This window comes from Salvia miltiorrhiza, chromosome 6 (genome assembly GCF_028751815.1).
Source record: "Salvia miltiorrhiza cultivar Shanhuang (shh) chromosome 6, IMPLAD_Smil_shh, whole genome shotgun sequence".
Classification (NCBI taxonomy): Eukaryota; Viridiplantae; Streptophyta; class Magnoliopsida; order Lamiales; family Lamiaceae; genus Salvia; species Salvia miltiorrhiza.
In genome coordinates this window covers 21,578,017-21,650,105 of record NC_080392.1, presented here as the reverse complement: position 1 = coordinate 21,650,105, position 72,089 = coordinate 21,578,017, and the positions used below count along the sequence as shown (strand labels likewise).

The 72,089-nt window shown below is 38.8% G+C and overlaps 3 protein-coding genes and 3 long non-coding RNA genes across 8 annotated transcripts; 4 read left to right on the top strand and 2 right to left on the bottom strand.

Moving 5' to 3' along the window:
- Positions 1–27,992: 27,992 nt before the first annotated feature.
- LOC130987484 (uncharacterized) lies at positions 27,993–29,320 on the bottom strand. The gene is made up of 2 exons (XR_009089770.1): positions 28,741–29,320; positions 27,993–28,265 (listed from the first exon to the last, which is right to left on the bottom strand). It is a non-coding gene; the product is annotated as an uncharacterized LOC130987484 (long non-coding RNA).
- A 19,917-nt stretch (positions 29,321–49,237) lies between these two features.
- On the top strand, positions 49,238–51,564 carry LOC130987480 (protein LOW PHOTOSYNTHETIC EFFICIENCY 1, chloroplastic-like). The gene has a single exon (XM_057911013.1). It carries the CDS (start codon positions 49,238–49,240, stop codon positions 51,545–51,547), a length of 2,310 nt encoding a protein of 769 aa, XP_057766996.1. The 3' UTR covers positions 51,548–51,564.
- A 142-nt stretch (positions 51,565–51,706) lies between these two features.
- Positions 51,707–54,322, top strand: LOC130987481 (uncharacterized membrane protein At3g27390-like). 2 transcript variants are annotated; one of them, XM_057911015.1, is made up of 8 exons: positions 51,707–51,990; positions 52,160–52,268; positions 52,363–52,555; positions 52,633–52,760; positions 52,860–53,148; positions 53,232–53,441; positions 53,512–53,710; positions 53,805–54,322. In XM_057911015.1, exons 1-8 carry the CDS (start codon positions 51,897–51,899, stop codon positions 54,254–54,256), a joined length of 1,674 nt encoding a protein of 557 aa, XP_057766998.1. In that variant the 5' UTR covers positions 51,707–51,896; the 3' UTR covers positions 54,257–54,322. The 2 variants fall into 2 exon arrangements, with proteins under 2 accessions (XP_057766998.1, XP_057766997.1); XM_057911014.1 differs by having other exon boundaries at positions 53,509–53,710.
- A 62-nt stretch (positions 54,323–54,384) lies between these two features.
- LOC130987483 (very-long-chain 3-oxoacyl-CoA reductase 1-like) lies at positions 54,385–57,802 on the bottom strand. Its single transcript, XM_057911016.1, has 3 exons — positions 57,037–57,802; positions 55,309–55,378; positions 54,385–54,809 (listed from the first exon to the last, which is right to left on the bottom strand). Exons 1-3 carry the CDS (start codon positions 57,672–57,674, stop codon positions 54,555–54,557), a joined length of 963 nt encoding a protein of 320 aa, XP_057766999.1. The 5' UTR covers positions 57,675–57,802; the 3' UTR covers positions 54,385–54,554.
- Positions 57,803–59,948: 2,146 nt separating this feature from the next.
- Positions 59,949–62,175, top strand: LOC130987479 (uncharacterized). Of its 2 annotated transcripts, XR_009089769.1 has the most exons (4): positions 59,949–60,432; positions 60,516–60,709; positions 61,050–61,133; positions 61,940–62,175. It is a non-coding gene; the product is annotated as an uncharacterized LOC130987479 (long non-coding RNA). The 2 variants fall into 2 exon arrangements; XR_009089768.1 differs by having other exon boundaries at positions 61,050–62,175.
- A 3,796-nt stretch (positions 62,176–65,971) lies between these two features.
- LOC130987478 (uncharacterized) lies at positions 65,972–68,153 on the top strand. The gene is made up of 3 exons (XR_009089767.1): positions 65,972–66,622; positions 67,504–67,652; positions 67,790–68,153. It is a non-coding gene; the product is annotated as an uncharacterized LOC130987478 (long non-coding RNA).
- The last annotated feature ends 3,936 nt before the right edge of the window (positions 68,154–72,089 follow it).

Sequence of the window (72,089 nt, the reverse complement as noted above, 5' to 3'; positions counted from 1 at the left end):
CATGATATATATATATATATATATATATATATATATAGAGAGAGAGAGAGAGAGAGAGAGAGAGAGAGAGAGAGAGAGAGAAAAGATCAAATGAGATTGGACAAATGTAGTGAATGGAGAATGATTGCATAAGTCAATATATATGTTGCATAAAACGCTTGTAATGACTGCATAACGAAATTCAATTAATTATATAAAATTTTCGCTCCCTCTAGGATTCAAATCCAGGTAAAAAATTTAAGCAGCGTAATTTTGCAGCTTATGTAAGATTATATACTGAATTATAGTGTTGCCATGGCCTAATCGGAATCGCCCCAGAGTCAACGGTTCTGACCCGGCTCGTTGACCAGGGCCGGTTCTGGAACCGGAACCGCCAATAGCCTCGGGTCGGTTACGGTTCCAAAATTCTCGACCCGCGACCCGGCGATTCGGCCCGAAAACCGGCGGGCTTGGCGCGGCAGGGCTAGGCGGCACATTTTGCAGGCTCCGAGGTAGAAACCGCTGGTTTTGGGCGGTTAACCGACGGTTTCGATCAAAATTTAATTTAATTTTTTTTTTCAAATTCAAATTCAAATTTATCCTAACCAATTTTATCTATAAATACCCCCCTTTTTCCACCTTCAAAACCATCCCATAGTGTTAGCAATCCTACACGAAAGATATATTGTCTTATTCATTTCATTGTACTCACGATCTCACAAAAAATAACAATCTAACTGGAGTGCACCCCTAAAATTGATATATATATATATATATATATATATATATATATATATATATGTTTCAAAAAGAGAATTAATAATAAAACAATACATGTATATATCTATACATGTATATATATATATATATATATATAATGGTTTATTTTCTAAAATTGAATTAATAATAAAACAATTTAAGTTCACCCATAAGTGTACATAATTATCGAATTATCTTAGGAGAGTATTCATTTTAGTTTACAGTTTTAGTATTGTTCTTGAAATATTGCAATTATGTCATCGTTTTTTAAGTAGTTGAAAACTTAACATTTTTTAATATTTTCAATCGTCGAAAAGTTTACGTAACCTGCTTCAATAAAGTTAGTGTTGTCATATTGCGGTTGCATGATTTCGATGTTTTGGATTCAGTTAGTAATATGTTTGATACGCCGACTTTTAGTAACAAAAAGAATTGAGATTTTATTTTTATAACAAATTGATGGTGGATGACATTATCTTACAGTTTTAGTATTGTTTTTAAAATATTGCAATTATATCATCGTTTTTTAAGTAGTTGAAAACTTAACGTTTACAAATATTTTCAATCGTCTAAAAGTTTACGTAATCTGCTTCAATAAAGTTAGTGTTGTCATATTGCAGTTGCATGATTTCGATGTTTTGGATTCAGTTAGTAATATGTTTAATATGCCTACTTTTAGTAAACAAAAAAATTGAGATTTTATTTTTATAACAAATTGATGGTTGATGAAATTATCTTGACATCTCAATTTTTTTGTTCAAAATTCAAAATAGATTCAAAATATGGATCATGCAATATGTGTATGTGGTACGCTAGGACTATGACACGTTACATATGCCTTATAAGGACTTTCAAGGCAAAATACACGCATGGGTTAAAATAAGAATAAAAATTTCTAAAACAATAATAATAATAATAATTTTTAAATTTTTTTATCTATTTTTTTTTTTTTACCAAAAATCATTTTTTCCCCCACAATATTTATAAAAAATTATGCATATAATTGAAACACAAATATGCATAACGGTGAATAGAAATATGCTTGGGAAAGTATTGCTTTGCGACCTCTCTAGTGCCTCTCGTTGCTGCTCATCGTTGCCATAGTTATGCATATAGCTGAATATTACTATACATATTTGTGTATAACATTATGCATACTTATATTTAGGGATGTCAATCCAGCAAGAAATCTACAAAAATAAGTGCCTATATTACACAAAAATATATTGGGCCTGTTTGTTTGGCACGAATTCTATCATAGAAAAGTAATCTGATTCCAAAATATTAAATTCCTGTGTTTTGTTAAATTTTTGTCAGGCAGATAAAGTAATAAGAATCCTGAAAATAACGAAAGTTGTGCAACTTTTCAGGATTCTTATTTCTGACTTTTCTTTGGTATTCTTTTTCCTCATTGTCAGGATTCTTACTTACATATATATTCAATATTATTTGTATTATTTTATAAAAGGCAAGTTACTTATTATTATTAATTATTATTATTATTATTATTATTATTATTATTATTATTATTATTATTATTATTGATTAATTCATTCATGAATTATTTTAACAAAATCATAATTTAATTCTTAGAATTATGAATCATACTTATTATTATTATTATTATTATTATTATTATTATTATTATTATTATTATTATTATTATTATTATTATTATTATTATTATTATTATTATTATTACATAACTTATTTTAAACAAATTATAATTTAATTCTTAGAACTATGAATCATACTTTATTATGAAAATCTTAATTTAATTTTTTAAAACTATAAATCATATTATTATTATTATTATTATTATTATTATTATTATTATTATTATTATTATTATTATTATTATTATTATTATGTAAGAAAAAAAATTGAATTTAATTTTAGAATTATAAATCATATAATTAACCTTAATAATGTACTTTGTTGTTACTATAAAATTAATTAGAGAAATTTATTATGAAGATTAAATTACAATTCTCTTATATATACACAATTTATTTTAGCCCTTCCATATATATAATATATACACACGATTTATTATGTTTATACAATCAAAAGGCCCAATGTAAAATTTAATGCATTATTTCATATTGATATATTGACTTTAGGGCTCTGTTTGAAAGATATGTTAGGATATAGCAAGATAGTTTAAATCAAGATATGTATCATAGATAACATGTGATTGATATCATTTATCTGTGTTTGATAGACAAGATAAAAAAATATAGATATCATGAATGAGTTGTTTGATACTCTAGATTAAAATTTAGATTATATAATGAAATTACTATTTTAACCTTATAATTTTAAATTACTCAATTTTAAAAAAAATCCGAACAAATGAAATTAAAATTGATCTGATTCAACCCCACTAACCAAATAAATAATTTTTGTTTTCGAGGAGCTAGCCAAACAAATAATTAAATTCAAAAATCTCACCCAAAGTAAACAATACCCCACTGACCAAACAAATGAAATTAAAATAAAATAAATTAAAAATCTCAGCCAAAGTAAATCTCATATTACTCACTACCCCCTCCCTCGATGTCTTCTTTATCTGTCGCCGACTCACTGCCAACTCGAACCCCCTGTTCCTCATTTGTCACCGGCACAAACAAATTCTCCATTCCCCGACACCGCTCTCTTCTTTCATTCACACTGAAACGCGCCCGCCTTCCCCCCATATTAGATTTGAAAATCGCAGCGAAGTGTTCTCGGCGATTTTCAGCTAGCTAATTTGAGGATGGTGCCCTTTTCTTCTTTTTACTTCTTCATTTCAATTTATGTTCCAGTCGATTTTTTCTTCGTTGCTTGGGAAGAATGAAAAATCAACTTGCTTGGGTGAATTTTGAATGAAAAATCAAAGGGTAATTAAGACAATTTTCAATATCAGATTCAAGATAGCAACGGTATCCGAGGGGGGTGAGCGGATGGGTATTACCGAAGGAACAGTGAAATTTCACCGGGCCTTCCCTTTTTTCCGGGCTTCGTGAGATGCGTATCTGAGTACCAAACACAGGTATTACACGGTATACCTCTGCTATTCTGCCATAATACAAGCTACCAAACGTGGTATAGTAAAATAGTAGTACTATATATTATCCAGCAGATAACAAAATTTTAGATACCCATTGAATTATAGAGAGCTGCTGTCGGCGGGAAAAAATTGTAGGCCAAAACTTGGCATTAATATGCGGTAGATTATATCAAGAAAGACAGAATCTGCCACAGAACTACGCTGCTTCGCGCAGTACATTTCAGAAAATTGTTTGACCTACCTAGAGGTCTAGGATTCAGCTGAAATTTTGCAGAGAACGACTACACATGATGAAGTTATTACAGTAAAAATTTCAAGTTATTTGGACTCCGAAAACATCATCAAAAGTACCCTGAAACATACTGTTCTGTCTAACTCGAAAACTGACAGCAATGCTCAATGACATATCACTCATATTTTTCTCAAATAAAAGCTATAGGATCTCAAATACATCATCTTAATATACATTAGCACGCTTTAGCTTAACTTAATTCATGTTCAACACATCAACATATAGTAGCATGCTTAATATCCTCCAATTATTATCATATAATCTCATTTTACAACTCAAAGAGTACAATTACACAAGCATCAAACAAATAGCTATCCTATAACAAAAAATTCCAAATCCACCAATCCATCTAAACTAAACTTATTGGGAAATCATGATTTCTTTTGAGTAAATACCCAAATAACTCTCAATAATATCTTTGCATACATATAAACATTTATACATAGTCAATTAATGCTAATATAAAGGGAATAGATTCTAGGGTTCATGAAAGAGGCTGAAAATTGGGGCTTTGGGATAGAACTTTGATTCCTATCATCCTATCACTAGATTCTAGTGAATATATACCTCAAGTACATATAACATTTTGTTTAATATCTCACTTTAGGAATCTCAGAGAGAAGTCACCTATGCCTCGATTATTTTGGCATGAACTCAGAAATCACAAGCAACATCAAACATTTCTTCAATAACAAGTTAAATACTTAACTTTTCGACGAGGAGGGACGCGACCCTGTTCAGTCGAGCCAAGACGACGATGATGACGGCAGCGCTTGCTGCCTCGGAGGGGATCGTGTAGCAGCAGTAGCGGCGTCGTGAATGGAGCGGCGCCGCTGAATCGCCGGTCTTCCACAGACGGCGGAGGTGGCAGCCGAACCATGACGGCGGGAGTAGAAAAGAATTAGGGCTCGTTTTCCTTTCTCTCCTTCTCGAGTATGGATTCAAGGCAGAGACGGGCGAAGCTCAGCCGTTCGTTGGCCTTCCAGTCGCGACAGTAGTAATTTCCTTCTTCTAAGAATTAGGGCTCCACATCGGAAAAGAATGGGGAACGGAGAGGACTTCCGGTGCGAGAACTTCGACCACGTCGAAGAGGAGGCTGCTGTATTGCCGAATGAGGGGAAAAACATCAGATGTGAGATAGAAGAGATTTTTACTGATTTGAAGTCGGTTTCTTAAGCAGCTGCGTGAAAAGCTGAAGGATACGTGCCAGACGAATAGCTAATCTGGATTAATAAATCTAATCGACAGCTTAGAGCTAAGTGATTCACTGCTAACACAAAGACTTGGGCTTGGGCCTCTTTAATATAATCATTGGCCCAAATGATAAAGTATTGGGCTTAGTTAAACTTAGCCCATATATACATGTATTGGACTCTATTCCAAAACTTAACAAAATCACTAGCCCAAACAATAATTATTGGGCTTTTTGCATAAAATTGAGACTTCTCTTTCTTCTTTAAAATAATAGAAAATAGAAAATAATATTAACAATACATATATACCGTAGTGAAAATGCCGGGTGTTACATCCTCTCCCCCTTAAAGAAATTTCGTCCTCGAAATTTGACTACATCAGACAATAATTCTAGATACTTCTCTTTTACATCGAACTTGTGCACCCCTTTAGAATGCGGAATATTGAGAAAAACTTCATCCCCCTTTTTAAAAATTCAAGTCAAATCAACGAGTATCTATAAAATGTTTCTGTTGCTCTTGAGGTTCTTTGAGCAGTTGTCGAATTTGTCGGATAAGCGTAATAATTTCTTCAACCGCATCAGGTCCTGTTACTTTTCTTTCACTTACCTCATGTCAATAGAGTGGAGATTAATATTTCTTTCCACAATAAGCTCCATATGGTGTCATATCAATTGTTGCCCGAAAGCTATTATTGTAGGCAAATTCAATGAGTAGCAAAGCTTCTTCCCAATTCATCCTTCAATCTAGTGCATAATGCGGCTTCTGAGTACGCGTAATGCACCTTGAAATGGTCGTCTCCTGCCTGTTGGCGGGGATTCGCTCCTTCTGAAAAATCATTTTTGAAAGAGAGTTTTGGAATCCGGAATCAATCACGATTGCCAGTGTCCCCCGTCGCTAAAGTAGCCACTTCTTCACTCTAGTACAATAGTCTATATCACATCTTCCCAGGTTTAAAGATTTCCGTCAAATTGCTCATCTGTTACTGGATGAAAGGCTATTTTAAATTTGGCCGAATTCCCAAAATCTAAAGACCATATGAAATCGGTCTTGTGTATCAAAGATGGATTTGGTCGAGCATTGTTGCAATGTGAAAGAGTTATGATTAATCGGTCATGAAAACTTAGACCGCAAGAACTGAATTGCTCAACACAACTTGGAATTAACAACAATAGTATTATGGAATGAAATGTGGAATTGATACAGCTCATAAAAATTTAAAATACTTATTTGAGCAAATGATCTAAGTATGAGGCAAGGAATATAGCTCAAATTAGTAAGGGACTATGATTGTAGAATAAATTATCACCCACGCAAAGCCAATATAGTAGTGGATGCCTTGAGTAGAAAAACTCAAGTTAACTAAGGATTTCTCCTTACCCATGAAGAAAATTGATCAAGGAATTCGAAAGGTTGAATTTAGAAGTGGTTTTACCACCACAAACCATAGAAGCTGTAATTGCAATTTCAACAGTAGCTCCTGATTTGAGAATCATAATTGTTACAATACAAAGGAAAAATGAAAAGGTAGAAAAATTACGGGTAAGGATTCTAATAGAAGAGATCAATACTTGCCAAAAAGCTAGGGGTACTGCTATCATGTTTGAGAAAAGTTGTGTACCCAATACTGAACAGTTGAGAGTAAAGCTCATGATACGCTATATAGTGCCCACCAAAGAAGCACTAAATTATATCAAGATCTCAAACAAAAGTTTGGTGGGAAGAAATGGAAATGAGATATATCTTCATTAGTTGAAGGAATGTTTGGCTTGCCCACAAATAAAGGCGCTACCTCGAAATCCTATGGGAAGTAACAACCATTATCTGTGTCAACCTTATAAGGCACATATCAAGATGTGTGTCACAAAACTCTCAATCATAATCAACCACGGTCTTCTTCCATTGCTTTAAATTGGTAAATTACGTCTCATTTTTGCTGACGACGGCTTCTGAAAACACGTTGTTAGGTCCGGGGGGTCTCGAATAGGTGTATGGGGGGGAATACACCTATAGGCTATTTTTCTGACTATCTACTGACCTCAATCAGAGGGATCTCAGTCAGAGATTAAAACGAAACTTTACACGCAAACTAAGACTCCTGTTATACTGAAATTAGTTTTGACCAACAGGGTTGACGACTGATACTGAAAGCTCTTCAGTAAAGAGTTATCAGTTAAGTTACTGGAACTTAACTGATCCAAGTAAGGGCTTCAGTCGTGTTTGCTAAGAAAGAGATGATATCGCTCTTCCTTACTATCAGAGGATAGTTCAGTCAGATTGATATCATACGCAGCGGAAATTAAACTTAGTTTCGCAATAGCCTCGGTGGAGCAAGTTGTTGGATTAAGGTTTCTCTTTGCTGTTAGTCAGTGTTCAGTTTTATCAATTGAAATGGCACAAGTAAGAATGTAAAACTGAAAGCTGTAAACAACACAGAGACTTTTACGTGGTTCGGAAAAACACTTTCCTACATCCACGGCTGGTTGATCAGACCAACAATCCACTCTGCAAGTGCTTGCCTGGTGCACTGCAAACCGTACCCGTGTGCTTGCCTGGTGCACACAACCGTAAACTGAAGATAACCCCTCTTCAGCACCCACACACCTCGCGTAGGATTTCCCTGCTAAGCACACCTCATGCTCAGACTTTTCACTCGGAGTTCAGAGTACCTTCCTAAACTCCGAATCACTCAAACACTCTTATGGGGGAGAGGTTTAAACGAGTGCCAACTATACTTACAAAGAACAAGTTCTTTGAAGCAAGTTTGACCTTTGGCTTCTAGGTAAACAGATATATGCCTAGGGTCTAAGAATGTATGTAATCAGCAGTGACTGATTTTGGCTTTGGAATTCTCTTCTTCGATTCAAGCTTTGGGCGTTTAAGCTTTAGGCTGAGTAGCAGTTTCGGCAGAGCTTCAGCTTATGTCGTTGAATCGGTGAAGATTGAAGTGATCCTCGAGCGCTATTTGTAGGAGAACTCTTGAATAGATCCGTTGGCGTAAATCATCCTCAAGATTTCTTCCGTTGGAGAGCAATTCGAATTTGGGCTGAGGCTTCAATCTTCGAGGTTCCTTGTCTGTGTGGAAACGGCTCTCTTTGATGGACAGGAGATGTGACATCTCTGAAAAGTAACCACCAGATAGGAATGACCTCTGCAGAGATAAGATATTGAGATCTCTGCATTTAATGCGGCTGTACTTGTGCGTACGTGGATTCCTCTGAACGTTGGAAGATCAGTCCTAGGAGGAATGTTCAACTGATACTTGACTTTAGTATCAGTCCATTGCTCGCATTAAATAATCAGTCTTCAACTGATTCTTCAACTGATACTTCAGTTGGTATCTGCAGTCTTCAGTCTTTAGTCTTCGTTCTTCAGTCTTCGACACCGCAACTAAACTAGAAACGAACTTTAACACTTGAGTTCAAAACGATTCTAGTCTATTACATATAAGTCCTATAATTTTGGTATCATCAAAACAAGGGTTAGGATATTCCACAAGGTTCCCAACAATTTCCCCCTTTTTGATGATGCCAAAACCACACAGCAGTTCTAGACAACAAAAAGACTGAACTCACAGTACAAGTTCTAAACAAGGGGTGAAAACAGTTCCCCCTTAACAATAGGACCTAAACAACTTGTACTTAGAGCAAGAACGAAAACAGTTCTAAAAACAGAACTAAAAAGAAGACAGAAAAACCATAATCAGAGCCTGGACAAAGAGTCATTGTCTTCAGGTTGAGATCAAAAAGAAGTTCATTTCATTAAAAAAAAAAAAACTGATAAGCCATCAGTCGAGGTACAGAGCAAGACTTACATTGGAGTAAAAAGAAAAACAAAAACATCATGGGGAAACCCATGGACTCCAGCAGTCTGCTTGGCTGCGCCTTGAACTTCTTGATCTTCATCTTCTGTCTTCGTGACTTCATGTTCCTAAGCATGTTCCACTCTCACTTGTGTCCCGTTGAATTGAGGTCTCTTCTGAAACGTCATCCTTCTGGTGATCCATAGCTATCCCCATCTACAGTCAAGAAATAGGGACAAGAGTAACCTTCTCAAAAGGTTGCTCACTGACTCTGACTTTCCCAACTTTCCCCCTTTTTGGCAACATCAAGAAGAGAGATGACCATGGAAGCTGAAATCAAATGAGACTTCAACTCCAATTCTCAAGTTGTGGAGACGACTTGAGAAAGGGAGGAGTCCCGAATATGCAGAAGGAGAGGGACGTCAGGAGTGGGTGAAGAAGAATGAAAAAGAAAGGACGGAGAAGGTGGGGAGACAGAGGAATGATGAGAAGCAGTGTGAAGGAAATGAAAGTATGTATAGCATCATTAGAGATAATCATGAGATGCAGCTATACATACTATCCGGAGAGCGAGGAGACAGACAAGGAGAAAAGAATATGTGAAGATGGAGAATCGAATCAGTGGTAGTCGTGAGGACTAGCACTGTCGATTTTGCGCCGGATGGCAATGAGCTTCTGCGCATTGCTGTTGCACCACATGGAGGCTTCACCAAAAGGCGAGAAGCTTCCTGAGAAACAGGTGAAGTCTGTCCAGATTTTAGACAGGAACTTCCAATCCATGTGCCGGGCATGAGGATGGAAGACGCTCGCTTCGTTGGATACAAGTGAGGGTAGAGCAAACTTTGACGCCGGAGAGACGTTGAGATCCAGTGGAAGGGTCCGGTGAAGACCAGGTATGTGAGCGTCATTCTTCCACTCCATGACTTTGCAGTCATAGATTTCTCCTTTAGTCGGAACAAATTTTCTCTGCAGCTTTTGAAACAATTGAAACTTTTTCTCACAGTGAAGGCTGTGGAGAGTTGTTAGTTGATTCAGAAAAATCGTGAAGACAACATGGTATAAATAGACAAGAAGTGAACCATGTAAAAGATGAAAGGTTTTTCGAAAACTGTGCCTAAAATGCAATTTGAAGAGAAAATTCGCGTCCGCCGTCACTGCGAGGGACTGTGTTTTCTAAAAAGTTGAAAGGCATCATTACATACTGTCATGTTAATGAGCTTTTCAAGAAATTTTATTGCAGAGGCAAAAAGGTTGGAAGGATTTTTGACAAAAAGATCAGGACAAGTTCAATCAAAACAGATTTTCACTTTATAAAAATCTTGTCCTTCTCGGATATTCCATTTTCCAACAAATCCATCAATCAGTTAAAGTTTTTTTTTTTTTTGAAAGATTTTGAACTAAAAACTGATCAGTTACAGAAAAGATTTTGAACTAAAAACTTAAAGCTCATAACTGAAATAACTGATTTTGAAAGGTAAGCATGTAAAATACTTACTGATCAAGTGATCATAGTAGTCAGTTAATACCACGTGATCCTGGTTGATTCAACAGGATGACTTTTCCTTCAGATGAGCATTCGGACTTCATTGCTTTCCACGTCGGCGATCGTGGAAGCAGCAGTTGGTTGACCACCAGTCAGCATGACTGTTTGAGAAAATCTTCAAACACAGCATCACTCTTCAGGGTTGATGAGGCCGATCTTTGCACAAAGATCATTGAACCTTTCTTCTGAAAGAGCCTTGGTCAGCAGGTCCGCTCTCTGAATAGCAGTGGGAATCCATTCCACAAAGACATTCTTCTTTTCGACATGATCACGAATGAAGTGATGTCGAATTTCGATATGTTTTACTCTTGTGTGGTGAACTGGATTCTGGGAGATTGCAATAGCACTGGAGCTGTCGCAATAGATAGGAACTTCCTTTTCGTCGATCCCATAGTCCTTTAGTTGATGGACTAACCACAGGATTTGTGAGCAGCAGCTTCCGGCAACAACATATTCAGCTTCAGTTGTAGAGGTGGCGACTGAAGTCTGCTTCTTTGAAAACCAAGAGATGAGCTTGTTGCCTAGGAATTGACATGTTCCGGAGGTTGATTTGCGATCAAGCTTGCATCCACCGAAGTCTGAGTCTGAATATCCGGTGAGCTTGATGTCGTCGTCTGCTGGATACCACAATGTTAAATTGGGTGTGCCTTTGAGATATCTCAGAATCCGCTTAGCTGCATCCAAATGAGCTTCTTTAGGATCTGATTGATATCTTGCACATACCCCGACTGCAAATGCGATATCTGGTCTGCTCGCAGTCAAATACAGCAAAGATCCAATGATTTCTCTGTACTTCTTCGAAGAGACAGATTTTCCTTCTAAACCTGGATCAACTTTCCAGTTTGTGTTCATCGGGATCTTGACTGACTTCATGTGCTGAATACCGAACTTAGCTATCAGCTCCTTGGCATACTTGGACTGGCTGATCAGTATTCCTTCGTTGGTCTGCTTGACTTGCAATCCGAGAAAGAAATTCATTTCTCCCATCATGGACATTTGAAACTTGTTGGTCATGATGTCAGCAAACTTCTTGCACATGTGTTCGGATTTGGATCCAAAAATTATGTCATCGACATAAATTTGAACAAGCAAGAGATCTTCTCCTTCTTTGAGAGTGAACAGAGTTCTGTCCACAGATCCCTTTTTGAAGCCTTGTTCAACCAGATACTCCGAGAGAGTATCATACCACGCTCTTGGTGCTTGCTTCAACCCATAGAGCGCTTTCTTAAGCTTGTACACCTTTTCTGGTCCAGCAACCTCAAACCCTGGAGGTTGTTCCACATAGACTTCATCTGCGAGCACTCCATTGAGAAATGCGCACTTGACATCCATTTGGTGTACCTTGAAACCTTTGTGAGCTGCGAAGGCTAAGAAGAGTCTGACTGCTTCCAATCTGGCAACTGGGGCGAACGTCTCGTCGTAGTCGATTCCTTCTTCTTGACTGTATCCTTTAGCCACTAGCCTTGCTTTGTTTCTCACAACGTTTCCTTCTTCGTCTTCCTTGTTCTTGAAAATCCATTTCAAGCCAATCACCTTTGCATCGTCTGGTCGATCCACAAGCTCCCAAACTGAATTCCGGTTGAATTCATTGAGTTCCTCTAGCATTGCGATGACCCACTCAGTGGACTTCAGAGCTTCTTCAATATCCTTGGGCTCTGTAGTTGATAAGAAACAGCTGAAATTCTTATCTTCATTGATGCAGTTCTGGTTGATGTCGAAGACGAGGTTGCACATTGATCTCCGAGTCTTGACGCCATCTGATGGTTCTCCAATGATGTTCTCCTTTGAGTGGAGTTCAAACCATCTTCGATACTTCTTGATTTCTTCTGGGGAAGGTGGGGCTTCTTCGGTCAGAATTGCTCTGGGTGTTGAGCACCTTCTGGAGCAGGGGAGAGTTGAGCTGGAGCGGCTTTTGCGCGTTCAACTCGATCGTCAGCAACTGGAGTTCCCCCTTGACTGATGCCATCTGTATTGGCTCCAGTCTGAACTTCAGACCTTTGGTTTATCTTCTGATACTGAAGCATTTCAGTATCTTCATCTTTCCCAGGTCCCCACACCAAGACAGTAGAGGGCTCGAGGTTGTGGATTTTAGCTTTGGAACGTTCAGCGATCTGAACATACTTTTCAGCATCTTGTTCCCTGAAACCATCTGTAGACTCATCAAAGATCACATGAGGTGTTTCTTCAACACAAAGAGTTTGAGTATTAAACACTCGATAGGCTTTGCTTGAGCGTTCTGTTCCAGAGTATCCAAGGAAAACTCCTGGATCAGCCTTACTATCGAAAGTGTTTAACCTCTTCTTATCATTGTTGTGTATGAAACACTTAGAACCGAAAGCATGAAAGTAGGCAATCGATGGCTTTCTGTTCTTCCATAACTCGTATGGAGTTCTTCCATGTCTCTGAGTGAGGAAGGAGCGATTCTGCGTGTAGCATGCGTTGTTGACTGCTTCGGCCCAAAACTTTAAGGGGAGTTTTGACTCGGCTAGCATAGTCCTTGCTGCTTTCTTTAGAGACCGGTTTCTTCTTTCTGCAACTTCGTTCTGCTGTGGAGTTCTTGCTGCAGAAGTTTGATGACTGATTCCTTGTTCATCACAATACTTACGAATGACAGTATTGAGGAACTCAGTCCTACGATCTGATATGATGCTGATGATGTTGACTTCCTTTTCAACCCTCAGTCTTCTCAGCAGCTTTGGCAGTTCCTCCAGTGTCTATTTCTTCTTGAAGAGGAATATAACCCAAGTATATCGTGAATAATCATCAACGACTACTAAGGTATACTTTCTACCATTGTAGCTTCTTGGAGTGATCGGGCCAAACAGATCCATGTGAAGTAGATGCAGAATCTTTTCAGAGGAGTGTCCTGACTTTGACTTGAATGACATCCGCGTTTGCTTTCCTCTGAGGCATGCTTCACATTCTTGCTTCTTCTGGAATACAATAGAAGGAAGACCTTCTACCAGCTGATGCTTAGCAAGTTTGTTGATCGTCTTGAAGTTGAGATGGTTGAGTCTCTTGTGCCATAGCCAATTGAGCTCCGAGCTGCTTGAAGGAATATTAAACTGAATTAACGTTCCGCTTTGCCCGATGATCGTTTCTTGGATTATTATTAATTTATCATACAATGATTAATCCTAACATGCTCCTATGAATTTAACAGCTGCACGTTGGAGTTCAGAAATACCTGAAGAATTCAGAAGAATTCGTCAATCTGTCGCTGAACAGGTCAGCCAACTTCAACGCTCCGTTTGACCCCTCAAACGACCTCCAATCGTATTTTGTGCAGAAATACGACTTCTTCGTCTTCGAAAGAGCTTTCTGTGGCCGCCTGTTTCACCTCAATCGGAGTTCTGTAGAGGAAGTTATGGCTGTTCTTCGGAGACTGCCAGAACTTGATTTCCTGCGAAAAAACTGACTCCAGCTCAGATCTTCTGAACTGTATCCCGCTCAGCTTTCACCGTTGGATGGACAACGAACTGTGAAAGTCCCACGAGAGAAAAAATCTCCTCACGTTTCGTGCGCCCCACAGCTCTCCAAAAACCCTAATATTTTTATCAGTATGTTTTCCTGAGAGCTGACAGCTGTATTTATAATAAAATAAATACGTGTAGGCACAGAATTAGTGTAGGAGGCATTTTTCTCTTCTTCTAGGGCTAGGAGACTTTGGGCCAGTCCAGGGACCAGATACAAGGAATAAAGATGGGCCTCAAATAAATTAATTTATCTATGGTCAGCCCAGGCCATAATTAATTTATAAATATCAGTTCATTCCACTAGAGAACCGATATTAACTTACCCCTTTATTGCCGGTGATGAGTCGGGGCTTGTATTTAGACTTATTAAATCCTCGTATTTAAAATCTCCGACATCCATTAATTAATGAGTTAATGGGCTCAATTAGCACTTCTTGGATAAGAAAAGGAAAAAATGTCCACCCAAATAAAAATATGGAAAAACTAGCCTTTTTTAATGTAAATGTACAATTATACCCTTAATACTGTTACACACTTTTTCGGAAAAGTGTGTAATAACGTAAAAGTGTGTAATTGCAAAAAAGTGTGTAACAGTGTAAAATACACTGTTACACACTTTTTCAAAAATCGTGTAATAGTGTATTTTACAATGTTACACACTTTTTCTCAAAAATGTGTAATTACGTAAAAGTGTGTGATTGCGAAAAAGTGTGTAACAGTGTATTTTACACTGTTACACACTTTTTCGCTTATAAAATGTGTGTAATAGAGTATTTTATACTGTTACACGCTAAAAGGGTATTTCAGTCAAAAATGCTATTATTTCCATATTTTTATTTGTATGGCTAGAATTTCCTATAACTAAAAGGTTTTGACTAGAGTAGGGTGCTGCCTCTTAATTAATTATAGCTCTGACAGCCTTAATTAATTAATCTCTTTTGTAATCCTTAAGCAGTACCACTCAAACCTTATTATTGCGCCTGAACTTAATCAACCTGCAGGGTTTAGCGCAATAAACATTATTGAGCTCCTTAAGGGGATGTCATTATCCTATATGGATATGAGTACCAATACAGATAATCAGATATCATATATTAACCGTTATCACCCAAGATACAGAGTACTCAAGTTACTATATAACTCTCGCTCATAGTAAGTCAAAGTGATAAACGAATCAACATATATATCTGACATCTTATTAGTATTAAGATCTTATAAGTCACCGAGATCTTTAATTCTTCACTTAAGTCAGATAGAAGAATATATCTCACTGTGGTCCTATCAATACGTATGACGTACCAGTATAGATAAGTAGTCAAGACAAACTACTTCCATCTATACCGCAGCCTAAACCAATAACTTGTCCTAGAGTTATTTCGGCTGTGATAATATTATATCTCTTAAGGTTAATCCAATTATATGGTCTTTTTTGATCTACAGCACACCATATAATCTACTTATATAGAGATAAAGAACATACATATGCAATCATGAACACAATCAGATAGGAGATTGGATAGTGGTAACAGGAAACATTGTATACAAGCATAAAACGTTCTTGCTTTCAGTATACAAATCCAACAATCTCCCACTTATACTAAAGCAAACTTTTAGTATACAATGTGTCTATTTACCAATAACACTTCTCCCACTTATACTTAAAGTTTCCTAAGTGGGTGGCTTCAACCGCATTCCCATCTTTCAATGACCATTTGCGATAAGCCTTTTGTGAAAAGATTAGTAGGTTTCTCCAATATGTGAGAATTTATTCTATGAGCACAAAAACCTCGATTTACGAATAATCGTATAACTTGGTACTGCTCCATGTGTTTGACCCCTTGTGGTTCTTGGATTCCTTAGAGTTTGCAACTGCATTTGAGGTATCACGAAAGTGATGCTCTCACGCAAACTAGGAATTACCCTTAGATCCTGGAGGTAGTGGTCAAACCAAAAGGTTTTACCTCCCAAGGAAAACACATAGCTCGAGGTAATTATTCTTTGTTCCGGTCAGCCTGGAAATCCGAAATCATATAATCCTAAAAGGAACTAAACTGTCTAACTGGTAAACTATCCTTATTCTCTAGTCAGGGACTTGAAAATATAATTTACCACAGTTCAGTATCCTTAACTAGGACTATATATATCTTACAACCATGCTAACTGCATAGCAAATATAAGATCTCGTACATAGTAATCCATACATGAAGCTATCTACTGCGGAAAACGTAGAATACTGCCTTCATTTCCTCAACCTTAATAGGCATCTTAAGACATAGTCTTTAGATAAAGGAACACCATATCTAAAAGGTAGCAATCCTTTCTTGGCGGTATTCATACTAAAATGAGCATTCACAGTATCAATGTAAGGCACTCGAGATAGGCCCAACATCTTTTTCTAGTGATCCCTTATAACCTTGATCACAAAGATGTATACCGTACCTCCTTAGTCTTTCATCTGAGACTGTTCGGATAACCATTACTTTATGTCTTGACAATAGCTCCATATTGTCGCCAATTAGGAGGATATTATCTACATAAAATGCAAGATAAACCACATCACCGATGACACGAGAGCGATTGACACGAGATGTTTCTCTCCCTCCCTCACGTAACCTTCAGGTTGTTGCACATGGACGTCCTTACCTTTTACAAGGTAATATATATGACATCCATTTGCCAGACCTCGATGGTTTAAGTGAGCTGCTATGGGAAAAATGGTCCGAATGTTCTGAGCATGGCACTGGCGAAAATATCATCATAAACTATACCCTTACACTGGGCATAACTTTTCGCCACCATTCTAGCTTCGAAAGCTACGACCTTGCTCATTCGGGCCTGTCATTATCTTGTATACTCACTTACAACCTAAAGCTTTACTGCCTCCTGGTAGCAAGATTTTCTGGTATACACCCATATTCTTAATGGATTGCTCCATTGAGGCGTGCCAGGAATCTACATTCTCGTCTTCCACTAATTCCAAGTAGATATCTGGGTCGATTCTCTTATATTCACTACCAGGGACTGAATCCAAAGATCTTCCCAAGAACATAAATCGATCGGATTGTCCCACAACCCTCCCACTACAATGGATCTGTGGTGGCACATGTGTGTCAACAGTGCGTGCAGTGTCTTGTGGTACAAAACTCTTGCACACTTGGCTTGGGTGATAGAATCGCCTGTCTAATGTCTTCAATTTCTTGAAGCACACTATCTGACTTGGATTAGTGATTACTCCCATAGTCCACTTCTAAGAATCGTGTGTCATTGCTAATAACCACCTTCTGATTCTTTAGGACTAATTGCAAAGATACATAACTCATCATCAAACATATTTTTCGAAGAGTGACCTATTTCTTCTCTCCACCACACCATTTTATATATAGGGATTACACGGTGTAGTAAATTGGGTTGGAATCCCAAACACTGACAATGAATCAGAAAAGATCATTCCTAACACATTATTGGCCCTTTATCCCCTTTGCCATGAATGACCCGGTCTCCATCTTTTCCTCTATACAGGATTCGCAGGTTTGAAATAGTACAACCTGGATTGAATCCAATGTACTTATTTAGACACGAGCCTTTGGATCCTGTTAAGATAGATGTGACCTATTTCTAGGGTATCAATATATGTGTAAGATCCTCATGAGAGATTGGCCTTAACTTTTCTCTTTCTTTTGTTCGATGATGTAAATGCAATATAAAGGTATTTGGTAGACAAGTTATAGTATGAAGAGATATGTTCAAAAATACCAGAATAGACAACTTTGTCATTTCTTATGATAGAAACATCTACTATCAAAAATGATATAAGATCCATCTATTCAAAATTTTGGAACATGATAAGGAAATCTCAAAAACTAAACTATGTCTTTCGTACTTAAAGACAAGTCTCCAATTGCAACAACTGCGATTCTAGTCACGTTGCCTATGAAGACAATCATCTCATCACTTCTCAGCTTCCTTGTCAGCTTATAAAAGCCATGCAAGATGTAACAATCATTATCAGTTTATCTCGTTATCCACTACTCACAACTGAGTAGAAAACGAGCTGACATGTCTCAGTTACTATAGCAAGTGAAGTACCTTAACCCTTTGCCTTGAGTATTGAAAGAAGAAATCTCCAATACTCAATCTTATCACACCACTACTCCCACTATTTCCCTTGTCTTTCTTGCCCCTTGGATCCTTCTTCTTCCCGTCTTTCGACGAAGAAGATGGCTCTCCTTTGGCAATAACAAGTGCTTGCACATCTCTTTCCCACAACTTCCTTAGTTGTAACTAGAGCATTCAACAACTCAAAAAGAGTATTATCCTTCTTGCTCATAACAGCGTTGAGGCGAAAGTTCTTGATAAAAAGACATGGGAAGAGAGTTCAAGATAATATCGACTTTTGCCTCACCGTCGATACTCCCACTGAGCAAGTCAAGTTCGTCAAACTTTGCATGACATGCTTGTGCACTGAGCTGTGTTCACTCATAAAAATAACAAGATTACTCTCATCAAATTTAAATGAGCAGCTCAGTCCGACTCTCCGAACACTTTCTTGAGATTCAGCATGATGCTAATAGCATCGTCCATGCCCTGATGTTGGAGCTACAAGGCTTGTGACATTATACTCATAATATAGCATATAGCCACACTATTCGTCTCATGCCACCTTTTATGTAATTCCTTTTTCTCATCAGTTGACTCATTGTTCGGACCATAAGAACGTGGAGTAGTAAGCAACACAAAAATTGTGTTAGTTTGTGATAAAGATAGAAATCCAAAACTGCGTTTCCATTTTATATATGTGGACCAGTAAAAAGAACTTAGTGCAAGAATAAATAAAACAGTAGGAGACATAGACATATCTGAAAGTAAACAATTTAAACATGTAAGAACATGAACACATATAGTTCGTAACAATAATATTGTAACCTTTTGATAAAAACAATATTAGTGAAACCTCCAACCGCCCAAAAAATTCCATGTGCAAGCCACGAAGGGTGGACGTTTACACATAAACTCCTCAACCAGACTATTAACCTAGTCATTTAATTTCCATCCATGTCAACTTAATCTTTTGACAAAGGAAATTAATAGTTGGCACCTTAACTAGACCATATCATTATCAAGAAGGGACTCCGATGGGGAGTTGTACATTGTACTTGAAATGATATCTAAGTAATGACTACAATTTAACCTTGAAAATTAAATTCTCGAAATTAACATACTCACGCGGACCATGTCGCTTTCAATTTAATTTTCATTGTTATCTTATTTAATTCCATTCTTCCAAAGTACTTGTGAAAACTATACAAGTAAGCCACGATGGGTGGACGTTTACTGCATAACTCCCACTACTTTAATGGTTTAAATATTTTTTATAGAAACCTCTTCTGACAAACTTATGAAAAACAAATGTGAAGTAAGCCACGATGGGTGGACGTTTACTCACATTGCTAATCACTTTGTCTAGAGACCGCATGTGGAGGTCTATATAATTTTAAGAATAAAAATTATTAAACAATAACCACAATCTAACTTCGAAATTAAATTCTCAAATTTGACATACTCACTAGGACCATGCCGCATTCAATTTAATTTCTTAGTTATCTTATTTAATTCCATCCTCTAAAGTACTCGTGAAAAATTATACGAGTAAGCCACGATGGGTGGACGTTTACTGCATAACTCTCACTACTTAAATAGATTTAAATATTTTTAATAGAAATCTCAACTTGACAAACTTGTGAAATCAAACATGAAGTAAGCCACGATCGTGTGAACGTTTACTCACATTCTTAATCACTTTGTCTTGAGATCGTTTGTGGAAATTTAAATAATTTTTAATCATCTATAAAATTATTAATACAGCTTAATCTTTTTTCTTTCAAAAGGTTTGAACATGCTCAACACATAATCCTAAACATGCTCTTCTAGAACGCAACATGTAAAACATGCTCGCAGAATTCTAAAACATGCTTAAGAAAACGATAAACCTAGCATGCTTGTCTAAGCACAGTTAATAAACACATATTAACAAGCAAAGACAAAAACAGCATGCAACGAGCATAAAGGATTAACACCACGACATGCAAAGAACAGAATTAAAACAATAAAGTTCTTCGTGACCCATTCGTGGAACCCTAAATTCTAATCTATTACATTTAAAACAGAAAAGAAAGCCCAAAAACGTAAACTTGGCCCGAACACTTCATCCGGCCCGTCTTTGGAAAAACTAGGGTTTGGAAAACTCGGCCACCTAGGGTTTGGGACCCCTTAGGCGCCGCCGCCTCCTTTGCACAGCCGCCCACGGCGCCGCACAACAGCCCCCCGGTGCTGCAGCAGCCCGGCGCACGCAGCGACCCGGCGCTGGCAGCAGCCCGGCGCTGCAGCAGCTCCCAGTCGGCAGCCTCCAGCAGCGTCCAGCAGCAGCCACAGCACGGTAACAGCAGCGCGACAGCAGCAGCAGTCCCCGGTGCGCGCGGCAGCAGCAGCAGCATACGGCAACAGCAGCGGCAGCGCGCCGCCCGCCGGGCGCACAGCGCGCAGAGCGCGCAAGCGCTGCCCCGGGTGCGCATCGCCCCTGCCGGCTGCTTCTCGTCACACGCCCCGCCACAGCCCGCCTCGCCTCGGCCCGCCTCATCTCGACGTCATCCGGCAATCTCGGTGACAGCAGCATGCGGCAGCCCGACAGCCTTACCAGGCGCGCGCGGCGCACGGCGCACAAGCGCTCGTGCGTGCGCTGCCCTCGGCGCCGGCAGCCCGTGCCTCACCGTACCCGTCGTGTCCTCCTTACACCGTTCTTCGTCGTTGATTCGTCGTCATCTTCGTCTCGTTCCTCAGTTTTACAGATTTACAACGGAAAAACAAATACAATTTGAAATCCTAATCTAACCACGGATTTTCTCGTGGTGAAAAACAATTACAACGTCGAACGACGTATTCCACGAATCAACAGACCACGAAGAACAACAGCAGTAAAAACAACGCACATTATTAATCGTACATAAATTAATAATAGAGCCAAGAAAATAATCCTGGGCTCTGATACCAATTGAAGGAATATTAAACTGAATTAAAGTTCCGCTTTGCCCAATGATCGTTTCTTGGATTATTATTAATTTATCATACAACGATTAATCCTAACATGCTCCTATGAATTTAACAGCTGCACGTTGGAGTTCAGAAATACCTGAAGAATTCAGAAGAATTCGTCAATCTGTCGCTGAACAGGTCAGCCAACTTCAACGCTCCGTTTGACCCCTCAAACGACCTCCAATCGTATTTTGTGCAGAAATACGACTTCTTCGTCTTCGAAAGAGCTTTCTGTGGCCGCCTGTTTCACCTCAATCGGAGTTCTGTAGAGGACGTTATGGCTGTTCTTCGGAGACTGCCAGAACTTGATTTCCTGCGAAAAAACTGACTCCAGCTCAGATCTTCTGAACTGTATCCCGCTCAGCTTTCACCGTTGGATGGACAACGAACTGTGAAAGTCCCACGAGAGAAAAAATCTCCTCACGTTTCGTGCGCCCCACAGCTCTCCAAAAACCCTAATATTTTTATCAGTATGTTTTCCTGAGAGCTGACAGCTGTATTTATAATAAAATAAATACGTGTAGGCACAGAATTAGTGTAGGAGGCATTTTTCTCTTCTTCTAGGGCTAGGAGACTTTGGGCCAGTCCAGGGACCAGATACAAGGAATAAAGATGGGCCTCAAATAAATTAATTTATCTATGGTCAGCCCAGGCCATAATTAATTTATAAATATCAGTTCATTCCACTAGAGAACCGATATTGACTTACCCCTTTATTGCCGGTGATGAGTCGGGGCTTGTATTTAGACTTATTAAATCCTCGTATTTAAAATCTCCGACATCCATTAATTAATTATAGCTCTGACAGCCTTAATTAATTAATCTCTTTTGTAATCCTTAAGCAGTACCACTCAAACCTTATTATTGCGCCTGAACTTAATCAACCTGCAGGGTTTAGCGCAATAAACATTATTGAGCTCCTTAAGGGGATGTCGTTATCCTATATGGATATGAGTACCAATACAGATAATCAGATATCATATATTAACCGTTATCACCCAAGATACAGAGTACTCAAGTTACTATATAACTCTCGCTAATAGTAAGTCAAAGTGATAAACGAATCAACATATATATCTGACATCTTATTAGTATTAAGATCTTATAAGTCACCGAGATCTTTAATTCTTCACTTAAGTCAGATAGAAGAATATATCTCACTGTGGTCCTATCAATACGTATGACGTACCAGTATAGATAAGTAGTCAAGACAAACTACTTCCATCTATACCGCAGCCTAAACCAATAACTTGTCCTAGAGTTATTTCGGCTGTGATAAAGAACATACATATGCAATCATGAACACAATCAGATAGGAGATTGGATAGTGGTAACAGGAAACATTGTATACAAGCATAAAACGTTCTTGCTTTCAGTATACAAATCCAACACTGCTCTTGCTGATGAGGCACGTTTCTGGTGGGCTGTCTTCCCAAGAAACTACGTAGAGACTTCCTTGTCTGAATCCTTTCAGAACCACCTTCTTTTGATTGTTTCTAACAGTGAATTCATCCTTCTTGGTCTTCACTGTGAAACCACTGTCACAAAATTGACTCACAGACAATAGATTATGTTTAAGACCAGAAACAAAGCTAACATTATTGATACTGGCGTTACCCATGTTGAGCACACCGTAGCCCTTTGTTTTTCCAATTGAGTTGTCTCCGAATGCAACTTTGGATCCAGCTTTCTCAACATACTGAGATAGATATTCTTTGTAGCCCGTCATGTGCTTTGAGCAGCCACTGTCCAGATACCACGTTCTGATTGAAGCTTTGGCCTCTTCCTTCTTTTTATGTTTCCTGACATTGACCTGCAAGGAAGAGTTGCTTCAGGCACCCAATCAAGCTTTGGGTCCTTCGATGTTAGCTCGAGTTCCCTTTGGAACCCATATCTGCTTCAGAATTGGTCTGGCTGATCTCTTGCGCTTTGTTGAATGTCTGATCGATGTCGTTGGCGCTTCAGGTGGCACATGAGCATTCTTCTGTTGAGAAATCCTTTTGAAGGCCTCACTCTTGTAGCAGTTCTGTCTGATGAGTGGTTGAGGTCTTCTTTGCTCGGCGAAGTATCTTCCCTGAGATACTCGAGTCTTTGCAGACTTTTGGAGACTTGGCCGATGTCCAGTAGCTTGTTGTCGAGGATGGCTCTTGGTTTGTCTGGACTCAGCATTGCATGGTCTCCATGGATGTTGTTCCTTCTGAAACTGAACTGTGGATGTCAGTTTCTGACTGATGTGGCTTTTCTTCCCCCTGGATTGGTGAGGAAGATTCTTCTTGACTCCTGATGTTCCTTCCTGGATCTTTGACTGAAATCTGCTTTCCAGCCTTTTCAGTAGGATGATCTGGTTGGGGGCCTCCTTAGTTCGTCTGTAGCTTCGTGGAGGTTGAACATTTGATCTGGCCATCAGTCTGCGCTTGCGAACTTCATCCATATCATGATCTCTTGATTCTTCTGAGGTTGTGATTTCAGAAGGATCGTCCTTTGAGATTATCATGATATCCTTTCCTTTGGCAGCTGCAACCTTTCATCCGATGCTGTTGACTAGGCCTTTCGATGGAAAGTTGCTCATCATGGGAGACTGCATCATGCAGTTCTTGACTGTTTCTTCCAGTTTGTGATTGAGCCTCTTGATTTCATGAGATGCTCTTTCACATTCTGAGTTGGAGATTCTGAGCTCTTCTTCCAGTCGACTGTTCTCCATGATTAGCTGATCAAGACACGTTTCATCTGGAAAGTAGATGATTGTCTGATTCTTAGCTCGTTCATCATTGATCTCCTTGTCCATTTTCTGATTCTGCTTGAGGAGATCTTCGAACATTTTCCTCAGCTGACAGTGATCAGTCAAGAGCTGATCAAACTCGTCAGTTTCATCGGATGAGCTATCTCCAGATTCTGAGTGGTCTCCTGAAAGCATCAGGAAGTTATCAGTATAAGGAGTTTTTGAGTGAGAGTTTACCTCTGAGCCATTGATTCCATTGTCGTAGCTGTTGTCAGCCACGCTTTCTGATTCATTGGCCATCGGGGCTCGGCACTCATCATCTGAGCTGGAACTATCGAAGTCGAATGATTCTGATGTGTCTTTGGAAGAGTCAGCATCGTCAGCAACCATCGCTTTCTTCTTCGAAAAGCTACGATCTTTCTTAGCTTTCAGTTCCCTGCGCTCAGCTGGAGTCAGATCAGGGCATTCATGTCGAAAGTGCCCTTTCTTTCTAAATCCAAAGCATTCCAAGTCTTTGATGTCGTAAGCGGCTGACTTCCTTTCTCCGCTTCGATCTGTGGAATGTCTGGAGTTCCCTTCTCTTTCTTTTCCTTTGAAGTGTTGCTTGTGGAACCTTCTGTACTTCCAAAACTTGGACTCCATCTTGTTAAATCTTTCAGTCAACAAAGCATATTGACTGAAGAAGTCCTCTGGGTTGAGTTCCGTTGGCTCCTTGATTTGCTTCTTGCCTTCTCTGGTTGAGGCCTTCAGTGCAACTCCTCTTGAGGTTGATGGACTGTCTTCATCTGATCCTCCAGCCTTCTTGTTACCAAGATTTCTCAGAAGGTCGAACTCATTTGCCATGAGGTCGGAGAAAAGCTTGTTTGTCGGGAGCTGACTGAATCCTGGCTTATGCTGATGAGCGACTGAGTAGATCTGCCATTCTCCACGTGGCAGTGCTCGAAGAATCTTCAGGTTGATTTCTCGTTGAGTGTATTTGTCTTTGGAAATGGATTGAACTTCATTCAAGATAAGATTGAATCTTTGTTCCATTTCCTCGACATATTCATTCTTGAGCATGAGGAAGGAGTCGAACTTCTGGCAAGCTATGGATAGCTTATTCTCCTTGATTTCCTCAGAACCTACGCACATTCTTTCAAGAATATCCCACATCTCCTTTGTTGTTCCGCACTTGATGATCTTCATGACATGCTTGTCGGGAACGGTGCCGGAGATGATGCTTTTGGCGAGGTTTCTAACTCATCTTGCTTCCTTTCTTCTGTGGTGAAGTCTGCCTTTGACTTGGGCTGGACCTCATCGTAAGGATCCTGTCGGAGATCAGCAGGAACCCTTTTGATGGTTTCGGTGATGGTGATCGGTCCGCTGGTGATGACTTTCCACATTCGGCAATGTTGGGCAGTGAGGAAGCTTTCAAGTCGAAACTTCCATATGTCGTATTTTTCAATACTAAACATAGGTAGAGAATATAATCTGCTGTGGTTAGTCTCCATCAAAAAGAGAGAACAGATAACGGCAGATAGAATAAATTGCAAGCACAGAAAGAAAGAGTAAAACTTTTTCGAGACCTTTAAGGAAAAGGATCTAGTTCAAATAGAACCTAGTCAGATGCAGATAGTTCTTGCGAACAACCTGCTCTGAAAACACGTTGTTAGGTCCGGGGGGTCTCGAATAGGTGTATGGGGGGTGGAATACACCTATAGGCTATTTTTCTGACTATCTACTGACCTCAATCAGAGGGATCTCAGTCAGAGATTAAAACGAAACTTTACACGCAAACTAAGACTCCTGTTATACTGAAATCGGTTTTGACCAACAGGGTTGACGACTGATACTGAAAGCTCTTTAGTAAAGAGTTATCAGTTAAGTTACTGGAACTTAACTGATCCAAGTAAGGGCTTCAGTCGTGTTTGCTAAGAAAGAGATGATATCGCTCTTCCTTACTATCAGAGGATAGTTCAGTCAGATTGATATCATACGCAGCGGAAATTAAACTTAGTTTCGCAATAGCCTCGGTGGAGCAAGTTGTTGGATTAAGGTTTCTCTTTGCTGTTAGTCAGTGTTCAGTTTTATCAATTGAAATGGCACAAGTAAGAATGTAAAACTGAAAGCTGTAAATAACACAGAGACTTTTACGTGGTTCGGAAAAACCCTTTCCTACATCCACGGCTGGTTGATCAGACCAACAATCCACTCCGCAAGTGCTTGCCTGGTGCACTGCAAACCGTACCCGTGTACTTGCCTGGTGCACACAACCGTAAACTGAAGATAACCCCTCTTCAGCACCCACACACCTGGCGTAGGATTTCCCTGCTAAGCACACCTCGTGCTCAGACTTTTCACTCAGAGTTCAGAGTACCTTCCTGAACTCCGAATCACTCAAACACTCTTATGGGGGAGAGGTTTAAACGAGTGCCAACTATACTTACAAAGAACAAGTTCTTTGAATCAAGTTTGACCTTTGGCTTCTGGGTAAACAAATATATGCCTAGGGTCTAAGAGAATGTATGTAATCAGCAGTGACTGATTTTGGCTTTGGAATTCTCTTCTTCGATTCAAGCTTTGGGCGTTTAAGCTTTAGGCTGAGTAGCAATTTCGGCAGAGCTTCAGCTTATGTCGTTGAATCGGTGAAGATTGAAGTGATCCTCGAGCGTTATTTGTAGGAGAACTCTTGAATAGATCCGTTGGCGTAAATCATCCTCAAGATTTCTTCCGTTGGAGAGCAATTCGAATTTGGGCTGAGGCTTCAATCTTCGAGGTTCCTTGTCTGTGTGGAAACGGCTCTCTTTGATGGACAGGAGATGTGACATCTCTGAAAAGTAACCACCAGATAGGAATGACCTCTGCAGAGATAAGATATTGAGATCTCTGCATTTAATGCGGCTGTACTTGTGCGTATGTGGATTCCTCTGAACGTTGGAAGATCAGTCCTAGGAGGAATGTTCAACTGATACTTGACTTTAGTATCAGTCCATTGCTCGCATTAAATAATCAGTCTTCAACTGATTCTTCAACTGATACTTCAGTTGGTATCTGCAGTCTTCAGTCTTCAGTCTTCAGTCTTCGACACCGCAACTAAACTAGAAACGAACTCTAACACTTGAGTTCAAAACGATTCTAGTCTATTACATATAAGTCCTATGAATTTTGGTATCATCAAAACAAGGGTTAGGATATTCCACAAGGTTCCCAACACACGTTCTTCATAAAAACTTCTGTGAACTGACCCCAAATGGCCCCAAATAAGTTTCTCTAATCGCTCGAGGGTTTATATCTTCTGCTTCGTCTTCCACTAATAATCAGTTGATTCTTGTAGTTGAAATAACATACAAGAAGGCGTTGTTAAGCATTGCATCTAAGAACATGAAACTCGCAAAACTCTACCGCTTCTTTGAAACTCTACCGCTTAACTCGCAATAAAGGGATTTTGACGATGAAAAACTTCTGCTGTTCTTCTTTCAAGTTGATGGGGACGAGTAGTTCTCTAAATTATTCACATGGCGGATGGCAGATTTCCACCGCTTCTTTGAGACATCGTGCCGAGTAAATACACAATTTCCCATAACTAAGCTTTTATTCCATCCATAAAGTCAAACTACTACATAACCATAAACCAACTAAGGTATAAAAACTCATACACAAAAATTCAATCATCTAAGCAATTAAAGCTCAACGACCTAGTAGATGATACTCATAAATAACACTTGTTGTCCATACTCGCTCATTTTAAAATATATAAGTTTCCTTCATACTAATACTTGCAAAACTGCAACTCATATCTCAAACTTGTTTAAAAATGTAACATACTACTTTAAAACTCTGAAAATCCGTACCTGGCTTGGCTAGGCTGGATGAGATGGAGCGCAGAGCTTTTACTATATTACTCATACTAGTCCAAAGATTCAAAATTAGACTAGACTCAAGGGAATATTTAGGCTCAGAGCAAATGACCTGCTCTGATACCACTTCGTCACAGCCCGGCCTAATCTAGTGTATAGTTAAGCCGGGGAAAGATGTGACCGGAGAACAGAGAAAGAAAATGAAAAAGGAAAGAGATTTCACTAATAAAAATGAACCAAGTTTAACAATAAATCACTATAATATTGAATAATCGTAGGCAACACTTTTAAAACTCACGAGTAGACAACTTACAATAACACAACGACAAGCTGTCTAAATAATATAATTCTCGAAGCTATTGGTTTAAAATCTCTACAACACATCAATAAAGTAAGGTACATTAAGTGTTGCAGCGGAAACAACTCAAGTGGATTACATGTATGAGGACATGAAATCCCGAGCCTAAATTATATATATATACACCGAGGGCTTAGCTCTGCTTGCTACCATCTGCATCACAGCTTAACCTGCATATTTAGAAACATACGCAGGGCTGAGTACCAAAAAGCACTCAGTGGTCATGCCGAAATAACTTTAAAGCTTGCTCTTAGAGCTATATATTGAACTTGACATCTCAAGCATCACACAGGAGTTTTATTTAAATAACCTGTGCATGCAAAACTGTAAAACTTCTCGATAATCATCATAACATCATATACGTCTGCAGACGATTACTATGTATGTACCATATCTACGCATCATATAACTTTAAGTGTTGAGAAGTAGGCCTCCTTCTCAAACACGATGACAAGCTAACTCAAAGGTTAACTGTCAACTCTGTGTACACAAATCCTGACTCGCTCAGGACCCGAATTCGTTCTTCTATGTAGATGGTAACATACAAATCTCAAATATTGGCAAGTCAATAATTTGAAAACAAATGCATACACTCAAACTTTGTATTAAAGTATGCATATTTACATGTTGAGTTAGTAAGCCCACCTGATATACTTAACGATGTAGAAACTCTTGCTCACTTATCTAGCATTGTTACTGTCACCTTCATAATAGCAAGATTACAAAATAAGGTTGGATAACTAGATAAGAAGAAATAACTATAAATAGCATCCCGATAAACTTTTAATCTTTTGCAAAACTAGGGTTGCATCAACTAAACTAACCAAAAGCAAACAGTAACATCATATCTCTTGGGATATCTCAAGTTGAAAAAGTAAGAGTAACTAACCCATTCTATATAGATTAGTTTACAATTGATAACTAAAATATCAATTCAAGAATTGACCAATGACTTAAGCATAGTTTTACTCAACTATCCCAAATAAGTAACTTCAAATATGTAATCATATATGAATCTCAACTTTGAAAAATCATATAAAATCAACCTCTTCAAAGAAAAATACATGATTTACCTTTTTAGAAATTTCTTAAAGTCTATTTTTAATGAAAATTTACAAAAATGCAATATCTCAAGTGTATAAGAAATTATATCAAGAAAGACAGAATCTGCCACAGAACTACGCTGCTTCGCGCAGTACATTTCAGAAAATTGACCTACCTAGAGGTCTCGGATTCAGCTGAAATTTTGCAGAGAACGACTACACATGATGAATTTATTACAGTAAAATTTCAAGTTATTTGGACTCCGAAAACATCATCAAAAGTACCCCGAAACATACTGTTCTGTCCAACCCGAAAACTGACAGCAATGCTCAATGACATATCACTCATATTTTTCTCAAATAAAAGCTATAGGATCTCAAATACATCATCTTAATATACATTAGCATGCTTTAGCTTAACTTAATTCATGTTCAACACATCAACATATAGTAGCATGCTTAATATCCTCCAATTATTATCATATAATCTCATTTTACAACTCAAAGAGTACAATTACACAAGCATCAAACAAATAGCTATCCTATAACAAAAATTCCCAAATCCACCAATCCATCTAAACTAAACTTATTGGGAAATCATGATTTCTTTTGAGTAAATACCCAAATAACTCTCAATAATATCTTTGCATACATATAAACATTTATACATAGTCAATTAATGCTAATATAAAGGGAATAGATTCTAGGGTTCATGAAAGAGGCTGAAAATTGGGGCTTTGGGATAGAACTTCGATTCCTATCATCCTATCACTAGATTCTAGTGAATATTTACCTCAAGTACATATAACATTTTGTTTAATATCTCACTTTAGGAATCTCAGAGAGAAGTCACCTATGCCTCGATTATTTTGGCATGAACTCAGAAATCACAAGCAACATCAAACACTTTCTTCAATAACAAGTAGAATACTTAACTTTTCGACGACGAGGGATGCAACCCTGTTCAGTCGAGCCAAGACGACGATGATGACGGCAGCGCTTGCTGCCTCGGAGGGGATCGTGTAGCAGCAGTAGCGGCGTCGTGAATGGAGCGGCACCGCTGAATCGCCGGTCTTCCACAGACGGCGGAGGTGGCAGCCGAACCATGACGGCGGGAGTAGAAACGAATTAGGGCTCGTTTTCCTTTCTCACCTTCTCGAGTATGGATTCAAGGCAGAGACGGGCGAAGCTCAGCCGTTCGTTGGCCTTCCAGTCGCGACAGTAGTAATTTCCTTCTTCTAAGAATTAGGGCTCCACATCGGAAAAGAATGGGGAACGGAGAGGACTTCCGGTGCGAGAACTTCGACCACGTCGAAGAGGAGGCTGCTGTATTGCCGAATGAGGGGAAAAACATCAGATGTGAGATAGAAGAGATTTATACTGATTTGAAGTCGGTTTCTTAAGCAGCTGCGTGAAAAGCTGAAGGATACGTGCCAGACGAATAGCTAATCTGGATTAATAAATCTAATCGACAGCTTAGAGCTAAGTGATTCACTGCTAACACAAAGACTTGGGCTTGGGCCTCTTTAATATAATCATTGGCCCAAATGATAAAGTATTGGGCTTATTTAAACTTAGCCCATATATACATGTATTGGACTATATTCCAAAACTTAACAAAATCACTAGCCCAGACAATAATTATTGGGCTTTTTACATAAAATTGAGACTTCTCTTTCTTCTTTAAAATAATAGAAAATAGAAAATAATATTAACAATACATATATACCGTAGTGAAAATGCCGGGTGTTACAATAAGACTAACAACGTGCTCAACTGAGGCTATTACGAAACTAAGTTTATTTCCGCTGCGTATGATATTAGTCTGACTGATCTATCCTCTGATAGTCAGGAAGAGTGTTATCATATCTGTTTTAGCAAACTCGACTGAAGCCCTTACGTGCATCAGTTAAGTTCCAATAACTTAACTGATAACTCCATACTGAAGAGTTTTCAGTATCAGTCGTCAACCCTGTTTAGTCAAAACTCCTTTCAGTTAACAGGCATCTTAGTTTGCGTGCAAAGTTTCGTTTTGATCTCTATCTTGAGATCCCTCAGTTTGAGGAAAGAAAAATAGCCCATAGGTGTATTCCCCCCCCCCCCCTCAGTTTGACCGCAAACCCCACTTTTTGCCGCCTCTCACAGAGCTTATGCTTTTCAATGCCGATAATCAGGGACATTTTTTTAAACTCTTTTTATCTTGTGCCCTGAGGACTTGGCATGCTTTAAGTGTGGGGGGTGCCTTGTTTTGTTGCTTAGACTTTCAATTGGGTGATTGATCTTTCTATGCTTAGCTTATTCTTGGATACTTGCTAAATTTTATGAATTTGTAGAAGAGAAGATGGTTTTCGATGTGAATTTCGGGTTTGTGTTTGTATGGTGGTTATTCTTGTTTTACTATTGATATATGTTTCTTGATTGTGCAATGAATTATGAGTTTTGTTGCAACACGATTGTAAGTAAGTAAAACGTGATTTGTCCGGTAGATGCTAGAAGGAGTGTTGTCATTGTGATTGCCTACGATCGTATCCTTATCTGTGAAAATGCTGGACGAATTGCCAGTTCTGAAAATGCCAGCTTTGAAACATCTGGCCGCTCTAAAACATGACAGCTCTGAGTCTCTACTCCTCTAGTCTAACTATGAGCATGGGAAACCACGTGAAAAGACTTTGGATTACATCCAAATTGTTTTTATTTCATGAATTATGGCTCAATTGTCCAACACTTAAACACATAAAGTGTGAAAAATGGTGATATTGATTATAAATGTGATCACATTAGGGAATTCACTTCTAGCGGAGAATTGGGTCTGATCGAATTACTTGCATTATTGTTTTGTTGCTTCTTAAACTTTAAGTTGCTTGCATGATCGAGAGATGTGTGTTGATTGTAAAATTTTGAATTGACTTTGTTGAATGTTTGGATGGAAATAATCATCGTTGAAACTAATCTCTTCATAGGATTCATATTGATTTTGCTTGAGGACAAGCAAAAGGCTAAGTGTGGGGGGTTGAATTATGCTTAATTGTTCTAATTTTAGGGGTTCGCATGTGCGTATTTTAAGTTAAATATTCTGGAAATTGGTGCAGTTTATGGTTTGTTTTATGCTTTGCAGGAGATTTAGGTTCTATAAATGGAAGAGTGTAATTTTGGAGATTTTGGGTTAGAATGGCGTTTTTAGGCGCACTCTGGTGTTCAGAGCTGAAAAGTCCGCGTCAGAGCTGAAAAGCATGTGCCAGAGCTGAAAAGCTCGCGCCAGAGTAGAAAAGCCCGCGCGCAAAGCAGAGCAGAGCTGACTTGCAGAGTCAGAGCTGAAATCTCCAGAGCTGAACTTGAAGGAATATTAAATTGAATTAACGTTCCGCTTTGCCCGATGATCGTTTCTTGGTTATTATTAATTTATCATACAACGATTAATCTTAAACATCCTCTTATGAATTTAACAGTTGCACATATGTGTTAGGAATTACTTACTTGTGAAGCGGATGCAGAGGTCGTTGATGATCGTGTCGAAAGACTCCAGTTCTGATCTTCTCGACTGTATCCCGCTCAGCTTTCACCGTTGGATGGACAACGAGCTATGAAAGTCCCAAGCTAGAAATCTCCCTACAGTTTCCCGCGCCTCCTGAGCTCTCAAAAACCCTAATAATTATCAGTGTGTATTTCCTGAGAGCTGACAGCTGTATTTATAATACAGAACAAAGGGAGGAGGCGCCAGTTATAGGGCAGGGACGATTTCTAGCCCTTCTTGGGCTAGGAGACATTGGGCCAGTCCAGGGACCAGATACAAGGAATAAAGATGGGCCTCAAATAAATTAATTTATCTATGGTCAGCCCAGACCATAATTAATTTATAAATATCAGTTCATTCCACTAGAGAACCGATATTGACTTACCCCTTTATTGCCGGCATTTGAGTCGGGGCTTGTATTTAGACTTATTAAATCCTCGTATTTAAAATATCCGACATCCATTAATTAATTAGAGCTCTGACAGCTTAAATTAATTAATCTCTTTGTAATTCTTAAGCAGTACCACTCAAAACTTATTATTGCGCCTGAACTTAATCAACCTGCAGGGTTTAACGCAATAAACATTATTGAGCTCCTTAAGGGGATGTCATTAACCTCTATCGGATACGAGTACTAATACAGATAATCAAATATCATATATTAACCGCTATCACCCAAGATACGGAGTACTCAAGTTACTATATAACTCTCACTCATAGTAAATCAAAGTGATAAACGAATCAACATATATATCTGAAATCTTATTAGTATTAAGATCATATAAGTTACCGAGATCTTGATTCTTCACTTAAGTCAGATAGAAGAATGCATCTCACTGTGGTCCTATCAGTACGTTATGACGTACCAGTATAGATGAGTAGTCAAGACAAACTACTTCCATCTATACCGCAGCCTAAAGCAATAACTTGTCCTAGAGTTATTTCGGCTGTGATTATATATTATATCTCTTAAGGTTATTCCAATTATACGGTCTTCTGTGATCTACAACACACCATATAATCTACTTATATAGAGATAAAGAACATACATATGCAATCATGAACACAATCAGATAGGAGATAAAACAGTGAACACAGGAATCATTGTATACAAGCATAAAACGTTCTTGCTTTCAGTATACAAATCCAACAATCTCCCACTTATACTAAAGCAAAACTTTTAGTATACAATGTGTCTAAATACTAGCTATTACAACAAACACTTCACTTCTTCTCCCACTTATATTGAAAGTTTTTCTCTAAGTGGGTGGCATCAACCGCAATCCCATCCCTCGAGCATGCTTCTCGTAGGCCTTTTGCGGCAAGCTCTTCGTGAAAGGGTCAGCTAAGTTCTCCAATGTATCAATCTTCTCAACTAGCACATCTCCTCTGCTTACGATTTCTCGTATGATGTGGTACTTTCTCTCTATGTGTTTGGTCGCCTTGTGGCTCCTGGGTTCCTTAGAATTTGCCACTGCACCCGAGTTATCACAATAAATTATGATACTCTTAGGCAAATTAGGCACCACTCCTAGATCCAAGAGGTAGTTCTGGAACCATACAGCCTCCTTAGCAGCTTCAGAAGTAGCTACATATTCGGCTTCCATGGTGGAGTCTGCAATACACTTCTGCTTTGCACTCCGCCATGATACGGCTCCACCTCCCAAGGTAAACACATAGCCAGAGATAGATCTCTTCTCATCCCGGTCAGCCTGGAAATCCGAATCGGTGTAACCCAAAGGAGATAGACTGTCTGATTGGTAAACTAGCCTATAATCTCGAGTCCTCTTGAGGTACTTGAGAATATGCATTACCGCAGTCCAGTGTCCTGGTCCAGGGTTCGACTGATATCTTGCAACCATGCCAACGACATAGCAAATATCAGGTCTCGTGCAAAGCATTGCATACATGAGGCTACCTACAGCGAAAGCATAAGGTATCTTCCTCATTTCCTCAACCTCACTGGGCGTCTTAGGACACATGTCCTTAGACAGAGGAATGCCATGTCTGAAAGGTAGCAAGCCTTTCTTGGCAGTTTGCATGCTAAATCGAGCAATCACAGTATCAATGTAGGACGCTTGAGATAAGCTCAACATCCTTTTCTGGCGATCACGAACAACCTTGATCCCCAGGATGTACGCTGCATCTCCTAAGTCCTTCATCTGAAATTGTTCGGATAACCATTTCTTTATGTCCGATAATAGCTCAACATTGTTGCCAATGAGGAGGATATCATCTACATAAAGTGCAAGAAAAACCACGTCGCCATTGGCATCTAAACGGTACACGCAACTTTCATTTTCACAACGAGTAAATCCATAGGATTTAATGACCTCGTCAAAATGTTTGTTCCATGACCTCGAAGCTTGCTTAAGTCCATAAATGGACTTCTTCAGCTTCCAAACAAGATGTTCTTCGCCCTTTTTCACAAATCCTTCGGGTTGCTGCATATAGATGTCCCTTCCTTCTTCAAGGAAACCGTTTAGAAAAGCGGTTTTGACATCCATTTGCCAAACCTCAAGGTTCATGTGGGCTGCTATGGCAAGGAGTATTCGGATAGACTTAAGCATGGCAACCGGCGAAAAGGTTTCATCGTAATCTATACCCTATTCCTGGGTATAACCTTTCGCCACCAGTCTAGCTTTAAAAGCTGCGACTTCGCCATCCGAATCTCGCTTTCTCTTGTATACCCACCTACTACCTATAGCTTCGAAGCCATCAGGTAGTTTAGTTTTCTCGTATACATCCATAGCAGTCATGGATTCTATTTTAGAAACCATGGCGTCGTACCAAGAATCTGCATCTGTATCTTTCATCGCTTGTCTAAAGTTATCAGGGTCGATATCCTTTTGTTCATCAACAGGGAGAAGATCCGAAGATTCTCCCAAGAACATAAATCGATCGGGTTGAACTACAACCCTCCCACTACGACGAAGCGGTGGTGGTACAACTGTGACAATGGTTTGTGCAGTATCCTGCGGTGCATTTACTTGCACACTTGGCTGGGGTGATGGAATCGTCTGTCCATTGCCTTCGATTTCTTGAAGGACAATCTCGGACCTTGACTTGTGTTCATTTATATAATCCTGTTCCAAGAATCGTGAGTTGGTGCTAACAACCACTTTCTGATCTTTAGGATTATAAAAATAACCACCTCTCGTTTCCTTAGGGTATCCTATAAACAGCATTAACTCGCATCTGGGCTCCAATTTCTTCGCTTCCTTGTCTAGCACGTATGCAGGACAACCCCATACCTTTATATGGTTCAAGCTGGGCTGACGCCTTGACCATAACTCGATAGGAGTTTTAAGAACCGATTTGGACGGTACCCGATTTAGCAAATAAACCGATGTTTCCAAGGCATATCCCCAAAACGAAATAGGCAATGATGTATAACTCATCATTGATCGTACCATTTCCATAAGAGTTATGTTTCTTCTCTCTGCTACACCATTCTGTTGTGGAGTACCCGGTGCAGTCAATTGGGATGTAATCCCAAATTCTGACAAGTATTGCAAGAAATCATTTCCGAGGTATTCGCCACCGCGATCAGACCGCAATGACTTGATAGATTTACTCGTTCTCTTCTCCACTTCTGCCTTGAATTCTTTGAATTTCTCAAAGCATTCAGACTTGCATTGAAGCAGGTAAATGTACCCATATCTTGAATAATCGTCAATGAAAGTGACGAAATACTCATACCCTCCATGAGCCTTTGTGGACATCGGTCTAAACAAGTCAGAGTGAATCAATTCTAACACATGCGAGGCCCTATTCCCCTTGGCCTTAAAAGGCCTTGCCGTCATCTTTCCTTCTATACAGGATTCGCAGGTTCTAAATGGAACAGCTTGAAAGTCTTTCAAGATTCCATTTGTAACGAGCCTTTGGATCCTATTTAGATTGATGTGGCCTAACCTTAGGTGCCACGCATGCGTATATTGTTCATGAGAATAATATTTCCTCTTATTGGGATTAGGACAAATTTGTGATGTAGATGCAACATGGACAGAATTTTTAATTGGACATGTAATAGTATATAGAGAGTTATTCAAAATTCCAGAACAAATAGTCATGTTATTTTTCATGATAGAGACACCCCTATCAAAAGTAACAGAATATCCATCCAAAAACAATTTTGAAACAGAAATTATGTTCCGCCGAAACTCCGGCACATATAAAATATCTCTCAAAACTAAAATGTCATCACCAAAACATAAAGATAAATCTCCAATAGCAACAGCTGCGACCTTCGACGCATTGCCCATGGAGATGGTGATCTCATCACTTTCCAGCTGCCTTGTCGGCTTGAAGCCCTGCAAGGTGTAACAAACATGATCAGTTGCCCCTGTATCCACTACCCATGAATGAGTAGAAAACGAAGCTAAACATGTCTCAGTTACTAGAACTTGTGACGTACCTTGTCCCTTTGCCTTGAGCATCGGACAATCTTTCTTCCAATGCCCAGTCTTGCCGCACTTGAAGCACTTTCCCTTTGCCGTCGGCTTCTTCACGCCGCCAGTAGGGCCGTCTAATTTGGCTTTGCCACTTCCTCTAGCTTCTTTGTCATTCTTGCCCTTTGGACCTTTCCACTTCTTTTTCCCGCCTTTCAACGAAGAAGCAGATCCCTTGGCAGCGACAAGAACCTCTTTCTCTTTCCGCGTGCCCATGACTCCCTCCGTCGTAACTAGAGCATTCAACAACTCGTTAAGAGTATAGTTGGCCTTGCTCATAACGACATTGAGATGGAAGTTCTCATAGGATTTGGGGAGAGTGTTGAGGATGATATCGACTTTGGCTTCGCCTTCGATACCCCCTCCTAGCAGATCAAGCCTGTCAAACAAATTTATCATATGCATGACATGATCGTGCACAGAACTACCATCGCTCATCTTACATGCTAAGATTTCTCTCATTATGTTAAAGCGGGCAGATCTTTCGGACTCTCCATAAACCTCAGAGAGATTTAACATGATGCCAGTCGCGTCATCCATGACCTGATGCTGGAGTTGCAAAGTTTGTGACATAGTCATCATAATATAGCACTTGGCCATATTATTCGACTTGTGCCACCTCTTATGCGCCTCACGTTCCGCATCAGTCGACTCATCAGTTAAGGGCGTGGGACGTGGAGTAGTAAGCACAAAACTGTGCTCGTCAGCGTCAAGAATATACATTATGTGGCATTTCCATTCGGTATAGTTAGGACCGGTGAGAGGATTGTTTGCTAGAATACTAATGATCGGAGACATAGACATATCTGAAAGTAAACAATTTAAACATGTAAGAACATGAAGCACATAGTTCGTAACAATAATATTGTAACCTTTTGATAAAACAATATTAATGAAACCTCCAACGGCTCAAGGAATCCCATGTACAAGCCACGTTGGGTGGACGTTTATACACGAACTCCTCAACCAGACTATTCACCTGGTCATTTAATTTCCATGTCAACTTAACCTTTTGACAAAAGAAATTAATAGTTGGCACCTTAACTAGACCATATCATCATCAAGAAGGGACTCCTTTGGGAGTTGTACATTGTACTTGATATGATATCTAAGCAATAACCACATTTTAACCTTGAAAATTAAATTCTCGAAATTGACATACTCACTCGGACCATGCCGCTTTCAATTTGATTTTCTTGGTTATCTTATTTAATTCCATTCTCCAAAGTACTTGTGAAAATTACACAAGTAAGCCACGTTGGGTGGACGTTTACTGCATAACTCCCACTACTTTAATGGTTTAAATATTTTTTATAGAAACCTCATCTGACAAACTTATGAAAGAACAAATATGAAGTAAGCCACGTTGGGTGGACGTGTACACATATTGTCAATCATTTTGTCTAGAGACCGCACGTGGAGGTCTATAAATAAATTTAATTATTTAAAATTATTAAAAACTGCTTAGTCTTTTTAATTTCAAAAGGTTTGTTCATGCTCAAGCACATAATCCTAAACATGCTCTTCTAGAACGCAACATGTAAAACATGCTCGCAGAATTCTAAAACATGCTTAAGAAAACGATAAACCTACTATCATGCTGATCTAAGCGCAGTTAATAAAGCATATTAACAAGTAGAGACGAACAAAAGCAGGTAAAGAGCATAAGGGATTAACACCACGGCATGCAAAGAACAAAAATAAAGAATTAAAATTTTTCGTGACCCATTCGTGGAATCCCAAAATCTAATCTATTAAATTTAAAATAGAAAAGAAAACCCAAAAACTAAATTTGGCCCGAACACTTTTAGGCCCATCGTGGGAATTAGGGTTTGGGCCCCCTAGGGTTTGAGACACGCAGCTAGGGTTTGGAAACCCTAGCTGCCGCCGCCACCTCCCATGGCAGCCGCCCCGTCGCTCGGCAGCAGCCCGGCGTGCCAGCCACCAGCGCGAGCAGCAGCCCGGTCGGCAGCTCTCCAGCGGCGTCCAGCAGCACTCCTCGGCGCCTCCAGCAGCAGCGGCGGCCCTCCAGCAGCTCCAGCGCACGGCGACAGCAGCCTGGCAGACGGCCGAGCAGTGCAGCGCTGGGCGCGCAGCACGCAGCCCGCAGGCACGCGTGCGCACAGCCCCAGCACGCCCAGCCCTCGCCCCTTGCCGACTCCAGCGTGGACCTCAGCTCGGCAGCAGCAGACCCCGGCGTGGGCGGAACAGCAGCGGCAGTGCGTCGCCCGCTGGGCGCGCAGCGCGCAGGCGCTGCCCCGGGAGTGCACAGCCCCTGCCGCTCGCCTCCTCCTCGCCAGCCTGACCCGCACCAGCAGCAGCAGCATGGTGCACGGCGCCTGACCAGGCATGCGTCGCACAGTGCGCAAGCGCTCGTGCGCGCGCTGGCCTCGGCGCCGGCAGCCTTGCTCGCTCCGTGCCCGACGCGCCTCCGGTACTCCAACTCCAAACACCGTTCTATCATTGTTGATTTGTCGTCGTCCTCGTCTCGTTCCTCAGTTTTACAGATTACAAAGGAAAAACAAATACAATTTGAAAAAACTAATCTAAACATGGATTTTCTCGCGGTGAAAAACGATTACAACGTCAAACGACGTATTCCACGAATCAACAGACCACGAAGAACAACAGCAGTAAAAACAACGCACATTACTAATCGTACATAAATTAATAATAGAGCCAAGAAAATAATCCTGGGCTCTGATACCAATTGAAGGAATATTAAATTGAATTAACGTTCCGCTTTGCCCGATGATCATTTCTTGGTTATTATTAATTTATCATACAACGATTAATCTTAAACATGCTCTTATGAATTTAACAGCTGCACATAGGTGTTAGGAATTACTTACTTGTGAAGCGGATGCAGAGGTCGTTGATGATCGTGTCGAAAGACTCCAGTTCTGATCTTCTCGACTGTATCCCGCTCAGCTTTCACCGTTGGATGGACAACGAGCTATGAAAGTCCCAAGCTAGAAATCTCCCTACAGTTTCATGCGCCTCCTGAGCTCTCAAAAACCCTAATAATTATCAGTGTGTATTTCCTGAGAGCTGACAGCTGTATTTATAATACAGAACAAAGGGAGGAGACGCCAGTTATAGGGCAGGGACGATTTCTAGCCCCTCTTGGGCTAGGAGACATTGGGCTAGTCCAGGGACCAGATACAAGGAATAAAGATGGGCTTCAAATAAATTAATTTATCTATGGTCAGCACAGACCATAATTAATTTATAAATATCAGTTCATTCCACTAGAGAACCGATATTGACTTACCCCTTTATTGCCGGCATTTGAGTCGGGGCTTGTATTTATACTTATTAAATCCTTGTATTTAAAATATCCGACATCCATTAATTAATTAGAGCTCTGACAGCTTAAATTAATTAATCTCTTTGTAATCCTTAAGCAGTACCACTCAAAACTTATTATTGCGCCTGAACTTAATCAACCTGCAGGGTTTAACGCAATAAACATTATTGAGCTCCTTAAGGGGATGTCATTAACCTCTATCGGATACGAGTACTAATACAGATAATCAAATATCATATATTAACCGCTATCATCCAAGATACGGAGTACTCAAGTTACTATATAACTCTCACTCATAGTAAATCAAAGTGATAAACGAATCAACATATATATCTGAAATCTTATTAGTATTAAGATCATATAAGTTACCGAGATCTTGATTCTTCACTTAAGTCAGATAGAAGAATGCATCTCACTATGGTCCTATCAATACGTTATGTCGTACCAGTATAGATGAGTAGTCAAGACAAACTACTTCCATCTATACCGCAGCCTAAAGCAATAACTTGTCCTAGAGTTATTTCGGCTGTGATTATATATTATATCTCTTAAGGTTATTCCAATTATACGGTCTTCTGTGATCTACAACACACCATATAATCTACTTATATAGAGATAAAGAACATACATATGCAATCATGAACACAATCAGATAGGAGATAAAACAGTTAACACAGGAATCATTGTATACAAGCATAAAACGTTCTTTCTTTCAGTATACAAATCCAACAGAACTTCCCTAGGCAGAGCTAAAATCTCCAGAGCAGAACAAACTTGTCATAGCAGAGCTAAACTTGTCAGAGCAGAGCTAAACTCGACAGAGCAGAGCTAAATCGACAGAGCTAAGATGACTTGCAGAGCACGATCCAGATGGACTTTCCTTCCCTTGCACGATTCTATTTCCTTAAGAGTCCAATTTTGCATGGCAAGTTTGATGGTGTTAGAATCAACTTCTTTTGCCCCAATCTTTAGTTTCCGCTAGGCAGCCAAAGTTTAGGTTTATTGCTTTCTTAGTCTTAGTTTCGAATTATGTTCCTAGTTAGTTTATTATAGTTCTTTCAATTCATGTTTTAGTTAGTTTTCCGTTTAGAGTTGTAATCACGTGACAGGTTGCTTCTCGAGACGTTTTACGGTATTTCGGTATTTAATTTAATTTACTTGCTTTCATGTTTATGTGTTTCTTTAGATTATGCAATTTAAATTCTGCACCTTTAAATTATGCAATTTCAATTATGCTTTTTAATGCTTTCCTTTAAATTATGCAATTTAGTGTATGTTCATTAGATTAGAAGCTTTAATTCAAGTATTTAAATTATGCCTTTAATTTATGCGTTTAATCATACCTAGGTTTAATAGTTTAATTATGCTTAAGTATTTGCGTTTGTTCTTTCTCGCCTAGTTAATTTTAAGATTAAGTTTTAGTTTAGTTTAATTTACAAGCATTAGTTAATTCCTTTTTGCCTAGTTAATTTTTAAGTTTAAGTTTCTAGTTAAGTTTACTTTCCAAGTGTTAGTTAATTTTACAGCTTTTAATCCATAGTTTACTGTTTTCTCGTGACATAATTAAAAGCCCTTAAAGATCTTTCTTGAGAGACGACATTGGGTTAACTTACCACTGCTAGAGTGTCCTTGTCCTATTGCAAGTCAATCTAGAGGTGTTCTAGTTGAGTCACATGTTTTAAGTAAACACTTATTATATGCTTGAGTATGAAATGAGTCATGCATTGCATCATGATTTAATTGGTTATTTATAATTCCAATTACAAAAGAAAGACGACTAAGAATATTGTTGGTGTTCTTAACTTAAGAATATTAGTTTTCAATTATTTATTCATTAAATTTTGAAAACCCGGCTAAGTGAATCATAGAATGTTAATCACTTTATCTTGACTTAAGATTAGATTCAGGAGACCTATTAAGAGTATAGATTTCTTGTAGGCTTCGTGGATCGTGAGGACTAGCACCGCTATTCCGATTCAGAGATAACGTTAAATGACAGGCATTGCCTATACAGGTGGGCTTATTTTCCAAATGTATGATTGAGCTAATGAGCTTAAATATTTCATGAAATACAAACTGTTTATCCAATAAATATTTTTGTGCACTCTACCATGTTTAAGGCTCGTACAATAAATCAATTGAGGTTCTCTTATGACCTAAAACGTTGTTTGAGAATTGTGTACACTTGTTAGCTGACTCGGTGGGTTGATCTCCATCGGGCACTAACCAGAGGCGTTATAAGGGTGCTCAGCTGGATGTGTTCCGGAGCATGAGAAATATGAGGCCTGCCTGGGTAGCATCCCGAGGTCAAAGTAAACTTGTCTGGGTTACGCCCTCAGTTCAAGTAAGTGGGAGACAGAGATCCGTCGGTGGCTAAAAGGTCCAGAATCACAGCGAGTAACAGAATAGAGTGTGACAACTGCGCGCAATTAAATATATACCTATAAGAAATGTTTTCACATGCTTAGAAGTTATTTTTCTTTAAAACCTTCTATGTCATGCCAGTATGATTGGATAAACTGCTCTTCATATTATGAAATATTTCAAAAGTTGCAGCCCACTAAGTACATTAGTACTTAGCCCAAATATTTTCAAAGGTTTTTCAGGTTAATGGCTGGTGCGCGGGGCGAGCTGAGGCTAGGGTTCAACACCGTGTTTTGACTTTCGCTGTAGAACTAGCCTGTATCTGTCTTTTTGTTTCCTTAACTCAAGACCTTTATGCTACGACTCTAAACGACATCTTTTGTTGAGCCGAGACTATTAATTCGCAAGGATTTTGATTCTCTAAATGTTGGTTATCTGAAGTATGAAACTAAACTTGTGATCCTGAAGTTATTATGTTTGTTGATTGATTCGTATCACTTGAATACCTGTCTTTCTTCATCCAAATGGGCTAAGCCCGATTGTTATCCCTTTTATTCGGATTTCACAAGGTTTTTCCCTTGTTCATTTTAAATGATGAGTCGTACCCCAGTTATAGTTATTGTTTCAAGAATTGGGGTGTGACATATGCACATAAATTAATTTCCGCATTAAATTGCACAAAATTTTCTGCATAAAGATACATTTGTGCACGTAAATTGATTTTCCGCATTAAATTCAGCATAACTTGCGTAATTTTTTTTTGCATAAATCATAATTACTCACACAATTGACTTATGCATAAATTGCGCATAAATCAGGTCTTTTGCGCATAAAGGAATAGATTTACGCATAAAAGTGTACATTCAGCTAGAATTAAATTTTGCACAAAACTTAATTCATTCCCGCATAAACAATTTAATATTTGCGCATAAACCCATAAAAATGCTCATTAATTTATATGCGCATAATTTAATTTCTGATATTTATGTGCATTAAACCAAGCGCATTCAACCATAAACACTAATTTATGCACACAATTTGCATAATATAAACACTGAAGAATATATGCGCATTAATTCAAAAATATGCGCATAAACACAATATTTTAAGCATAAAACTGCCCATTAAACAATTTAAACACATAATAACCATTATAAACATAAATCTTGCATAAAATCATATTATTTGCACATGAAACCATAAATATTATTGAAAATTGTGCAAATTTATATAATAAAATCTAATGCATAAATCTTAAATCACATCCAATGTGTGCAAAAAACAAATAAATCACCATACAAAAACAAATAAATCGCCCTATCTATAGAAAATAATAACCACTTCCATGTTCTCCGAAAAGGGGTACCGATGATATTAATTTGGCACGGTTGTGAGAGGGAGAGGGAGATTCGAGAGAGAGAGAGAGAGCTTTATGCGCAAAGTATAAATTTTGGAGAACTGAAGTTGGAATATAAAGCCACAAAAAGAATTTTCCCACCTTCATGCGCAAAACAGATGGAAATAACAAGACTAAAAGGCTGCAAATTATGAGGTCTTCAAGAGAATCTATGTGGGTAGATAGAAACAATAAATGGAGTAAAAAACGTAAGAATCAAATACACTTTTCTGCTATTACAGAATCTTTTATACACGCATGCTTCAAAGAATAATTAAAATATTCAAATAAGTATAAAATGTAGGAATTTAAGAATTATGTATTCCCACTATAATTATTTGAAGTGGTCTCCCATGAAACCAGTTTCACGGTGAAATCAGTTTTTCAAATGACACTACTTCAACATACAAATGACACTTTAACATTTCCAATGACATTACTTCAACATACAAATGATACTTTAGAGGGTTAATGCCGTGAAAAACCATGAACTTTGGGCCCATTTCCAAATTTTCCATGAACTTTTTTTTTATCAAATTTTTCATGAACTTAAGGGGTTGAACAATTTTTCAATGTTTTTTTGCTCCGGTGAAGCTCCGAGCTGACGTGTCGCTTACGTGGTAATACCAAGCTGACCTGTCGCCTACGTGGTAATACCGAGCTGATGTGACACGTAGTGGGGGATCGGCAGAGCAGAGTCGTAGAGTCGGGGCAGAGCTGAGTCGGGCAGAGTCGGCAGAGCTGCCTCTGGCAGCTCTGCACTCTGTCAAGGCTTAGTCAGCTCTGGAACTCTTCGTCATCTTCAATTTTAGGCTCGCATCAATCCAGTCTCCTCCACCACCATTAACGGCAGCGCAGCCATCGGCCCGCCCCTCCACTGCCTTCCCCCACCACCACACCAGACCTGCCCCTCCAACAAAAATCTGCACTCGTTTGCTTCGTTTGGACTCTGGCGAGTTTGCTTCATTTAGACTCCGGCGAAAATCTGCACTCCGGCGAGCTCGGCCACCACCTGAGAGAGAGAGAGGGGTTTGGATTCAAAATGACATCGTTTTACTCCTAACTAAACGACGTCATTTTGATTCACCGTCGGTGACGCCATGTCACTTTTCAGGTCACTTAAAAATGCCATGTCAGCATTCAATTTAGGGATTTTTGAAAATCATGGAAAAATTGTTCGAGTGTTTAAGTTCATGGAAAGTTTGGAAATCGCACCAAAGTTCATGGTTTTTCATGACATTAACCCTACTTAAAATAGGGCAAATGTGCAGATAGGTCCCTGAACGAGACCCCCCTAGAGCGTTGACCCCCCCCCCATACTCGACCTTGGCGCAAAAATCTCCCCCAAAGTCCAAAAGAAATGAGAATTTAAACCCTCGCGTAAACGGTTGTCAAACGTCGTTTAACTTTAAAAAAAATTATTTCAAGTAGGCCCCACCTGAATATTAGCTCTCACCGATAACCTCTTTCGTCGTTGCCGCCTCCTTCTCCGGCGAGGGGTGTCGCTGCCGCCGGCCACCCTCATCTCCTTCGCATTTCTATTCTCTCCATCCTCTCTCTCTTTCTATAGACACGCACCCCTCCCATCTCGCTCATCTCTCCCTTCGATCCACCACCGCCTGCCGCCGTGAAAATCAAGCAACCACCCTCCGGTGTTTCCCTCCCCTCACTCTTCTAAGACATAAAAAATCCCCAAAAATTGTCAAACCCCTAAGCTCTTGCCTACACATCATCCACCGCATCCCTCCTCCGGCGAAGTTACCACTGTCGGCAACAGTAGCAGCCACGGCCGAAACCTTCACTCTCTTCTCCTGCTTCAGCCGACATCTGCAGCCTCCGTCCTCTCTTTCTGCTGAACAGCAGCGGACCCCTCTCTCTCTCTCTCTCTCTCTCGACCGCGGACAGCAGGAGCCTCAGGCCGCCACCGCCGCCGTCGGTCCTCCCTCCTCCTTATGTCGTGATAACACTCATGTTTTCATAGTTTTTAATGTTCATATGGTGTTATTTTTTTAGGAAATTGAGTGTATGATAGTTGTTTTGTGCTTAAATTGCTTTATCTTGTGAAACATGATACTTGCTCATACTTTCATGAATTTTACAGAAATATGCAGTTCAAATTTTGACTATTGGTCCTAATGAAAGTTGTAGTTCGTCTCGATACGAGTTTGTAGGCGCAAACGGTTCACAAATCGGAGTTCGACAAGAGAGATATGGCCGAAACAAGAAAGTCGCGCACAGTAGTGAATAGTGCCAGACGGGGATTTTCGAGATTTTGCGGGATTTTCGGATTTTCTCAGTATTTTTGAGTTCTACACTGTATTTATCTCATGTGCCTATATATAGGTCTTCTTTTGACCTATTTAAGGTCCCCAACTTTAGTTTTAAGTTGTATAGCTTTTATTTTCCATTGTTTTCCAGTTTTTAGAGCTTTGATTGGATTTCCGCAAGGATTGAAGATTCAAGATCATTCTTTCAATTTTATTTATTTCAGTTTTTATGATTGCGTTCTTTTTAATTATGTTTATGTTTTATTTTTTTATGTCTGGCTAGTTTCTTTATATGATTCTAGGGTTTGTAAATAGTTAATTGAATTCATGTGATTAATTTGTTAATATCTATTTGCCTTCCAGTTTATGATTCATAATTCTTGGTGCTTGAATTCTTGTGAATTATCTGGCCAATAATTTGCATGTGCAGCTATTCGGTTTGAGATCTAGCGGAGATAATTGTTTAGCGAATTCAGGAATGTATGATATGATCTTAACCTTAAGACCTAGCGGAGATAGGTGGATCATAGAGAGTTATTCTTATGTGCTTTTGGGAGTTAGTAGATTTCCTTGAGACCTAACGGAGATAGAGAATTTACTAATTTACGATCGTTGCTGCTCTAGCGAGAGTAATTGATTAATTAAGTGATCTCTCATCATAACTGGATTAAACTGGTTAATAGGATTAATAGATTGATTATGTGGATTTAGTTAATGAATTTACTACCCTAGGATCAGTCGTTTTCATTATTTGATTTTTCTTCTTGAATTTTATTTGCTGCTATTTGAGTTTAGCTTTAGTTAAATCTTCTTCTTATTATGTTTGCATGTCTACTGTGATAGTTTGTTTAGGGAATAGCTAGGGTTATTTCGGTTATCAGTCCCTGTGGATACGATACTCGGTTACTTTTTATTTGCTACAATTATAATGTGTTAGTTACAGTTTACGTTGCTAATAAATTAGTGATCATGTCGCCTTCATAAAACCAGCCGGACCACCCCCAACACTCACGCGCGCACACACAGTACATAGATAGCTTCTTTTATACCTTTCTTTGATTAGCTCAATTTGCAGAAAAAATGTGCCTCTCTGTGTATATGTATGTATAGATTATATATATATATATATATATATATATATATATATATATACTCAAAATCAATTTGTTTTATGTCTCAAGATCCTCTGTAAAAATGATGGTTCTTGAAATAGATTACTGAATATTGAATGAATGTGTGAGTTGGTTTACCGCGGTCGAGAAAGAGAGGGCGGCGGCGACACGCCGACACCCCTCACCGGAGAAGGAGGCGGCGGCGAAGGAGTTATCAGTGGGAGGAAGAAATGGGGAGAGAGAGAGAGAGATAATATTGGGGTGGGGCCCATTTGAAATTAAAAAAAAATTAAGTTAAACGGCGTTTGACAGTCGTTTAATGCGAGGGTTAAAAAGGCCCTTTCTTCCGAACTTTAGGGGAGGTTTTTGCGCCAAGGTCGAGTATGGGGGGGTCAACGCTATAGGGGAGTCTAGTTCAGGGGGGAATTTGTACCTTCGGTAAATAGGTTTTAATAGTTGGGTAGTTTTATGTATTCCCACTATAATTATTTGAGGTGGTCTCCCGTGAAACCAGTTTTTCGAATGACACTACTTCAACATACAAATGACAGTTTAACATTTCCAATGACATTACTTCAACATACAAATGATACTTTAAAATATTACAGTGTCATTTGTATGTTGAAGTAGTGTCATTGTGAAACCAATTTCACCGTAAAACCGATTTCACGGGAATTTTTATGTAATTATTTTGGGTTTGGATGCATTCCAACAAAATTTATCTTTCCACCTTACAAAACACACACACACATGATAATGTAGATAGAAACAATAAATTGGGTAAAAAAAGGTAAGAATCAAATACACTTTTCTGCAATTACAGAATCTTTTAGTATAAAATGTAGAAATTTAAGAAAATGAGTATTTTCGGTAAATAAATTTTAATAGTTGGGTAGTTTTATGTATTCCACTATAATTATTTAAGGTGGTCTCCTGTGAAACCGGTTTCACTGTGAAACAAGTTTTCCGAATGATACGACTTAAACATACAAATGACACTTTAATATTTACAATGACATTACTTTAACATACAAATGACACTTTAAAATGTTACAGTGTCAGTGTCATTGTCATTTGTATGTTAAAGTAATGTCATTGTGAAATCGATTTCATCGTAAAACCGATTTCACAAGAGTTTTTGCGTAATTATTTTGGGTTCGGATGCATTCCAACAAAATGTATCTTTCCACCTTACAAAAAAACACACACATGATACAACACACTTCCTCTTTCCACTTCCAGCAAATTCCTTTAGAAATGCCTAAAAAGAACAGTCCTGGGTGGAAGTGGGAAGCCTAACAAGCAGAGCGGCCCATATCACATGGACCCGGTCCAAAACAAGTGGGCCTCGCAACGGCGTCGTTGTGCGTTTCTACACGGCTCCGAATTGATTTCACGTCTTAATTCGGATATTGAATGGCTGTGAAAAAGCCAGCGACTTAAGCTGCTCTAAACAAAACCCAAAACCTCTACATATCCATTCAAACCAAGGTATGATTTTATCTCTAAATTAATCATAAAAAGCCAGCTTTCTTTCTTTTTTTTAAGGTTTCTGCTGTTTGATCTTGATGGTTGGAAATCCTTTGGCGCAATTCTGTTATGGGGTAAAACTAGTATGCCACAATTTTTGGTTGGATAGTTCAATCTTGAAGTTTTGCTCTCACTTTTAGAGTTATTTGGGATCAAATATGCAAGCTCTGACGATTTGGCCTTCAACGAGTGAATCTTGGCACTCTTGTGTAGTACCTCAGTTGGATTTAGAATTAATTTCATTTTGTAGTTTGGTTAAATGGGGAGAGAGGAGGAAAAGATTGGATTTTTGCAATGTTCATGGCCATCGTTCATTGTGTTTGTCGAGATATTTTAAGGGTTGTAAAAATGGAGTGTGTCTTGCTGGCCAAAACTATGAGTTGAAGTGCAAAATGCTTTATTTGGGCTCTGCAACTGCAAGCACGATTAGTGGCTTTGCTAAGCCTAAGAAGGGCTTTCTTGGTACAGCGTGTGATGTGTCGTGGGCGTTGGATGAGCCCACGGTTGGAGAGAACTGTTCCATTGACGAGTTAGGCCGCGTAGATGAGGTTTCAGGGGAGATAGATAGGGTGGAATGTGCTCATCCCAAGCTGGATGTAGTTGCGGAGGGGAAGGATTATGGCAGTGAATTTGATGGTGCAAATAATAGTGGTGATGATGATGGAGAGAAAGTTAAGAATGTGAGTAGTCAAAGGGTTGATGTTCGTGCACTAGCACGTAGATTGAGCTCAGCTAGAACTTCTGATGATGTGGAGGAAGTGCTGAAGGTGGAGAGGATCCTTCCCCTTCAGGTCTATTCGACTGTGATTCGAGGTTTTGGTAAAGAAAATAATTTAGAATCGGCAATGGCTCTCTTTGAGTGGCTTAAGAGGAAGAGTGAAGAGAGTGGTGGTTTGGTCCGGCCGAACCTTTTCATATACAACAGCCTTTTGGGAGCGATGAAGGAAACTAGGAAGTTCAATTTTGTTGAGGATGTTATGAATGATATGGCCGCGAAAGGGGTGCATCCGAGTGTTGTGACGTACAACACTTTGATGGGGATCTACACAGAACAAGGGAAGGAAAGTAAGGCCCTCCAAATTTTTGAAGAGATGCCAAGTAAAGGTATATCACCATCACCTGCATCCTTTTCAATCGTGTCGTTTGCTTATCGTAGGCTAGAAGATGGATTTGGATCTCTAGCGTTTTTCGTTGAAATACGAGATAAATACAAAGGAGGTGAAATTGGGAGAGGTGATGATGGTGAGGATTGGGATTGGGATCATGAGTTCTCTAAGCTAGAAAGCTTCACCATTCGTATATGCTACCAAGTGATGCGACGTTGGCTTGTGATGAGGGAGAACCGGAGCAGTGAGGTGTTTAGGCTGCTGAGAAAGATGGATGAGGCTGGCTTGCAGCATGGCCGTGCAGAGCACGAGCGCCTCATATGGGCGTGCACACGAGAGGAGCATTGTGTCGTGGCTAAGGAGCTCTATACTCGGATAAGAGAAGTGGACAACGAGATGAGCTTGTCTGTTTGCAACCATCTCATTTGGCTATTGGGGAAGGCCAAGAAGTGGTGGGCGGCTCTAGAGATCTACGAGGATATGTTAGACAAAGGGCCTAAACCGAATAATATGTCGTACGAGTTGATCGTCTCTCATTTTAACATATTGCTCTCTGCAGCTAGGAAGAAGGGGATTTGGAGATGGGGTGTGAGGTTGCTAAATAAAATGGAGGAGAAAGGGCTTAAACCGGGCAGTAGAGAGTGGAACTCGGTTCTTGTTGCTTGCTCGAAAGCTTCAGAGACCTCGGCCGCCATTGAGATATTCAAGAGGATGGTTGAGCAAGGCGAGAAGCCCACAATCATCTCGTATGGGGCTCTGCTCAGCGCGCTCGAGAAAGGGAACCTCTACGAGCAGGCCCTTCAGGTGTGGGAGCACATGATCAGAGTCGGGTTCGAGCCAAATTTGCACGCCTACACAATCATGGCTTCGATCTATGCCGGCCAAGGGAAGTTTGATCTCTTGGACTCCATCATCAAGGAGATGGTTGCTGCTGGTGTTGATCCCACGGTCATCACGTTCAACGCGATCATAAGCTCGTGTGGCCGGAACAATCATGGGGGCGTGGGGTACGAGTGGTTCGAGCGAATGAAGCTTCACAACATCACCCCCAACGAGGTCACCTACGAGATGCTGATCGAGGCTCTTGCTAGAGATGGGAAGCCTAGGCTGGCTTATGAGCTGCACCTGAGGGCTCGGAACGAGGGCCTCGAGCTCTCAGCCAAGGCCTACGATGCTGTCGTGCAGTCCGCACAGTTGCATGGGGCGACAGTCGAGGTTGCTGCTCTCGGGCCTCGGCCGCCAGAGAGGAAGAAGAAGGTGCAGATCAGGAAGAATTTGTCAGAGTTCTGTAAACTAGCTGATGTTCCTAGAAGAAGTAAACCTTTTGTTAGGAAAGAAATTTATACATCAAAGGGTGAATAAAATCTTTGTTGAATGTATGATTTGTTGTGAAAAACTATTTCTTCCCCACTAATATTAATCCATAATTTTTTAATCAAATTTTCTTCCCCACTAATATTAATCCATAATTTTTTAATCAAATTTTCCCCCTCATGTTAACATTTTGAAACTCTTAGGTTAGTTCATTTTTCCCCCTCGTTTTGAGAACCCCACTAGTCTTGTCTCCTAGTATTTCATGAAGTAAGAGATTAAGGTTGAGTGAAGAAAAAAACTGTCTTTTTCAATACTCCTACTTTCTTTTTCCTTCTTGAGGAAGCCATTGGCAGAAATTTGAGATCGGTTTTAGGTGATTGAGTTGATCAGAGGCAAAATGGAAACTTCTAGAGGGTTTTGGGCTTCTTTGTGGAACTTCCTATGTTTCTTGCCCTTCTTCATTGGCCTCCTCATTCTTGGTTCCATTAAAGGTTTGTACAAATTTCCTCATGTTTACTAATTGTTTTGCTTACTTGTTGTTTTTCCTTTACAACTTCAACTATTGCAGTTGAGTTTTTTTTTTTGCCATTCTTGACTATGGGCTTAATTGTAGAAGCTTGCATCATTAAATAATCAAGAATTTTTTTTCTCTCATTTTAGGTATCATAATGTGTCCAATAATACTTCTCATAGTGACAGTAGGAATTTCTGGGATAATATTACTACTTTGGCCTATGCACTGTTTCTACACATATTATTCCATTCTAAGGTTAGTTCTTGAGCCTTTTTTTTACACTCATTTCAAGCACACTGCCTATTGTTATTGAGCTTATATAAGCACTCATATTTTCTTGCAAATGCAGCACAAAACAGTTTGGCCCAGCTTTGAAGCTCCTAATCTGCATATGTTTAGCTGTTATCTTAATTTCATGGCCACAGATCGGCATTGCCTGCAGCATTCTATCCGGGGCAGCATACGGCCTCTTTGCCCCGATTCTTGCCACTTTCCGTGCAGTTGAAGAAGGGAAGACGAGCAAATTCTCCCACTGCATTTGTGTATGCATTCTGTTGCTGAGCTCAAGTCCTTCAATTTCCTCTCTCTCTCTCACTGGTGTTTTTCTCTCTCATTGCAGGATGGGACTTGGAGTGCTGTGGAGGGGAGCTTCACTATGATCAGGGATTTCGCAGATGTTTGCTACCATTCCTACTTCTCAATCATGGATGATGTACGCCACGAAGAGGGAAAACGCTATGATATCCGGTGTGTTTAGATCAGTCTTTACTCGTGTTTCTTTCAGTAGGCCGTCTTGGGTTTCATGTTAGGTGAATTTGAGGTTGCTCATGCTGCGTGTGTATGCAGGTTGCTGCACGTTCCTCTAGCTCTCGTTGCTGGAGTTGTGGGCGTGGCTGTGGACCTGCCTGTGATCTCGACTCTGGCCTTGTGCAAGAGCCCGTATATGCTCGTGAAAGGGTGGCATCGCTTGTTGCAAGACTGCATTGGCCGTGAAGGACCGTTCTTGGAGACTATATGTGTGCCCTTTGCAGGGCTCGCAATCTTGCTCTGGCCGTTGGTCGTGGCTGCAGCTGTTGTCTGCTCCATCTTGTCGTCTGTCTTCTTGGGCGCTTATGCAGCTGTGATCGTGTATCAGGTTGGAGAGAGAGAGAGAGAAATAGTTTTGTTGGACTTAACTTCAACTTGTGCTGAAATCCCATGTTTTCTTTTTGGGTGCAGGAGAGCTCACTCTGGTTTGGACTGTGCTACATTGTTGCCTCGGTGTCTATCTACGACGAATACAGCAACGACGTTCTTGACATGCCCGAAGGGTCATGCTTCCCTAGACCGCGTTACAGAGAGAAGGCCTCTCCGCTGCCAACTTCTCTGTCAACTCGAAACCCGCCTTCTCCTACGGCTTCCCGGATGCTCGATTTGAAGCCTCTCGAGGTATGGAATACGTTTTCAAAACTTTGTCTCGTCTGCTACTAAGATCTTCGCCATCTCTTCCATGTAGCAGCTAGCTGATGCCTTGTTCAAGGAGTGTCGGCGTCTGGGTGAAGTTTTAGTGTCCGAGGGCACGATAAAACTGACCGATATCGAAGAGGCAAAGAGCCGGAGAGACCGTGGGAGAATGCTGACCGTTGGATTGCCTGCTTACTGCATTCTTCAAACACTTCTAAGATCAGCTAGAGCTGATTGTGGTGGCATTTTGCTGAGTAAGTTGAAGAAAAAGTTGCTAATCTTGCATCTTTTTTGAGCAATTTTGTCGTATTTTTTTAAGAAATGTGAAAAAAAAGATCATTGATTCAGGTGACGACGTGGAAATAACGTCTTCGAATAGGCCTAAAGACATGTTTTATGAGTGGTTTCTCAAGCCTTTGCTGATCATCAAGGAGCAGATCAAAGCTGTTAGCCTCTCTGAGATGGAAGAGCAATACTTGGGTAAGTTAGTTCTGTTTAGTGGTGACGCCGTCGGGCCGGAGCCGGAGCCCGAATCAGAAGTTAAACGAGCCGAGCTCGAGGCTCTAGGGCGAAGGCTTGTTGGGATCACCAAGTCGATATCGAGATACCCGACTTTCAGACGCCGGTTCGATCAGAGCATGGGGGCCGTCTTAGCGCAGCTCGGTAAGAAATCGGGCGGCGGTGGACTGAGGAGATCGACGAGCATGTTCACGCGTATTTTTACGTGGAAACGCGGCCGTGAATCAGGTCAAGAAGATCCAATCCGACGGTGTAGAAATGAATTTTCACTCAATTCTTGATTTGTTACTCCTTAAACCACGTTTGGTTTCGATTGAATTATCAGCTTCATCTCGTATTTCATTTCATCAATACATGTCACGCACACGGACACACAAGATTATCAATATAAGCAATAGTACAGGAATTATTTTTCAAGAATATTGAGAAAATACTTCAAAGTTGTAAACAAATAAAGTTACACTAGTCTTGCATATTAAGTTACAAAAACAGTAACTAACAACATTCTTGGTTGATGAGGGTGGAAACTAAAGAATGAAACATAGAGATAGAATGAGTGTAAGTGGATTGACTTGGCTTCTACTCCTTCTTCCTCGAATCCTTGAGCTGTCCTCGCTTTCGAATGGCGAGGCAGAACTTGAGGCGCCACGCATCAATGGCTGACTCGGGCAGAGAATTCGCCACGGCCCAGAGGAGGGTGTGTGGCCAGTAAGGAGTACAACGGGGCTCGTAGCCTATCCAACGCAGAGCTGCACGAGCATAACCGTCTGCTGATGGAACGAAGAAGGACGACCTTCTGATTGATGCCATCTTTGTGGCAACGTACAGCGGTACCTACCAGTTGCAGCATATCAGATTTAGCCCTTTCAAATGAAACAACACAAGTGATGCTATTTTCTTGTTATTTAGGAGCTACGGCATAGATAACTAAGCGCTGTCATCCATGTTAGTCATGACGATGGCATATAAAGGCATCAACGTGGAATCAAACGACAGTCATAGCCAGTCTCTAAGCTGTTCTATAAAACCAGCTAAATTTCAATTTTTTCTTTTCTTTTCTTTTTTCTTCTACTAGCTCGTGATGATTTATTCATGCTCACTTGAAATGAGGGCTACACAGCGACTCATGTCCAATGGAGCTTGAAATCTGTTGGTTTCATCAGACAAAGGGACTTATAATCATGGCCTACGGAGCTTGACCTAAATGTGAGTCCCATTTCTCAAAATCTAAAGGCAATATACTCAGCAACAGAACAATACGATCCCCGATACAAACTTAATACTCCAAAAAACATGTAAAGAGGATATGTTGAAGGTAGACGAGTGCGCATACCTGGCACTGTACATCAATCCCACTCTTCTTGTACTCCACGTAAAGGCATCTTGAGAACTGATCGATGTACCTGAAAAAGCCAACCTCAACTTAGTACTAGTAGTTCGAACAAAACACATTAATCCCCTTCGTCCTGTAATCTCACGCAAAATTAGTACAAGTATTAGCACATTCAGATTCCAAAGCCACAACAATCTTGTCCTCTATATAACTAACATGAAACCAAATTCTAAAATAGGAACAAAACGTAACCACTTTTACATCTAACAACTTCTAGTCTTCTACAATACTTCAATTCCAGCATCAAGCAAAAAGACGAAACTGGATAGATCAAAAGCCACCAAACTTCTGACAACTCATTAATTACCAAGTACGCCATTCAGAAAGCTTCGATCTTAACTGAACGAGCCAACGAATCAAGCCCAACTAAGATTAAAAAAAAAAAGTTAAACATCAAACAGAACCAGATTCTAAAATAGGCACAAAAGGCAACCACTTTTCACATCCATCCACTTCTAGTATACTAAAATTCCAGAATCAAGAAAAACAAGAAAGACATGTAAGGAACTACCAAACCAGCTGCAACTCAGTCTCAGATTCGTTAATTTCAAACTACGCCATTCAATAACTCTTACTCTCAACGCAAAGAGGCAACAAATTAGCCATCAACAAGATCAGCTAATCAAATATTCCCTCTGTCCCTGAAATAAGTTCCTCTTTTTCCTTTTTGGGACGTCCCCCCAAATAAGTTCCTCTTTCTTTCTTTCTTTCCTTTTTTTGGACAACTACCCCACCACTAATAATACTTTATTTATTCTTACTTTTCACTTTTTCACCACTTCCAATACTCTAATTATAACACTTTTTCACCTTTTCACCACTCCCAATACTAATTATAACATATTTTTCTCCACTATCAATACACTTTACCACTTTTTTCTTAAAACCCGTGCCGTCCCCAAAGAGGAACTTATTTTGGGGACGGATGGAGTATCAAACAATCTAACCAGATTCTAGATTTGGCATACAAAGCTAAACATCAAACAAGCAACCTCAAAACACTACTTCGAACTAAAAAGCAGCAAAGCAATCGATCCACGTAACAAATCAGAGAGAGCCAAACACAAAAACAACAACAAAAGGGCAAAAAACAAGAGAAAACTTTCAAGAAAAGAAAAAAGACTCAATCTAACCAGATTCTAGATTTGGCATGCAATGAAACCATTTTCCCCCCATATTTCACATCTACCACTTCCATTATACTCCCTCCGTCCATGAAAGAACTTCCTAGGAGGGTGTGACACGGGTTTTAAGAAAAAAATATTGTTGAGTGTATTGAGAGTGGATAAAAGGTAGTTGAGTCTATTGGGAGTGGTGAAAATGTGTTATAATTAATATTGGGAGTTGTGAAAATTGAAAAGTAAGAGGATTATAAGTGGTGGGATATAGTCCAAAAATAGGTAGGAAGTTCTTTTGTGGACGTCCCAAAAAGAAAATATAGGAAGTTCTTTCGTGGAGCGAGGAAGTACTAAATTCCAGCATCAAGCTAGAGAGAGAGAGAGATACATGAAACCTCACGAAGATAAACTAAACATCAAACAACCAACCTCAAACACTACTTCAAACTAAAAGCAGCAAAGCAATCAATCCACGCAACAAAACAGAGAGACCCAAAAACGAAAACAGCAACAAAAGCAAGAAAAGAGAAATCTTTAAAAAACGACTCACGCTTTAGTAGCAGCATAGACAGAGTAAAGCGGATCAGAAGGAATAACAATGGCGGCGCCGGACCCAATATTCACAATCGCCCCCTTTTTCCTCTCCACCATCCCGGGCAGCACCGCCTGCGTAACCTTCGTCGTGCCCAACACATTAACCCTGATCAAATCATTCAACAGCTTCTCGTCCACTTCATGAAAGAATCGCGCGTACGGATACGAAACCCCCACATTATTAATCAGCAATCCCACATCCAAACCCTCGATCGCCTCCTTAATCCTCGCAACGCCGTCGTCCAAATCGCCGGAGAAGTCCACCACGACCGTCTTGATCTGGGTCGACCCGGATTTGGATTTGATGGCGCCCGAGACCTCCTCGAGCTTATTAGGGCTCCGCCCAACTAGAACCAAGTTGAGCCCTTTTCGCGACAGCTGAAATGCGAAGGATTTGCCGATGCCGTCGGTGGGGCCCGTGATTACGGCCCACGACCCGTATTTCTTGAGGTTCTTGCCGGGGCGGAGGAAATTGACGTAGGCCCATTTGAGGATGGACAGGGAGAGTTTGAGGAGGGAGAAGGAGCCGAGGGAGAAGAGCAGGAGGAGCCATGTGGGCTGAGATTTGAGCTGCTCGAAGATGCAGTCCGCCATGAGCGATGATTTTGAGGACTTGGCGTCTTTGAAATAAATTTGTATATATATATATATATATATATTGGTACTACTACTAGACCTGATATGGTAGTGTGAAAAAAAATTAAATTGCACTTTTTGTTGAAGTCAATTATATCACATTTTTTGAGTAAAGGCCTCTTTTAATTCAATTTATTTTAGCGGAAGTTGGTGATCAAATCCATAATTGATGATTTCCCTGTTTTTTTAAATATAAAACTTGGTCCTCTATTTGATTTTCAAAATACATTTTGACATTCTAAAAAGATTATTAATTTAGTTTGAAACTCGAATTGTACTCTGAAATATGTGAAAAGTTTCTTTATTTATATCTTTATATGTATATATATATATATAGGGTCGCATTCTATGGAGACCACTTCTTATATAGAGAATCTCAATCCAATCAATGATCCAGATTATTTCCTGATTTGATTTTTCATCTAATTAAATAATGGTTAATTACATTTATTTAATCCAAAAGGGGCAAAAACGTCCACTCAAATCCACGAATTATGGCATCTGGTTGAACAAATCCCGAAAATTACTCTCTTCCAATTCTGGGACCTGATTCGTCAATGAACATAATAGGTGAACATTAGTATGTTCATTTGTTTTCCTATGAACATATTGATGAACATTAGTATGTTCATTTGTTTTTCTACGAACATTATCATGTTCATTTATTTTTCAACGAACACAGTACAAAAAATCGATGAACATTTATTTATTTTCCTATGAACATATTGATGAACATTAGTATGTTCATTTATTTTTCTACGAACATTATCATGTTCATTTATTTTTCAAACAGTACAAAAAATCGATGAACATTTATTTATTTTCTACAAACACACTATGAACACACTACAAACATGACAATGAACATTATCATGTTCATTATATTTTTCTACGAGCACAGTACAAAAATATCGATGAACAAATGGAAAAAATCGATGAACAAGGGCGATAGGCGGCGTCCTCACCGGAGGAGCAAGGGCGGCGACGGCGATGTAAGATCTGAAAAAGGGAGGCGGCGGCTGGGCGGATTTGCGGTCGTTGCTACCGCCGATCGAAGTACAGATGGGTGCATGAACTAGCGGAGCAGAGGAGGAGGCGCCCACGACGATTGGGGAAGCGGAGCAGAGGAGGAGGAGGCGGAGCAATAGGAGGAGAGATTGAGACGATTGGGGAGGCGGCAGAGTAGCAGCAGGAGAGATGGAGGTGATTGGGAAGGTGGCGGGGAGGAAGGCGGCGGAGCAGTAGGAGAGATGGGGAGGCGGCGGAGCAGTAGAGATGGAGGCGGCGGGGGAGGGGGGAGAGTGATTGAGAGAGAGATAGAGAGAGCGTGAATGAGAGAGTGAGTGAGATTAGGGTTAAATAGAAAATGACATGCTTAACCTTTTGATTATAAAATAAATGAAAATTAATAAATTTAATCAATTAAATTACCACCATTAGATTAAGTTAGATCAAGGAACCAGATTTGGTCTTCATTCTCTATATAGGGGAGTGGTCTCCATTGAACTCTCCCATATATATATATATATATATATATATATATATAATTTGGATAAAGTAAAAATTTATTTTAAAATATAAATTAATTAGAATTTTTTAATTGTGAATATATACGATGAATTCATCACTTTACTGGATAAATTCGTGGTATTGGTTCGAAGATTTTTTTTTTTAATTCCTTATTTTTTTCATTTTATGTGTTTAAATTTGTGCTTCTTATTTAAAAATAAGGTTGTATCTATATATATATGCTTGATAAATTAATAATTAAATAAATAAATTTGCGATTATCTTATGATAGACTCAAATCCAAGACCTTAGGATATGATTGTGTGAAATAAATAAAGAGTAATATATCATATACTTTAGTAAAGACTTCTTTTATATTTTTAATTCTGTTCTAACGGATGTTGGTAATCAATCCCATAATTGATGGTTTCCCTATTTTTCAACTATAACCATATTTAAAAAATATAAATACTGTTTGACATCAATATATAATACGATTAAGGATTGAAGGCCTCTCCTTAATCCAAGGTCCTACGTGGCATATCTAAGAATTCAGCATTCAAAATCCCTGCAATTCTAGAGCCTCTAGCTCAATTCTCTATCGCTGACGTGGCAATATAATTCCACATATAATAATATATTTTAAAAATAATTTTAAATTGTATAGTTAAGATTCTACACCGCCTCCATCTCCATTCTAACAAGCCATCTATATCTGAAAAACCTCTTCTTTCCCGTCTCCAACCCCTCCACCCACCGCGGCGAATCTGCCCCACTGTGGCCGTCGTCTTCCCGTCGTCTCCATCCCTCCACGACTCCACCTCTTCTCTCCCGTCTCCATCCCTCCACCCACCGTTGCGATTTGCCTATGACCACCGCGATTTGCCGCGCCGGCACCCATCCTCTTCTCTCCCGTCTCCAACCCTCCACCCACCGCCGCAATCTGCCCAACCGTGCCCGGCCCCGCCCACCGCCGCGATCTGCCTCGCCGTCTCCTTCCCTCCACCCACCGTGCCTAGCCCACGCAGCGATCTGCCCCACCGTGCCCCGCCCCTCCCACCGCCATGATCTGCTTCACCAGCTCTTCCTTTCCTCCACCGCGATTCGTCGTCCAGCCTCAAGTGACTCTCTCCTTACCCTGCCGCGGCGATTTGAAAGCACCCTCATCGATTATCTGACCTTCCCCTCCCCGCCGCCATCAGCCATGGTAAGTATTATTTTAGGAAACAAATTGAATGCGTTTTAGAATAATGAAATTTTGGAAATGACTTTAGTTGTGAATTGCCGCAGGAAACAAATTGAATGCGTTAGTCAACCATGGATTCGCCTTACCGGCACCCACCAAGAATCGCCGCGCCCCTAGATCCCCAAATCTTCACCGCCTCTTTGCGATTTTCGGCGACCACGGCAGCCATGGCCGCCAATCTGCCCCTCGTATCACCAGAAAACCAGAAATCGATCTGCCACCTCCCTTCCCCCATATGGTAAGTATTAAATGTTTGACTTATTTTTCTTCTTTTTTTCCAGAATTTTGGAAAGATTTTTAACAATGGAAACTTAAACCTTAGATTTTTATGTTAATTAATTTTCGGTTGCTGCAAATTATGTAAATATAGAATGGTTATAAACTTTAGAAAGAATTTTTTTTGGAAAGAATTTTATCGAAGGAAACTTAAACCCTAAATTTTCATCTATAAATTCATTAGTTTGAATTATTAACGATGCAGCAGACAAAAGGTTACCTTCTTCTTTTTTTGTTGTCTTTCTTTTCTTTTGCATTAACGCGGCAATACCTTCTTCTTATTTTTCTTCTTTTTTTTCCAGATTTTTGGTTCTAGGTGCCTGGTCCAGAACCGCCGCTCGCCAGCCGCTGTGTTGCAGTCGCCCACTCATATTCTCACTTCAACTGTAAGTTCTCCGAATTCTCTCACCCTCCTTTTCAGTTATGTCAACAGATTGTTTCCACTTCATAATTCCCTTTTCTTTATGTTACCGAGGTGGATGGGTTCAAATCCTTTATTATGCCATATGTTTACATGTGAGTCTGTGATTGAACTGCCCAATAAACGTCACATCGTGTTTTTACAATTCACTGTTGCGGTACCCTTCTTCTTCTTCTTCTTCTTCTTCTTCTTCTATGGCTGTGTGCCTGCGATTCACATTTTTATTTATATTTTTCATATTTTTGGTTTAGATTTTGTTAATTAACTCTATGTGATTTCTTTACTTCCATGGTTTGGTTTAGATTTTGTTAATTAACTCTATGTGATTGTTTTACTTCCCTGTTTTGCCGGTTTAAGTGTTCTGTTAGATTTAAGTGTTGTTAGATTGTACACGAATTATTATTGTTAGATTGCAGTCAATTAATTATGCACGGTTTATGTTTATAAAAGTTTGGAGTTATATAGGATAGGGACCAAATGAAATTCTTGACCTTTATACTATATGTTCTCCATTTCAACATTTGACTGCATATCAACTACTGCAGTTTTGCATCTTTGGTTACCCCTTTTCTTTTGTATTATCATTTTATGTTGGTTGGCTTTGAGTACTTTGAAAGCTTTTTACTTCCTGCAGCTTACATGTGTGCATTTGTTGTCGTCGATCCTGCTAAAAAGTACATATCTTCGATAATTCCAACATACAAGGAACTCTCTATTTCGTGTATTGCAAACTTTGCAGTTGCTGAGTGTTTAATCTTGGTTGTTTTGCAGCTTGCGTTGTGGAGCCATTTTACACTGCATTAGAGGTAAACATAGAAAGTCTTTGCTTATCCTTAGTTGTTAATGGTGCTTAGGTTCAACAAGTGAGTGCTCTTCTTGAATCCTGACTCAATTTGGTGGCTATGTGTAAATTAGTTGCTTTGCATGTTGAAATTGTAATGCTTCTGATTTTTTTTTTGTAGGATTTTATTATTCCAGATTTGCTTATCACCGTTTTGGCTGATATTTATTTTACCGGTGTAAATCAGAGTTCAATTCGTCCATGACTGAATCGAACACTTGCATTGCTCTGTTGATGATGTATCAATTTTATTGCATCATACAGGACTAGGACTGTGCATGTTACGCTTGATTTGTCAACAGAACCTTCTTCGTTTGTTTTTGTAGATGTTAAATTGTCTCTTACTGTATTAGGACTTATAAGGTTTTTCATTTTTATTTTTATCATAAGTTGGTGAATTGTGTATTGCAGCTCATATGAGCAACTCATGTAATGATACTTTTTGGTTTAGTAATAAATAAATCGAGCTTATCTATTTATAGGAACTTAATTTGCTCATATGTATTTCAGCTTTCTCTCAACAATTTCATGCCTAGCCTATAACTTAATTTGCATATGTATGCTTTAGTATTAAGCACATATACTTTATCTGAAATTTTGAGCTTATCTATTTATATTAACGTTACATTTTGTGCATACAAAATAACTCAGAGATATATAAAAACTGAATTGACAAATCTAATAATAAAGTATATGCTTTGTGATATAAATTGAGTTCCTTAAAGACGATCCAAATATTTTTGGGGAATTAGATTGAGATATTTGAAAAATTATAGGATACCGACGGGTGGTTGATTGCAGGATGTCAACGCCGAGAAGCAACAGTGCCCCTATCTCTCAAGCCTCGGCGGGTATCCGATGGGTAGTGGATGGTAGGTATTCGACGGGTAGTGGGTGGCAGGTATTCGACGGGTAGCGGGTGGTTCGCTCAAATACTTTAGTTAATTACATATATAGGTACTTTTGGTTGATTCCAGGATGTCAACGCCGAGAAGCAGCAGTGCCCCTACCTCTCAAGCCTCGGCGGGTATCCGACGGGTAGTGGGTGGCGGGTATCCGACGGGTAGCGGGTGGTTCGCTCAAATACTTTAGTTAGTTACATATATAGGTACTTTACCGACGGGTGATTGATTGCAGGATGTCGACGTCGAGAAGGAGTAGTGCCCCTACCTCTCAAGCCTCGGCGAGTATCCGACGAATAGTGGGTGACGGGTATCCGACGGGTAGCGAGTGGCTGGTATCCGCAGGTCGCGGGTATAGGTGGCAAATAGTAGTGGGTGACAAATAATTTTTTCGAATATATGTTTCGCTAAGTCATGTTAAGGATGAAAGTTCTCTTTAATTTATTTTTTCATTTTAGTTTGATGTCTAACGTAGGCCTATATCATATTTACAATTTTTTTAGTGAATAATCTCCATAATTTATAAATATATTAAGAAATAATTTTTATATTTTTTTATATAAATTATAACACCAAATGATACCCGTCGAAATTCGACGGGTTACACACTAGTTTTGAAAAAATTAGTTTGAAACTCAACTTATGCTCTAAAATGTACAAGTAGTTTTTTTGTTAGAGTGTGTTTCCTTTAGTTGTAAAATTTTCATTGAAAAATAATGCATAAGAAAATATGAGAAAATGTTTTTTTTTTTCTCATTTTTTATCATATATTTACTACAGATGAGAAAATGTTGGAAATATTTTCACACCACTTCCCAAAGATAATATTATTCAAAATTGAAGAGAAAATAAGTGAAAAAGAGTTGTCCAAAAAAATATTTCACGTGCCTGGAGAAAATTTTATATCATACTACGCATGTGAAAATAGTGAAAAAATGATGAAAATATATATTTTCTCTCATTTTCCATCAAAGTAAACTCACTGATCTTATACTAGTTTACTTTTGGTTTATCTTAAACATTGCACGATAGTGAGTTTCCCATGCAGATAAATTAAAAATGTCAATTGTCTTTGTTAGAATAAAATTTATACTCTATTATATTATCATTACGTAGACAAGTGATTGTTCTGCAAATGTTCTTTTCAAAATTAGTACAATATCTTATACAGTATCTTTGGATGTACTAAATGGCAACAGAGACAATTAAAAGTTGTCAACATACAAATTCAACAGATATTTTGGGAGTTATCTTATTCGATTTTTATAGATATACATTGTCATGAATCTACAAATTTAAGAAAGCATTATTGGATCACAATTACAGATAGATCAAGATCATCCAAGCAAAGTGCTCATCAAGCTAAAACTCTTCTTTCCATCTACAACTAGGAAATGATTAACTTGCGCTAAAAGAGAAGATTGGAGACGTGAAGAATATATAAAAAGACCATATTTCGTTCAAGATGACTGGGGAATTTCGTTCTTAACCGATCTCACAATGTAGTCGAGAATTCTTGTTCCTGCTAGGTGTCCCCCCGGACTTGTTACAGTCTGTAGTACAGTCACTGATACTATACATGATTTATTTGTTCCAGCATAAGAGTATTTGTGAGGTATACACTTAAGTGTACATTGTAAAAGAGTTATATACTTTTCTTTATTTGGTTCTTGTTTCTCAATGGATTAGGTGTGCCTAAGAAGTTAGTCGTTGTCTAACTTTCAATTGTCCACCATTGGTGAAGTTTTGGAAAGGTATATATAGAGGCTAAGTAAGATGAAGTCTTATTGTGTAAGTTCTTGTATATCTCAACTTCATATAATGGATCGTTTTTCCTGGACGAGGCCCCCTAAACGTAGATTATTTAACCAAACTGTGTTATCATTCTTTATGTATTGTTATTTCTTCTTGTACGATACATTCTGTGATACTATATCTTCTTTCATATTCACATTGACTATTACATCACATCTCACCATATATTTTATAGATTAATCATTCTTTCCGTCTTTTATCCTCTAACATTTTTTTTTAGTCTTTTATCCTCTTAACTAAAAAGTATTAAATGAAAGGAAAACTTTTGTTGGTGCTGTGGGAATTCAGATGGGATCCTCTGTCCCACAATTTAGTGTGTACCACCGTGTACCACTCTTAATATGTTATAATTTTTAATTATATTTTCTTCAATTTTAATTTATTATGTTTTAACATAATAAATAGATAATTAACAAGGGTTCACTCATTCAATTAGGGTTTATAATTTTTTTATATTTATTTGAATTAATAATTGATTATTTGGGTTCATTAATTCAAAGTTAGGGTATATAATTTTTGTAAATTTCAATTTCTAGTCATAAATATTAATTAGAGTTCATAATATAATAATATTTTTTATTTTTATAAAAAATAATTATAAAATAAATAAATTAAAAATAGTGCATGGTGGTATGGGACTGAGGATCCCATGCGGTGTGAATGGAGGTAAGGTAGTACAGGAAAAGAGACCGCCTCTATTAATATTTGCCGATATACTTTTATCGCCTAAAAACAAAACATTTTTTCCTTCAAAAAAAAAAACAAAACATTTACTACGACTACCTTTGAATGCTCTAATTTTAATTCAATTTTCCTTCATAGTACTTTCTAATTTCTATAGATCGATTTCAGTGTACGCTTTCTTTTTAATATTTTGAATATCATATATATAGATAATAGACTTGATGACATAGTGGCACAAATATATATGCTCTATTTATAAGTCATATGTGTGCTGCCAACTTAATTAAATTCATAGGGGGAAAACATTACTATCATTTAAATTTACGTAAACGAATATATTTATACGATGGTGGGAAATAAAAGTATCCCGTTGATAGAAATAATTATGGGTTGAGATGGTGAGAAGATGACAGTTGGATTGATAGCATTTAATTTGGAGGGTGAATTAGTTGAGCGCTTCACAGACCAAAATATAGTTGGTTGAATCAGATGGCCAGAAATTAGGCCATTTAGGTGAACCATAATAACAACATTATATTCACCAATATAAATAAATATAATAATCAATATAAAAGTTATGGCAAAAACTTATCTGCGCGCTGTACAAATCCAGCCCGATCCGACCCGCTGCGAACCCCGGGTCCGTTGACCCGGTTTATATATAATTAAAAAAAAAATAAAAAAATCGCTGCTTTCCTTCTCTCCTCCTCCTCTCTCTGCGGCAATCCATACCCCAGCTTTCTCTATTCTCCCTTCGATCTCCGGCGGAAAAGTTCGTCGGCCGCCACCGCCTCATGTTATCTCCTCACTGAATCGTCTCCCTCTCATTCTTCCTGAATCTACTGAGCCCAAAATAATCCCCAATTTCTAAAATGAAATCCCTAAATCCTCCCCCCAATTCCGGTAAGTCGCCGTCGCGACTCACCACCACCACACCTGCCGCTGAGTCCTGACAAGCTGTCGTCCTTCTCCCCAGCTCCGGTCGCGGGTCGCCGCGCTTCGCTCCACCCTCTACCTCTCCAGCCGCGCGCCCTCCAGCCGGCGCCGCATCACCGCAGCAGCTTCTCCAGCCGAAGCCGATTTCAGAAGCCCTAGGTTTTTCTGACCTCTCTCTCTCGATTGCACACATGCACAGTCTCGGAGGCTCCGCTCCTTCACCGCCGTCGAGGAGGACGGCGGCGGCATCGACGAAGACCCACGTTCCGCGCTCAGGTAAATCACCCCACCACTGCTGGTTTGATAATAAAAAATAGTTTTGTGTTTGAGGTTCTGAACTTGAATTCCTTGTGGGTTGTCTAATATTTGTAGAAGATTTGGTTTTCTTTAGTTTTGGAGTAGTTTCAGAGAACTGATTTGTGGAATACTAACTTTACTTCTATGTTACTTGATTGTATCCCTGTGTTGCCAAATGGGAGTATTTCTATTGTTTGGATTTTCTGCTGAATTTTACAGAAAAATAGAAATGGGGCCTAACAGCTTTGAGTTGCATGTTCTATTACTCGAAACTGGAAGAGACATTAGGATGGTCCTTGTATAACCTGTTGCCCCATTTATGCTGATTTTCCAACTTGTAAAATTTGTAAGCAATATTTGGGTAATCTTGATTGAGTTATTGATGCAAATGCAATGCCTAATATAATGTATTAATGCCCTTCTAGAGCCTCTCTCTTTTTCAATGTTGTGATTCATTTAGGAGGTTTTGATTTTCTCTTTTGTGAACAAGGATGATCACAGAAGCTATATGTGTTTCATAGTACGTTTAGCTGGAGCAGTGGGCTGAAGTTTTAATGGATGTAACTAATATTTTCTTTGTTTCATTCTTCTGTCATCTCGTGTAGATGGCTGAAGGGAAACAGTTGATTCCGATTCTAGATTTTGGGCTATGGTGGCCATTGGCTCACTTGTATGTTTTCTTGTATTTCATTATTTGAAGCAGTTGCCACTTTCTATTTTCTAGTTGCTGAATTCTTCTTGCAAGCTTCCTTGTTCTCATCTCGTGTATTTAATTTCATTTATCAACTGCAAATAAAGGTGTTGTGATACAAGAACTATGAACATTTTTGTAACTGCCATTCGCCAAAATGTTAAAACAGATGCTTGAAGGCCTAGTGAGAAGGGTAGCTTTGGATTTCGACGTACTAACAATCGCCAAGACGGCAAAGGCATCTAAGGAAGCCAAGATTGTTGAAGCTGGAGCCGACATAGAACTGGTTGCAAAACAGAGGTGATTCATGATGCCCTGGTAATCATTCTCTTTCCATTTCTTGTGCACATTGCTGCTGAGTTTTTTGCTTCATGGCTCTGAATTTAGACATATAATAACGAGACTGTGTTACGGATTACATCTTTATTTCCGCGATTCTTCTTCTTCTTCAACAGGGCTGCAAGTCACTGCTGCTTGCTTCTGTAACATATAATCGAAGAAATTCAGTTTGCTCAGGGGGAGCCATGTGAATATTGTCAATCTTTGCTGGGGAAGGGAAGGGGTATTCTGTGATATTTGTAGTTAAAATGTTATGAGTTTAAATTCCATTGTGATCGCATCTAAGTTAGGTGAAGTGGGATTTTGTCCCCCAGTGCGAGTGGAGTACTATCAACATTGGTTAAATTTCGAGTTGAGCAAGCATAGCATGGCATAGATAAAGAGATTGTGTCATTTTGTGGTTTTTGAGGCTTTGCACGAGTTTCGGTTGCAAATTCTTTGATAAAGTATTATATTTATATTTAAATGATAATTTTAATATATGTAAGTGGCACCATTTCTTTAAATAAATGGCACTATTTCTCTTAGTAAACGACAATAACACTATTTTTCTTAATAAATGACACTATCCATATTAATAATTGATTACTATATTTATAAAATAAATGACATTTTTAATATATCTAAATAACACTATTTGAATAAATAAATGATAATATAACATTTTAAATGACACTTTATATAATTGACACTATTAATATATACAAATGACAGTTAAAGATTGAAATTGACACTATAACATTTTAAATGACATTGCGTATAATTGACATTATTCAGATATACAAATGACACTATAATATTTTAAATGACATGATAAGGTTGAAATTGACACTATTCGGATATACAAATGATATTATAAGATTGAAACTGATACTATAACATTTCAATAATACTAAGTGTCATTTGTATATCAAAACAGTGTAATTTAAAATGTTATAGTGTCATTTAAAATGTTAAGAGTGTCAATTTCAATCTTATAGTGTCGTTTGAAATGTTAAAGTGTCATTTCAAATGTAAAATGTTCATTTCTTTGTCGGAGTAGTGTCATTTGAAATGTTATAGTGTCATGTGTATGTTGAAGTAGTGTCATTTGAAATCTCCTAGTGTCATTTGTATGTCTTAATATTGTTATTTGAAATATCAAAGTGTCATTTGAAATCTTATAGTATCATTTGTAGGTCAGAGTAGTGTCATTTGAAACCTTGCAGTGTCATTTGAAATCTTGTAGTGTCATTTGAAATTTTATAGTGTCATTTGAAATCTTGTACTGTCATTTGAAATGTTATAGTGTTATTTCAAATCTTGTAGTGTCATTTGTTTTTCGGAGTAGTGTCACTTGAAATGTTAGTGCCATTTAAAATATTGTAGTGTCATTTGTTTGTCGGAGTAGTGTCATTTGAAATCTTATAGTGTCAATTGAAATCTTGTAGTAGTGTCATTTGTATATATCCTTATAGTGTCATTTGTATAACTGAATCGTGTCAATTTCAATCTTATAGTGTCATTTGTATATCCAAATAGTTTCAATTTCAACCTTATAGTATCAATTGTACATAGTGTCATTGTGACGCCCCAATTTTCTTATTAAATAAAAAGAAGTACTTTGATTGAAAATAATGAGATTTCAAAACTTAAATAACTAAAACTCAAATCCAACAGATGAAGTAAATAAACATCATAAACTGAGTCTTTATTCTAATTGAAAATAAAATGTTATTCTTCTTTTATCTTGACCATCACTCGCCCCGCCTCTCATCGCCCGAGTCATCTCCTGAAAAAGATATTGTTTTGGGGTGAGTACAATAAACTCAGTGGGGTACATTTATCCATACTATAAGAATCACAACAAAATATAAGTGCAAAGAAAACTGTCTGCTCTTTCATATTGCCCGAAAGCAATAACTTTCTGTCTCTTATAGCCCGTAGGCTATAACTTTCTGTCTCTTATAGCCCGTAGGCTATAACTTTCTGTCTCATAAAGCCCGTAGGCTATAACTTTCTGCCTCATAAAGCCCGTAGGCTATAACTTTCTGTCTCATATAACCGGTAGGTTATAATTTTCTGTCTCATGTAGCCCGTAGGCTATCACTTTCTGTCTCATATAACCCGTAGGTTATAACTTTCTGTCTCATAGCCCGGAGGCTCTGCCTGCTTCTCACACATATAAATTGAGTAAAACGTATTATAAGGATAAATGTTAAATGCAACGTTATAACCCCACCTTAACCTTTCTTGAGTAAATCTTGCAATTAAATAATTAAGTCTCGCGCGCTGTTCCTAAAATGAATTATGAAATCATAATTAAAATATGCTTAAACAATGAATGCACATGAAGATGAATATATATATATATATATATATATATATATATATATTCTAATAATCGTATCAGATACACTAAATGAATAAAGTATAAGTACATCTCTTGGAATGAAAATAAGTATACACGCATAACACAAGTATATTATATATTAGAATAAAAATTTATTATGTATCATAACTTTAAACAGATATGCGAAAATGATTTCTACTTAATATATAAATATTAAACATTAGAAGAAACACTATCCGAACATATAAAAATATATATACACGTATGACATCATTTAAATATGTATATATGTTTGCTTGTATAAAAAAAAAAATGACTAATTATTAGATCATCACTAAAGCATGTATCTGCACACCTACGTATGTATAAATTATAATTAAGTATATTCATGGGAATTGGAAACAAGATACACGTAGTGATAAAACAATTTTAATACTCTGACATTTGAAAATTGAAGACTCACTATCATCATAAAGTTTTTCTTCTAAAGACAAGACTCAAAAATAAGAAGAAAGTTGTCTTTTCTTTCGACATTGGAAGGATAAAGAGAAAAATACAGAGAAAAAAATATAAGGGAAATGAGAGGATGAGTTTATTTACCTCTCCAGCAGAAAGAATTCGGTGATTTTTAGGTGAGGAAGACAATGAAAATGGGTGCTATTTATACTAGGAGCTAGGGTTTAATTTTGGTAGAAGAATCAATCAAGAACAATCTTTCCAAAATTTTAATATTATCAAGAAGGAAAGGTGAATTAGGGTTTCCAATCATTTGGTGCTGAAAATTCTAGAGAAAAAATTACTTTGGGCTCAAGCATTGGGCTGAAATAAAAATATACTTGTTTGGGCTTAAATATTTAGTAACTTATAACAAAAGAATAATAATAATAATAATAATAATAATAATAATAATAATAATAATAATAATAATAATAATAATAATAATAATAATAATAATAATAATAATAATAATTAATGCTAGAAATGATTAAATGCTCATGTTCATGCAATATCTAAGCGCGACTTATAAGACTTAAAATTTAATTAACGAAAAAAAAGAATAATAAAAATAAATTTCTTTGTAGTTAAAAAAATTTGGGTCACTACATTCTTACCAACTAAAAAAAAAAAATTCGTCCTCGAAATTACTTACCTGAAACAAACAAAAGAGGGTATCTAGATTTAATGTCATCTTCCTTTTCCCATGTAGCACTATTATGGTCATGCCTACTCCATTGGACTTAACTTGAGGGATTTCTTTACTTCTTGACTTATGAACTTTTCTATCCAAAATGGCTATCGGGTGTTCATCATAAGTTAGGCCTCTATCAAGTTCTAGCTCGATGTGATTCACAATGTTGCCCGGGTCGTGGACGAATTTTCTCAAAGACGAGACATAGAAGACGTTATGTATCGAAGTCAAGCTTGGTGGCGACACTAATCGATATACTACCTCACTAACTCTTTCGAGACTATCAAAGGGCCTAATGTAACGAGGTCTTAGTTTTCCTCCCTTGTCAAACGATCTATTCCCACCACATTTCCTGAGGAAAATTCTTACCTTCAAGGGTCCTAAGTATCAGCTTTTCGTAAAATCTCCTTGCGATAAACGAATGTGAAACACTGGAAACAAAGAGTACTATAGCAAACTTGTCCAGAACGGGTAAGATACCTGACATAGTTCGAGCCTCTCCATCCATCTCTTCCTGGTTCATGGCATAAACTCGTGCCTCTCCCTTGCGGGCACCATTGTTGTTGTAATTCTGATTCCTTCCCATATTGTTGTTGTTGTTGTTGTTGCCGTGATTTCTTCCCCAGTTATTGTCCTTATTCCGCCAAGTCGGGACGTTGTTGTTGTTCGGGACATTCGTACTCCGTGCTACTGGGCAGTTCATCGCCATGTGTCCTCCTTTGTGACATCGGAAGCATACGTTCTCGCCAGATTTGCACTCTCCGAAATGGTAACGCTGACAACGTGGACAAAGAGGTTTGTGCGGCGCCAATTCTTGGTCGTCTCCCACATCACTCCTTGGTTTCTTTTCTGGCTGGGAGTTCCTCATTTTGTCTCGATCATCCCGGCCAGTTCC

Coding starts and splice junctions, on each gene's coding strand:
- LOC130987481 (XM_057911014.1), top strand. CDS start 51,897: ATGGAAACTTCTAGAGGGTTTTGGGCTTCTTTGTGGAACTTCCTATGT. Junction 52,761..52,859: donor GGAAAACGCTATGATATCCG/GTGTGTTTAGAT, acceptor GTGTGTATGCAG/GTTGCTGCACGTTCCTCTAG. Junction 53,711..53,804: donor TTGTGGTGGCATTTTGCTGA/GTAAGTTGAAGA, acceptor TCATTGATTCAG/GTGACGACGTGGAAATAACG.
- LOC130987483 (XM_057911016.1), bottom strand. CDS start 57,674: ATGGCGGACTGCATCTTCGAGCAGCTCAAATCTCAGCCCACATGGCTC. Junction 55,379..57,036: donor GTCTATGCTGCTACTAAAGC/GTGAGTCGTTTT, acceptor TGGCTTTTTCAG/GTACATCGATCAGTTCTCAA. Junction 54,810..55,308: donor GGATTGATGTACAGTGCCAG/GTATGCGCACTC, acceptor TGCAACTGGTAG/GTACCGCTGTACGTTGCCAC.
- LOC130987480 (XM_057911013.1), top strand. CDS start 49,238: ATGCAAGCTCTGACGATTTGGCCTTCAACGAGTGAATCTTGGCACTCT.